Source organism: Grampus griseus, assembly GCF_964374135.1.
Source record: "Grampus griseus genome assembly, chromosome: 20".
Lineage (NCBI taxonomy): Eukaryota > Metazoa > Chordata > Mammalia > Artiodactyla > Delphinidae > Grampus > Grampus griseus.
Window position 1 is genome coordinate 22,076,013 of NC_139014.1, and position 69,777 is coordinate 22,145,789.

A 69,777-nucleotide genomic window follows, 5' to 3' on the forward strand; every position below is an offset into this window, starting at 1 on the left:
AGCTGCCCCCGGGGTCCCTCCCCCGCCGTCAGAGGAGCAGCTGCCGCCGCCGCCAGTAGCAAATTAGGAGGGAGGAAAGACGGAAAGGAGGAAGGAAGGGGAGCTGGAGCGACTACCAAGAGGGAGCCGGTGAATGGGCTTGTGGTGACCCCCGCCCCCCACCCCACCCTCCCTACCCACCCGACCCCCAACCCCCATCCCCAGTTAGAGCCGCCGCCCGAGAGGCCGGGCCGTCGTCCTAAGAGGAGTCGCCGCCACCGCCTCCGCCATGGAGCTTATCACCATCCTCGAGAAGACCGTGTCTCCCGGTAGGACGCGGGGGCCGGGGGTCGAACTGAGGTGATTGGGTGGGGGGAGGGGAAGCCCTGGCCCCTCTGACCCTGTCCCCTTTCCCACTTTCCTTCCCCCCCAGATCGGCTGGAACTGGAAGCGGCGCAGAAGTTCCTGGAGCGTGCGGCCGTGGAGAACCTGGTGCGTGCCACCCCGCCGTCCCCCATCCCGCCGTCTCCCCATCCCCTGCATGCGGGCCTTCCCGCCCTCCTGGAGGCCCAGGCCTCGGGAACCCACCCCGCCCCATCCCGTCCCCCTCCCCCCCCCGTCCAACCTAACCCCGCCATCGGGAAGCCGGTGGGTGTGTCCCGCCCCGGGCCCGGCATCTGGCCAATGGCGCGGCGCGCCGGGGTGACTGCCACCCAATCGGCGTGCAGCCTGAGGGCGGCGGTGCAGCAGGAGGGAGAAAGAGGGAGGGAGGGGAGGTTAGGTTGCGCGGCGCTGCGTGTTCAGCAAGGGTGGGGGTGGGGGAGCCGGGCCTAGGGGCCATGTGGAAGCTACGAACCCTGCCGCCCGCCTTATTCGTACCGGGGCCGGCTTCTCCTTCCTGTCCCGTGGCCCCTGTGATTGTTCGCCTACTTCCCAGAGCTCTACCGTTTCCAGTCTCCCTTGGTCTGTGCTCATGGCCAGGCCTGCACCCGAATGCCTCTTAACCCATTTCCGGCAGTGTTTCTCCCTTTTTTGACTGGGTATTTCTCACCCGGGTTTTTGTATTTCCCCCCCGCGTACCCCCGAATCAGTAGAGACTAAATCTGCACCCAGATAACAGGCTGAGGCTCATCCTTGAGATCGGGCCTGTTTCCAGAGGAAAGTTCCTCGTTTTTCATATTTTCAAATTTAAAGGATACAGAACAAATGAATGTTAAGTCCCCTAGAGACTGGATCTCTGTATAAAATTGTGAGATGTATTGGTTGAAACAACCTATGTGCCAGTAATGTTCCTCTTTGGATTCCCTCCTGTTGGGGGGATGGGGAGCAGAGAGAAGGGTGAATGATACTAGACATCTTTTAAAGGTAATAGTTCACTGTAACCAGATGTGTTCTTTTGTGTTACTTAGGCAAAATAACGCAAGAAAAAAAAGTGACAAGGTGTATTTTTATTTTATACAAACTGCCTTTGAATGGTTTTTGGGTTTTTTGTGTTTTGTGGAGTTTTCGTGTTTTTTGTGGGTTTTTTTGCCTTTCCATGTGTTAGTTTTTACTACTAATCTTTTTATCCTTAATTTTCCATAGAAAAGATTTTTATCCACTAGTATAGACTGATAATATTTCCATTCGGTATATATTCCTCTTTTCTTCTTTTGCTAAATTTGCAAGGAGCCTTTTCTCTTATTCCTAACATTTTATCTTATTCCCAACATTCCTAACATTCTTTAGTGGTATATAATTAATAAAACCTTTAAGAATTATTTCCCACTGTGATTGGAGGACTTGTTAGTGGTAAACTATCTGCTTTTAGTTTTTCCTGTTAGCTTTTCCATTGGAGAGAGCTTCTTGCAGGGAAGACTAGTGTGTGTTAAAATTTTTAAACCAAATTTTTAAACCAAATTGGGGACCTGAGCAGTACAAAAGATTGAGTATACTTTTCAAGAATCTACAGTAATGTTTAAACAACTCAAGAATAGGAACAACTCAAGGAATTGTTAATAACACACTTTTAGTGTGTTAACTCTTGCCTATTAAACATGAAGTCATTTTCCTTGACATTTTTATCTTTTCAGTTGCCCCCTATTTCTAAATATTTGTTATCACTTTTCCCTTATATATCTTTTTTCACTGTTATTTTGCTGAAACACTGAAAACTAAACTAGAGAACACTAGCCTCCTAAGTCTATGTTTTACATTTAGAAGTACTTCCCTCTCTTATAACCTGCTTCCATGAGATCAAAAGCCACCCTGGGTGTCATTCTTTTTGGACCAAGATTTTTTTTAATCTAAATTTTAAAAGTAACAATTTTACTTTCTACCCTGTCATAACATATTCATTTAACAAATACAAATTACTGAGTACCGGGTTTTGTTCTAGGTATGAAGAAGAATCCTCTACCAGATTGTCAAGCTTACTTTAATTCTGGGGGATCTGATGTGAAGATTTGGGCACTCTTAGTTGATGTTGATAGGAAAACCTGTAACTCCTTGTTAAATGCTGAGTCTGTGTGAGAAGATGGATGACTTCCTCATGTACCAAATAACATTTTTATAGGAATCTTGAAGTAGATATTTTGGCATTTTCCGAAATATTATATGTCCTAAAAATTTTAGGTTTTCCCCTGTTTTTTGGTGCTATTCTCAATTGGTAAAATTCCTAAGAGGTATTATTCATTCACATCTTAACAGCCCACTTTCCTTGTGGAACTGTCCAGAGTGCTGGCAAATCCAGGAAACAGTCAGGTTGCCAGAGTTGCAGCTGGTCTACAAATCAAGAATTCTTTGACATCTAAAGATCCAGATATCAAGACACAGTACCAGCAGAGGTGGCTTGCTATTGATGCTAATGCTCGACGGGAAGTCAAAAATTATGTAAGTAGCTTTCATCTCCTTTTGGTCACACTAGCCTGGGGAGTGTCAGTTCTTTGGTCATCTACATGGGAAGGAGCTGACAGTGCAATAGATGTCTGGGATCTAAACTTAACTTGAAGGTAAAAAATGTATTTGATACAAGTCTTCTTTCTCAAACTGTCTTTATCCAAGTGATTTAGAGCTTAATTAACTAACACTTAGCTCTTACTGAACTTCTGCTGTAGATAGTTCCATTGTTTGGTGATTTAGGCATGGCACTGTGTGGAGTCAGAAGGGGAATTAAATGATCTCCTGGGCTTTCAAGCCCAAAGAGTTTGTGAAATAAGATTATGACATTAATCATGATTTTATCTACTTAGCAAATAATGAGAAACTTCTAGAGACATCTGGCTTTTTGTCAAGGTGTTTAAAAAGTGAGCTGATGGATTTTTAGTTTTTATTTATTTTTTTGAGGAAAATTGAATGTCACTTGTTACGCTGCGTTATGGAGTTCTTGTGATTTGCTTGGTGAATTAGAAATCGATAATTCTTGCTACAGCAAAGAACTCAGAATATGTGGACGTATATGCTTTTTTTTTTTTTTTAATTGGGTTCTTTAGTGGCCTGTGTTACATGGATAAGGCACAGAGAGTAGTAAGTCAAACATCTCTGCAGTCATCAGTTGGTCCTTGGTATTTGAGGAGAAACCAGTGGGGGGATTTCTGCGTCTGTACTTGTGCTAGTCGTGGTTCTGCACATCAATCTTCTGTTTCCTGGTTCTGGGTGTCAGCATTAGGTAAATTAGTGCTCTTTACGGCAGTAACTTCTCTTTCTAATTATGTACCTCTTTCCCTCTTCACTCTTGCATGGAGGAACTCATGACAGGAAACTAGGTTACAAAAGCCAACTTATTTTGAATCTTCTTTGGAATATGTAGAGCTGTGTCTGTCCACATTGGGTTTCCTTATATAATAACATTTTAATCCTTCTTTCAGTAATTTGATATTAATGAAGTTTATTCCATTAATCACTGGAAATCTTTTGTTGTTGTTTGTTTGTTTTTGTATTTTGGCCTCGCTGTGTGGCATGCGGCATCTTAGTTCCCCACCCAGGGATTGAACCCATGCCCCTGCAGTGGAAGGGTGGAGTCTTAACCACTGGACCACCAGGGAAGTCCCATAATCACTGGAAATCTTGGTACTTAACTGTATTCATTCAATTTCTCGTTTTCCTCAAATTACACAATAGTAAATGAGAGAAGACATGATTGGAACTGTAGTTGACTTTGGAGGGGGGCACATCAATCTTAACACCAAATTTAAAATTTTTGAGTAAGAATTTGTATAGACATTATTGAGCTTTCATGCATGAAAAAAATAGTTATCTTGGGTTTTTTTCCCTTTCATAGCACACCTGGTAATACTTTTTCAGTGCTGGTGGTTATTTTTTAAAATGTGGGTCTGGACACAGTTGAGAGCTAATTTCTTACTCCTCTTATTTCTGATAATTGACTATTATCATTAGGGTCACCCCTAGTTTTAAAAAAATAACTTTCAGTAGTCAGGATTTAGACATTTGTAGTCTCTAAATCACCTCAAGTAATATTAATTAATGGTCTTCTAGAAGCAATTTAAAGGAGAAAAACTAAAGATAGAATGGGATTCACGTATGTACTAGGAGATGGTGCAATACAGTATAAAGGCACCCTGGATTTCTTAGTCAGACTTGGATTAATACCTGTTCAACCCCTGCCCTTTTGGACAATTCATCTCATCCCTGCTCCCTGCCCCCTTCCCCATAACAGTCTTTCTTAAAGTCCAGTCTAGCTCTGGTAGCCCTAGGGAGCAAAACCTTCATTTAGAATCAATCAGAACTGTTATTGGGTAGAGCTGTTGGGAGTGGGCAGGGCTGATGATATACCGTATAAGGGGGAAGGATGGGGATTTCATTATTATTAGCTACAAAGCAGGATACTAAGTGACCTGACCTAGTCAGCAGAGCTGGCCTGGATATCTGGCAGCTACTCTTTGTCCTGCGTTCATGCCAGGAACAGTTAACTGTTTGCCTTTTGAGTGGACTGGTGATTCTTAGTGAGTTCATTGACAGAATTAGCTGATCGTGGTAATGATTAACCCAGGGTCAGTTGTGGCTTCATTCTTTATCTGTACCTATGCCTTTGCTACTTTCTCACCTTGTGTTGAACACTGAGGTGAGGTATCTGGCTTTGGAGATTCCATTTGGAAGTAGGAGATAATTGGTTTCATTTCTAGCCTCTGGGGCAGTGTTGATTGTGCTGCTGTTGGTATTGAGGCTGGCTGTTTTCCCAACAGGTGGCCTATACTGTATATGCCTTTTCCTACTTTTCTGTATTATAGAAAATTCAGAGACTGATGTAAGAGGTATGCTGGTAGGCAAAATATATTTAAGTAGTATTAAAATTGATATCTTTTGTCTTTTTGTGTGTGTACCTGCGTACAGGTTTTGCAGACTTTGGGCACAGAAACTTACCGGCCTAGTTCTGCCTCGCAGTGTGTGGCTGGTATTGCTTGTGCAGAGATCCCAGTGAACCAATGGCCAGAACTCATTCCTCAGCTGGTGGCCAATGTCACAAACCCCAACAGCACAGAGCACATGAAAGAGTCGACATTGGAAGCTATTGGTTACATTTGCCAAGATATAGTAAGTGCTGTATCTAACTTATATACCTCTGATTCCATCTGGTTGTAACATGCATGGTATTAGAATTATTCTTTATCATCATGAAGAAAACCAAGCTATTGCAGAGTGTTTTGAAAGTAGGGCTGCTTTATTTGTTATTTTAGACTTCTGTATTTAGATAGTTAATTTATCCTCATATTGCTAAGCATGCCCTAAAGGAAAGAGACTTAAGGTTTACAAACTCAAGATGGAAATCCCTGTATGGAGGGGCATAGATATTCTCTCCTCTCCTTGATCTGATCGCTTTCTGAAGATCCTCAATGTACCAAGGATGCTGTGTTACTTTTTCAGTTACTATTTTACAGAAACAGTTTGCCAGCTTTTGCTGTAGTGGTTTAACCACTGGAGCCACAACACAGTATGTTAAATGCAGCCCTCCTAGGACTGTTGTTGCTGCTGAGGTTACTACTCTTGGTGTCTGTTTTGATATACAGATTTGATGAAGCAAAGAAGTCCACAGCACTTGACCTGGACTTAGACTCCATAGATGTGCCCAGGTGTTGATCCTTGGTCCTCAGATGTTCTGAAGCTTTACTTCAGTTGGTACAGATGGCCTGGAAAAAAACACCAGACTGCCATCTCCATTTGCACAGAAGGGGAAAAAAAAAGCCAGCATTACTTCATGCCCAGAGTCATTATGCTAAGAAGCAGAGATGAAGTTGATGAGTTTAACTTGTTTCAGTTCAATTTTGGACTACCAGACCCTGGGATATTTTGCAGGTGGTTTGTCCCTAAATGGAAATGTGTGGGAAAAGATCAGGAAAGTCTCATGATACTCTCTCAAATAGATTTTACAGTTGAAAGGACTGCTGATTAGTCATGAGCTCAATTATTATATTCACTGCACTTCTCTGCTGTTTCAGGACCCAGAGCAGCTACAGGATAAATCCAATGAGATTCTGACTGCCATAATCCAGGGGATGAGGAAAGAAGAGCCTAGTAATAATGTGAAGCTAGCGGCTACTAATGCACTCCTGAACTCACTGGAGTTCACCAAAGCAAACTTTGACAAAGAGGTAAGTGTCTCTTGATTAAAAGGTGTAGGTTCAGAGGGTGAGGCGTGAGAGTTAAATGAAAGTTTTGTTTTGTTTTGTTTTAAGTTTATGACTTAGAAGGTACCATCTTCTTTAGAAGCATTTATTTCCCATCTAGTTAAGATTTGTGTTGTGTGAAACGACCATGGAGTAGGTGTTTGCCATTTCTCATCAGGCTTTTGGGAATAATGTGATCTAAAATGTTTCTAGGTTTAGGTTTTCCCTTTTGCAGTCCAAAGTGTGAGTATGCTTTGGGATTTTTTTAAAAATATGCAAATTGGGCTGTTTCATACTTCCTTAGGAAAGTGCTTTTGAAAATTAATAAATAAAGTTTATTTTGCCTGAAAGTATTTCCCCCTATTATTTATTTGTAGTTGTGTTAAAATGTACAATAAAATGAAGTTTGCCATCTTAACCATTTTTAAGTGTAAAGCTCAGTAGTGTTAAGTATATGCACATTGTTTTGCAGCCAATCTCCAGAACTTTTTCATCTTGCAAAACTGAAATTATATTAACTCGCCATTTTCCCCTTTACAATCCCTGGCAACCACCTTTATACTTTCTGATTCTATGAGTTTGTTTATTCTAGACAGTTTATGTTAGTAGAATCATGCAGTATTTGAATTGTCTTTTTGTGACTGGCTTATTTCACTTAGCATAATGTCTTGGGTTCATGCATGTTATAGCATGTGTCAGAATTCTCTTTTTAAGGCTGAATAATAATTCCATTATATTCGTTGGTTGATGGGCATTTGTTTTGCTTCCTTCCACCTTGTGACTGTTGTTAATAGTGTTGCTGTATACATGGGTGTACAAATATATCTTTGAGAAGTCGTTTTCAGTTCTTTTGGATATATACCCAGAAGTCGATTGCTGGGTGAAAGCAATCGACTGAAAGTCTGAAAGCATTTTTGCACGTTTGTTGTTGCTTTAGTTGGGCTTTTTGCCTTTTCTTGGCCTTAGAGTGGACAGAGTAGGGAGGTCTAAGAAACGAAAGCAAACTGCAATTCTAATTGCTTGGAAAATGTAGTTCATTAGTCTTCTCCTGTATCTTACCACATTTGATCTGGGTTTGTTTGAATTCTCTTAAATTTTATTTTTTTTATTTTTAATTTTTAAAAAATATTTATTTATTTGGTTGCATCGGGTCTTAGTTGCGGCATGTGGGATATTACTTGCGGCATGTGGGATATTACTTGCGGCATGCGTGATCTAGTTCCCTGACCAGGGATTGAAGCTGGGCCCCCTGCATTGGGAGCACGGAGTCTTAGCCACTGGACCACCAGGGAAGTCCCTCTCTTAAATTTTAAATACAAGGAAGGGGGTTTTCCTAATTGTAGGGGGGTTTTTTGTTTTGTTTTAGCCATCTTTATTTCAATCCTGTGACCTACATTTTCCTGTCTGCTTCCTTCCTCAAGTCTTGTTAGTGAAGGTCATTTGGGGGATTAAAAGATTCAGGACCTCCTTAGAGGGCAGGTCATATAGTAGACACTGGGGGCAAACTCTGTAGAGCCTTCATAGTCCCATTACTGTGTCGGGAAAACCTGCTTGATTGGTCCAGGGTTGTGTGGGTCCCTGAGGGAGTGAGAGTTTTCTTTGAAGGGATAGTCTAGTAATCTTCATATATGTGGTTTATACTCTTCTCATTTTCTTTATTTTTATTCTTTTGCAGTCCGAAAGGCACTTTATTATGCAGGTGGTCTGTGAAGCCACACAGTGTCCAGATACAAGGGTAAGTGAGAGGTCATGTGAAAAATTTGTCTTCTGTCTTTCCTAGGAAATGCTAACTCTAGCATAGTAGTTTGAAATGTTGGAATCTGGTGACTTCAGAAATAGGTTTGACTAATACTGTTATTAAATAAGAATTTTTCTTCACTGAATTGGAGAAGAGGGAAGAATAGTCCTTGGAAAGCTAACATGATGGAAGTTGTCACCTTCTTAAAAAAGATTTAAGGGAGAAATGGTTTTTGATCAGCCTTGCTGTTTTTTTTTTTTTTTTCCGCCACGCGGGCCTCTCACTGTTGTGGCCTCTCCCACTGCGGAGCACAGGCTCCGGACGCGCAGGCTCAGCAGCCATGGCTCACGGGCCCAGCCGCTCCGCGGCATGTGGGATCTTCCCAGACTGGGGCACGAACCCACGTCCCCTGCGTCGGCAGGCGGACTCTCAACCACTGCGCCACCAGGGAAGCCCAGCCTTGCTATTTAATTGCTGTAGGTTGTTCAAGTGATTGTTTTCCATTGTAGCCGTTAAAACAGCTTTCCTATTGCAGTAACCTAAACCTTGACCCTTGAAGCCGGTGGGAGTAACATCCAGTCTGAGGGCGTTAGTGAGTTTAGTCCTGCCAGGGGTTCCACAGATATCTTTAAAGTAAAAAAGAAGGAAAAGAAATACACTTCAATTGACACTATAGATTATTAACCCATTTGAGTGAAGTGGTTATTTCCCTTTGTCAGATTGCATTGTTATTAAACTAAATAGTAAACTGTTTAATCTGATGTTTGCAAAAGGTACGAGTGGCTGCCTTACAGAATCTGGTGAAGATAATGTCCTTATATTATCAGTACATGGAGACATATATGGGTCCTGCTCTTTTTGCAGTAAGTATTTTTATTTTATGTAGTTGAGCATAGAGCTGATTGCAAAAGTCCATTATTCTTAGTTGATGTTTCGTCAGTTCTGTAATTATTTAATGTTGTGAAATCAAGGAAATTCCCTGAGTCTGCGTATTAGATTTAAGTTCATCAGCAGTGTGCCAAGAAAACTTGTGCTACCTTTGTACTAATAAGAAGAGTATATTTTAAAAATCTCTTTTTCCTACTTTTCATTTCAGACCTAGCTTTCATAAATATACATTTTTGAAACTTGAGTATCTGTGATTATAGGAGGGGTCGAACTTGAACCAGCACTTATTTGGGACCTGGGGTGTTGTGTTTTCTCTCTTAAGATCACAATTGAAGCAATGAAAAGTGATATTGATGAGGTGGCCCTACAAGGGATAGAATTCTGGTCCAATGTCTGTGATGAGGAAATGGACTTGGCCATTGAAGCTTCAGAGGTGAGCCTGGGAGAGTCCATGTGGTGGGAGAGCTGTCATTCTGACTGGGCTTTGGGACTTAACCTCTTTTGTGGATATTATTTTTCCTCTGGGAGAGCTTTATTATGACCGGGCTTAGAGGGTATCTCCATTTGTAGAGATTTGGGGTTTTCTGCTAGCCAAAGGCCCTCATGAGGGAGACAGATCAGGAATGAAGCATCTCCTGTTTTTACCAGTCAGGATTTGTTGAAAATACTAGTACTGTGAACACAAGGGGGCAGCAGGAAGTCGCATTTTAACCAGGTGACATCTGATGCTGAATTATTTTCTTTTGGAAGGCCTAATGCAAGCATGGGATGTATAATTGATAGCTTACTAACTCTGGTGAAGGAATTAGATACGGAGAAAGGGGTTAATTCTGCACTCGCAAATTCGAATTCAAGCTTTGTTTCCAACCTTGATTGTCTTTATGTCCTACAAAAAGCACAGTCTTTGGCATCTTTATGTAAGCTTCATGCATCTCTTCATCCAGAGGTCACTTAGTGAATAAAGAATATAATTCTTAAGGTTGCCTTGGTCCTTTAAGGTAGATTATATGTATGGCCTAAAAGAATCTCATTGAAGTAGCCCAAAAATGAGCGCCTCCAAAGAGCACACACACTGCATGTTACCATGTGCTCCATGTATTTCTGTACAGACCTGTGGGCAGCTCTCACTGTATGCCTTTAGTATCATAACTTGTTTGCTGCTGTCCAGAATTTGCTTTATGTTTCTCCTCAGGCAGCAGAACAAGGACGGCCCCCTGAGCACACCAGCAAGTTTTATGCCAAGGGAGCACTACAATACCTGGTTCCAATCCTCACACAGACACTAACTAAACAGGTGAGTTACCTTCCAAATCTAGCCAGGTGAGCTGTGAAGCCTTGTTAACGGTTGGTTTGCTGTGGAACAGTTGCCACGAAGGAACTCAGCAACTCTTGAACTAGTTGATGTTCTGTTATAGATGCCTCGGGAAGAGCTGAGCTGGATCAGTAAGATCCTCTAGGCTCTGAGTAGTTTTTGATCAGCCTGGCAAAATAACTGTAGCAAGACTTCATGAGGGATGTGGGTTTAATGAGTAAGTAGAGAAATTATCTTATAAGAAGTGTATCTTGGTTGCCATTGTTCCCTTTCAGCTTCATGCATCACAGTTTTTCTTGGTATGGTGTTTGGAAAGATTCTTTCTGTCACCTCATCTCTTCTGGTGCATGTGAAATATTATCAAAGAGCTGGAAGTGCTTTGAGGAAACAACGCTGTAACTTTGAGCACTGCAAAATTTCTTCGTACACAAGAATGTAATTTGTTTTTAGGGAAGTACATGACTCTTAATAGAGCGATCTTGAAAGATAAATAGAGATACACTTAGTTTGAAATGGACTCGGTGTTCCCTTAAATTTTCATCTCATCTTTTAGTTTTACAGTTGTTGTTTTTCTATCTTTGACCTTAGTATTTTCACTTTTGTATATTTTTGTTGTGCTTTTCTCATTTTGGGAACAAATCATTCTTTAGGTATATAATTTTCTGAAGTTGCATAAGCAGCCTACCTTAAATTACTCTGGTGTGAACAGCCACAATAAGAAGGATATACCTTGAATTCTAGTTTCAAGGGAGATCTGAATGGAATCTTTTTTAACTTTTTACTGAAATAATAATTACTAGCACACCAGAACCACACTCCCCAGCCCCATCCCCCCAGTGTCTTCTTCCTGGTCATTAACTCCTCCCTCACCTTTCACTGCATAGATTTTGACTGATTTTGAACTTTATATAACTAGAATCAAGTAGCATATATTCTTTTGCCCTGCTTTTTACTTTATGTGTTCAAGATTCATCCTTATTGCATATAGTTGGAGTTTGTTCATCTCATTGTATAGTGCTAAGAAGTATCTTCCCTCTATCTACATCTTGTTTAACAAAGGCTGTGCTGTGATGAATCTTTGTGGAAGGGATAAAGATATGAAGATTTTATATTTTATTTACTTCCCCAAAACTTAAGTTGTAATGATATTTGAGAGTAGTCAGAGGACCTTTTGAGTTAAAGTGATTCTTTGAACAAAAACTTAATTAATGCCACATTCTTTCACTAGGATGAAAATGATGATGACGACGACTGGAACCCCTGCAAAGCAGCTGGGGTGTGCCTCATGCTCCTGGCCACCTGCTGTGAAGATGACATTGTCCCGCATGTCCTCCCCTTCATCAAGGAACACATCAAGAACCCTGATTGGCGGTACCGGGATGCAGCAGTGATGGCTTTCGGCTGTATCTTGGAAGGACCAGAGCCCAATCAGCTCAAACCACTAGTTATACAGGTGAAGCTGAGGGAGTTTGTGGGTGGAAAGTGGGATATTTATTGTTTATTTAAACTTTTTGCTTGAAGATTTGCCTTTGTTTTTTTTATTTTTTTGCGGTACGCTGGCCTCTCACTGTTGTGGCCTCTCCCATTGCGGAGCACAGGCTCCGGACGCGCAGGCTCAGTGGCCATGGCTCACGGGCCCAGCTGCTCCGCGGCACATGGGATCTTCTCGGACCGGGGCATGAACCCGTGTCCCCTGCATCGGCAGGCGGACTCCCAACCACTGCGCCACCAGGGAAGCCCTTGCCTTTATTTTAAAAACAAAGCTGTAAATAGTTATCCACAAAGATTACTTGTGGATAACTATTCGCTGTCAATGAGGCATAAAATATATTTCTTTTTTTATTACAAAAATCATATGACTTGAAAAATGCAGAAAAGGCCAAAAAGAAAAAGCTACCTTTAATCCCATTGCCCAGTGATAACAGTGTGCATGTATGTGCAACAGGATGGAGATTTTACTATACAAATAGTTTTAAAACTTGTTTTTTCACTAAATGCTATATCATAAACAATTCTCCATATTTTTTTAAAATTTATTTTTGGCTGCATTGGGTCTTCGTTGCTACACGTGGGCTTTCTCTAGTTGTGGTGAGCAGGGGCTACTCTTCGTTGTGGTGCGCGGGCTTCTCATTGCCGTGGCTTCTCCTGTTGTGGTGCATGGGATCTAGGCACGCAGGCTTCAGTAGTTGTGGCGCACGGGCTTAGTTGCTCCGCGATATGTGGGATCTTCCCAGACCAGGGACTGAACCCGTGTCCCCTACATTGGAAGGCGGATTCTCAACCACTGCACCATCAGGGAAGCCCAAGAGTACATTTTAATTGAGCTTAGCGTATATAGACCTCAACCGTTCAGGAATAGCTAAATGCCATCACAGCTTCATCCTGGGATCTCTGCCTGAGTAATTCAATAAAGATTGCTGCAAGTATTCATACCAAACTCTTAATAAAACTGTGTATTGGGATTTGGTGAAGAGAGGAGGACTTTTTCACTTTTCCAGTTACTTTTATTATATTGTTGGATATTTGATAAGCATGTCTTATAAAATGACAAAACCATCTTGATAGTTTGAGTTAAATTCCAAACATCAGTATTTCCTCTTCTGAGGTATCAGTCAGCATGAACTTTAATCTTTGTTTTGCTTTGCCAATAACTGTTGTATTTTCAGGCTATGCCCACCTTAATTGAATTAATGAAAGACCCCAGTGTAGTTGTTCGAGACACAACTGCATGGACTGTGGGCAGAATCTGTGAACTGCTTCCCGAAGCTGCCATCAATGATGTCTACTTGACTCCCCTGCTGCAGTGTCTGATTGAGGGCCTCAGTGCTGAACCCAGAGTGGCTTCAAATGTGTGCTGGGTGAGGGATTTTCTTCCTGGTGAGATAAGGAGGTTGGCCAAGCCATTGGCAAGGAAGTAGGAGGTGTGGGAGAGAAATGGGTCTACCTCACTAGAAGACTTTTTCTGAATAGCATCTCCTTTCTAATTTCTTCAATTAAAATGTGGGGGAGATGTGAGCTGCGTGACCCAGTGGGAACTGTTGTCTCATGGTGACTGGTTCCCGAGCCATTTAGAAGAGTCATGTTAAGCCAGCGGGAAAACTATCTGGACTTGGGTTTTTTTCTTCAGTTGCTTGGGGACAAGAAATTTTGATTAAGGTAGAGAGTTGCTGGCCATGAAAAGTAACCATTGCTGAGAAGGGGGTATGAGGGAAGGAAGGTAGGCAGCTCAGTGTTGAGTCAGTATAGGCTGAATGTAGTTGGTTAGGGACCTTTGGGGTTTGGGGGAGGAAGGTAAAATAAGGAAGGAGTGGGACAAAGAGGCTTTCTGTGAATGGAAAGAGAAGAAATGAAGTGGCAGGCATTCGTGGTAGGTGAAAATACTCTGCTGCTTAGAGAGTTGTGTGTAGATTATTAGGCAGCAGAAACAAAATATAAAGAAACATACGTACATACATACGTTTATTTAATTTTAAGGGTAGCTGAACATGTTAAGTTGTCTTGAGATGACCTGGATAGGAAGAATTGAGGATTCACTGCCATTGGTTTATTCTTAGATCAGTTGGAAAGGAACTCTGCCCAAGGTATCTTAAGGGAAAATGAGGTAATCCTGGAGTGGGATTCTTTTGAAGTTTAATTAATATTTACTCTGTCTGGGTTTAAGGCTTTCTCCAGTCTGGCTGAAGCTGCTTATGAAGCTGCAGATGTAGCTGATGATCAGGAAGAACCAGCTACCTATTGCTTATCTTCTTCTTTTGAACTCATAGTTCAGAAGCTCTTGGAGACCACAGACAGGTAACTGATACTACACAGAAATGAGTGAAATGAGTGGTGTCTTTGCATCCAACTCCTTTTGCCTCTTGTGTAGGGACTGTTTAACCTAATCATAGAAACATTGCAATAGGAGAAATTAAAAGAATCCTGTTCTAGATTGTTTAAATAAGAGTGAGGAAAGAAATGTAGACTTTCGACTACCTTAGAATTGTACGGTTTATAACTAAGGTCAGAAAATAATCTCATTTCTCTACAGGTAGAGAGTAGTTGACCTAGAGAGGTGCCTTCATTTTGCAGTGTCTACAGTTAATAGGAGTATTTGATTATGGTATAAGAGAAATAGTAGCTCTCATTATGAATTTAGTTGCCATACCAGATTACTAAACACCATTTATGATATTGGGTGAGGAACTTGGCATTAAATACAGTTGTTTTATAAATGACCTTTGGAAATGTAGTTTGAAGGGGTTATAAGTTGGGGACAACCTTTAATTATTGTGATTTTGTGTAAGCTATACCTAAAGCCATGCTCAAAAGAAACCATTAGGAAGAGGGCTGGATATCAGTTCTTCCTGCTTAACTAGTTCATTTCTTCATCTCGCAGATGAATGAAGACAATTGATATATCTTTTTTTTTTTTTTTTTCTGACCACACCACGTGGCTTGTGGGATCTTAGTTCCCCGACCAGGGGTTGAACCCCAGGTCCTTGGCAGTGAGAGTACGGAGTCCTAACCACTGGACCGCCAGGGAATTCCCAAGTTGTCTTTTTCATAGCTACTTGTGCAGCCTCTTCAATTATCCACATGGGTTCTTCAGCATTTTTAACTATTTTTCCTACAATTTTAGCCCATTTCCAAAAGGGCCATTCTAAAGTTTAAACAGGTCTGGAAACCATATTGAACGTAGTCATTGGCTCAGAGATTGAAAATTTGGTTCCAGGCTGTATTGTGTTTGCCAAACTCAGATCAAGTCTGCAACCATATCGGTTTCTGGGTTATTTTCAGTGAGAGAGTTTCTATATTATAATGACTTCTCTGTCCTTTCTCCGTTAAGGCTTTACGATTTTTGCTGTCTGTTCCTTACAGACCTGATGGACACCAGAACAACCTGAGGAGTTCTGCGTATGAATCTCTGATGGAAATTGTGAAAAACAGTGCCAAGGACTGTTACCCTGCAGTTCAGAAAACGACTCTAGTCATCATGGAACGACTACAGCAGGTGCTCCAGATGGAGGTGAGACTGAGGGCGTTCCTGGTTCCTGGTGGGAAGGGTGTGGTACTTAACACAGAGCTCTAGTTTCAAGGCTGTTCTCTTTTTTTCAGTGCTTAAGCATATATGTTCTCAGAAAGATATAAGGCTTATACAAAAATTGTTGCAACTTAAAATTGTATTGCTTGCTACAGTTTATTCATACATGTGTAACACCATGTACGTATATAAGCTTATTTACTTTCCTGCATTAGCACCAGTAAAGATTATTTAGTGGTCCTGGCAAACCCAGCAAAAATGGAAGCATTGAGGGAGTTTAAAGCCCTTTCAGAAGGTGTTTATTCAGAACATGATCTTCTTTTTCTTGTAGTCGCATATCCAGAGCACATCGGATAGGATCCAGTTCAATGACCTTCAGTCTTTACTCTGCGCAACTCTTCAGGTATGATGGTGCCTTATCACTTAATAGCTCCAGGGAAGAGAATCATATCTCAGGATGACAAGTTCATGTACACACAGAACTCTGAAGATGATGTTATAGATGATGGTGGTCAGAAGCTCTTCTCAAAAGGCCTTAGTCTGATTGATTAGGAGAGTAATTTCCCATTTTCCTTTCTTGTCTGTCCGTAAAAATGTGGTTTGTCTTTTGTACAGTGTAGGGAAGGACACTACTCCATTTGTGATGGTCCTCCCAGCTGTGCAGCTATTTTGTATTAGCAACTTTTAGTCTGGTTTTCATTGGGTTGTCCAAGTGTAGCCCAGTCAGATTTGGTTCCCAGCTATGGTTCACTGAGCTAAAAATACAGCCTTGTGTTTTTACCATCATCTTTTGAAACAATTGCTGTTGGAAACTTTATTATAATTTATAGTATTTGGTGTTCACAGTAGACTTTTTCTGAGGAGAGACTGGGAAAATTAAACTGTTAACTCCTTGCTCGTGACTGGAGTCATGGCGTGGCTGAGGAGCTATTCCCTTTTTTATCCAAGAACAGGAAAACCTTGGAACTTGTCTAGTGCTTAGGTGGGTACTAGGTTTTAGAATTGAGTGATGCTGACTAGGTCATCTTACCTATCCCTCCGTTCTCTTTTTTACTCCAAACTTTATTTTTTAAAACATGACTGTTAAGAGGTCTTTCCTGATCCAGTAACATTAGTTGAAACAAATTAAAGGGTAGGGAGGGAGGTTTGACGAATATTGAATTGGGAAAAGTCAGATGGGTTTCAGTTTATCAAGATAGTTTCTTGACCATCATCTGTAAATGAGTTAGGCTATAGAAAGTGTTGCTCTTTTGTTTTATGAGTAAGAACTCTAATATGACGTGTCCTTATTCAAAGCTGAAATAATTTAACTGCCATTCCAGTACAACTAGATTATGGAGGCTGCTGACAAGGATTTGTCAGACTTAAATAAAACACAGAGGAGATGACTTTTTGCACTATGGAAGATCATCTTGTATTTGTTCTGAATTGGGAAATAGATGAGATATTTAAATGTATGTTTCATTGTAGATGATTTGCACTGTCAAAACTTCTGAGCATAAAAAGCCTCCCCCCCCCGCCAAAAAAAAAAAAAAAGAATTCTAGGGACTTAATTGATTTAAAAAAAAAAAGTATGGTGTTCTGATTGAAGGGTTTGGAATCAACAGATTCTGAACTCTTATTCATTTCACAGAATGTTCTCCGGAAAGTGCAACATCAAGATGCTTTGCAGATCTCTGATGTGGTCATGGCTTCCCTGTTAAGGATGTTCCAAAGCACAGCTGGGTCTGGGGGAGTGCAAGAGGATGCCCTAATGGCAGTTAGCACACTGGTGGAAGGTCAGTGAGCCAAAATTGGGCAGGGAATGTCTTTAGAATGCAAGAGTATCAATGGCCATGAAGAATTTTTGACTGCAAAAAAGCATAGTCCCGTCTTCTCACTTATTGGGGTATTGAGTCAGTTCAGAGCTGGATTGAACATAAGTGTAAATTTGTGTATAACTGCCTTGCCACTCTCCTTGAAGTGAATGGGGAGCCAATTTGCAACTCAGATTGGCAACCTTTCTGGGGGTGGAGGGAACTGTTACCTACCTCAAATTCATCAGGTTCTTCTTTCCCCTAAAGTCTACTTGCTTTATTGAGGTTTGGCTCCTGTAAAGCATGGAGGAAGTAAAGGTTTCTATTTTCTTTCCTGGCACTTGGTGCCTTCTGGTTTGGGTTGTAATGCTTTGGATTCAGGTTGACGCAATATGGTGCCTGGTATGGAATGAAATGAAACATCGAGTTCTAGGAATTAATTGATTTTCTGGGTGTTACATGTCTAACTATGCAGAATTGCTTTGGGGAAGCCATATCTGACTTAAGGCTCCTTGAAAGGCCATTAAAAGCACATTAAAGAGCACTTCAGAAACCTGGAATGCTTCTTCAGTGGTGGTTTGTAAGGTGTATTTTTTTTTTTTTAAGAATTATTTATTTATTTATTTATTTTATTGGCTGCGTTAGGTCTTCGTTGATGCACGTGGGCCCCTCCCCAGCTGCGGCAAGCGGGGGCCAGTCCTCGCTGCGGCGTGGGCTTCCCACTGCAATGGCCTCTCCTGCTTCAGAGCACGGGCTCTGCAGTGAGGCGCGTAGGCCCAGCAGCTGTGGCTCACGGGCCCAGCCACTTCACGGCATGTGGGATCCTCCCGGACCAGGGCCCAAACCCATGTCCCCCGCACTGGCAGGCAGATTCCCAGCCACTGCGCCACCAGGGAAGCCCTGTAAGGTGTATTATTAAGGCAGACCCATTTCTAGCATAAGGAGCCTATGTGCAACTGGTCTGGCAACATGTGATTACCCTGGCAGGGCACAGAAGTTGATTTTGGTTCCTGGAGTGGCTGATTTGGATATGAAACCCAGACAGCTTTTCTTGACTGGCTTATTAAGTAAGTCCTTGATGGAATTGGCTAGAGACCAAGCTGGCTTCCAGGAGTTCCCTGGTGGTCTCAGGTTCAATCCCTGGTTGGAACTGAGATCCCACAAGCTGCCCGGCGAGGCCAAAAAAATAGCTGGCTTCCAAAGAGGACATGTTATAATCAGATGAAGAGATGGACAAGAGGCAATATCACTAGCTCAGGCAATTCATAATTAACCTTGGCATTCCTTGAGGGCCATACCACTTGGTAGTTTCAGCCAGAGTGAAATCCCACTCTTTGGAGATTTGGCATTATCTCCAGGGTATAAGAGTTAGGCCCTTTTAGCAGTTATGAATTTGGCTTGTCCAAGGCAGCCCTAAGTCTTTGTGATAGAATCTGTAATTAACTCACATTCTACCTAACTTTTGACTGGAGTGCATACATTTTGGGAGAGCTAGGATGGTTATTTTTGTTCTCTTCTGTGATATCCTGTGGTGCTAATAGTTTGTTTCTTTACAGTGTTGGGTGGTGAATTCTTAAAGTACATGGAGGCCTTTAAACCCTTCCTGGGCATTGGATTGAAAAATTATGCTGAGTACCAGGTAAGCTGTGCTTTTCACAATAATACATTTATATTCTCATTTATACTTGGTAGTCATTGTAGTACAAAAGTCTGGATCCTGTAGCCCAGGTAGTATTTCCCTGTGTATCACCCCAAGGGTTGAGCTACTTTGTTGCCCTGAGTGTCTGAACTAGAAATAGTCAGTGAAGGACAGGATATTAGACACATCAGAGTAGCACCCTAAGAAGGAGTTTTGTTTTGTTTTGTTTTCAGTAAACCATCCGCCTCTGCCACCACCATCCCTGGTGAATATTGTCTTTTCTGTCCTTTCTTAATGATAGATTAGATAGTCCTAGTTCTCTTCCTGCCATATTGGTTGTTAAAAAATGAACTAATGTGAGAGAGGAAGGGTCTTTTCTTCTTTGACTCTAGGTTCAAGTGATAAAGGACCAGTAGCTAGGTAAAAAATCATGCCTTACCCCTGCAGGCAGGCTTTTCTGTTCTAGAGGTCATTTTCTTGATTCTTGGCAGGTTTGTTTGGCGGCTGTGGGCTTAGTGGGAGACTTATGCCGTGCCCTGCAATCCAACATCTTACCTTTCTGTGATGAGGTGATGCAGCTCTTACTGGAGAACTTGGGGGTGAGTGTCTATACACACAATCTAATTTACCATTGGTTAGAAAGATAGTTAAACATCAAGATCCGTGACAGGGAATGTATATGTCCCAGAATGTTGGCTGTGGGCTTATGAAGGGAATTGTTCATTTTCGCAAGATGATTCTAACCTAAGAATGTGAAGTTAATTAAAGGAACGCATGGTCAATGCATGGAACTTGAGTGGGGCAGGTGGGGACCAGTAAAGTACAAAGGAAAAGTAAATATATAATCTCTCTATCTAGAGGTAAGCATTGCTAATTTTTGTGTATGTTCCTTAAGGTCTATACCAAACATATCAGTAGTTGGTTATTTTAAAAAGCTTTTTGAATCTTTGGACAGAACTAAATTTTTTTTTTTCTCCTTGTCAGAATGAAAATGTCCACAGGTCTGTGAAGCCACAGATTCTGTCAGTGTTTGGTGATATTGCCCTTGCTATTGGTGGAGAGTTTAAAAAATATCTAGAGGTTGTATTGAATACTCTTCAGCAGGCCTCCCAAGCCCAGGTGGACAAGGTAAGTTTAAAGCTATCTTTAAGTCCAGCCCTGACTGGAGGAGCAGGACTTTTGACAAATATTACAACTAAAGGCCATCGATATGATGGAGATTCTGTTCTTTTTCTCTTACAGTCAGACTATGACATGGTGGATTATCTGAATGAGCTAAGGGAAGGCTGCTTGGAAGCCTATACTGGAATTGTCCAGGGATTGAAGGGAGACCAGGAGAACGTACACCGTTGAGTATACAACCCAGTTGACTTAGTCCAGTGTGCACTTAGCCAAATGGGCTGTGTGTTCATTGTGTAGTTTACTTGTAAACTAACACCTGTTGCTTCAAAGAAGAGGAGAAGGAGGAACAGTGCTCTAATGAAGGGAGTAGCTTTGAGGGAGGATACAGACTCTTCTGATCCCTGCTTCTTCAGCTACCTTGCTTCACATTGCTTGAGCATTGCAAGGGATGGGATCCAGCAAGGCTGTTGCTGCTGTTTGCACATGTGCCAACACTGAGTGGGACTCCCCTAACCCCCACCATGCATCTGAATTGAAGGATTGGGGGCATTAGATTTCCTCTATCAACTGATGTTTTTGTTATTGATTGGGGAAATATTTGTACTTCACTCCTTTGATATTACAGGCTTAGAGGAAAGGTTCCATTTGTGTTTCTACAGATATATATATCTGCTTATAAGAATAGGAGTATCTGCCTCTTCTGTTGACTTGAAGAATGACATCTTAATCTGAGGAAGAACAATTTGGTATAACTGTATGCAACTAGTTCTCCAGCCCAAAACCTGCGTGATGGGAGTAGAGTATTTGGGAATTTTGAAACAGGGTGTAAACAGGGTATATAGTCCTGCCAAATGTGGGACAGCCTCATCAGACCTCTTTCTTTTATAGCGGATGTGATGCTGGTACAACCCAGAGTAGAATTTATTCTGTCTTTCATTGACCACATTGCTGGAGATGAGGATCATACAGATGGAGTAGTGGCTTGTGCTGCTGGACTGATCGGGTAGGTTATACCCTGCTTCTGATAGCTGAATAGAATGTGTCCGGAAAATGAGAAGATGTGTAGTGAAGAATATTGAGAGTAGCCTGGATGGCAATTACCCACCTTTTTGGTACAGAGGGGATTTCTTTCTTTAATAGAACCCATCATGTCCTGTTTTGAGTTCTCAGATAATAATTCATTCCAGAATTTAGCTCTAATCTCATTTCAGACCCTCCAGATTTCTAATTTCTCCCCACCAAACTCTTATGAAGTGAGCTCTCAGAGATTATAGAAGCAGCATCAGATCTATGTCCATCCCCTATTCTGATGTTGGTCAACAAATTGCCTGTTTAGCCTCCTCTACTGAGGGTTTCTGAGGTATCATTAGAAGAAGAACATTGGTTTTGAGCAGCTCAAAGACCTGGAGTCTAGTTCTCATTTTACCATGAATTAGCTGTGGAACCTTGGGTAAGTTATTCTACTTTTTTAGACCTCATTTTTTTAATCTGTTGAGGGCAGGTGTTAGACTTACTTATCTTTAAATTTTCTTCCAGCTTTAAAAAGTAGGTAAATACCAAGAAACCCATAGCTAGCTTAGCACTGGTTCGGAAGGTTCTAAACAAGATCTTGTTGTAGGGCCAGGAGCCCATTTTCAGGTGTGTTTACTTTGCACAGGGACTTGTGTACAGCATTTGGGAAGGATGTACTGAAATTAGTAGAAGCTAGGCCAATGATCCATGAACTGTTAACTGAAGGACGGAGATCGAAGACTAACAAAGCAAAAACCCTTGCTACATGGGCAACAAAAGAACTGAGGAAACTGAAGAACCAAGCTTGGTAAGAGCTTGTCTCCTCTGCCCTCTTTCTTCTTCTTTCTTGGGGAGGAGGTACGTTTTCTTTAGACTGTTCTGACAAGGGCTTTCTTTAGGTGTTTTGTACTCTTTCCCATATAGTGCTTCTGAGCCAGGCCTTTGTTCCTCAGCCTTGTACTAGTGGAAGGGTCAGGCAGCCAATCTTTCCTTGAGCCACGTTTTTGGTTCCTCATGGTGATAAAGAACAGAAATTACATAACTAGAATTCACTGAAGTCCCCAAATCATTTTGGACCTTAATAAAGTCATCGATAATGGCATTTTCCCAAAATTCTCTTTCTACTCTGTATTTCTTTCCTCATGTTCTTTTATTTCTTTACTGCAGTGCTTTGAGACATTGCTTTCTTTTACAGAAGATATCCAAAGTCGGAGTTGTCTGACCTCTGCTTTGAAATGTAGTTTTAATTTATTTTCCTCTCACTTAGTGAGTTATCTTACACCACAGATCTCAGTAAAATTGGCTATTTTGAGTTTTATCTTTTCAGTTTCCTACCCTTCATAAGTGCTAATGATTGAAAAGTTGACAAATTCCATTCAGGTCTATAAGCACTTAATTGTAGGAATCAGAGAGGTGTTTGGCTCTACTGGCTATATGGGATTTCAAAAATTGACCTTTTTTCCAATCTGTTTTTAGATCTGTTACCATTGGGATGATAACCTGAGACCCCCACTGGAAATCTCCAATCTTTTGAAAAACCCGGAAGTGAGGAGTGTGCACGGATGCTGAATGTTTGGGAATGAGAGGATGAGTGAGTGAGGCTTGAAAACACACCACACTGAAAATCCTGCCACAGCAGCAGCTGCAGCCATCAACAGCAGCGCTGCTGGTGAGCTAAGTAATCACTGACTTCGTAGAAAACCATAATGTCGGCCATCTTGGAAAAGAGAAAAATGGTGGATTTACTTTAAAAAAAAAAGAAAGCTCTCTCTTCCCAGGAGAGGCTAGAACTAGCTTTTCTGTCTTTTGGCCGGTGCCGAGTGGAATGACTAGTTTGGGGGAGAGGAGGAGGGACTGGGTTCAGCTGTGGTGCTTTGTTGTAAAAGGCATCCTGGCCTTTGCTACTGATGAGAAAGATGGAGCCTGGGTCTCAAGCCCACCTTTGGTGTACCTTTGCCACGTGGTACTGGTACTGTATGCGTGCTGGCTGAAAGGAGGGTGAGGGATTCTTTACAGTCTGAGAATGAGTGTGTGTGAGTGAGGCGGTATCCACATTCTCAACTTCAAGTCATTGCAGTTTCTTTTTCCCAGAAAAAAAGAGGTTAGGATGTTGCATTTCATGAAACTAACTGAAGTTCTGTCTACTGATGCAGCACAAGAGATATAAGACGAAAAAAAAGGAAAGACGCTCTTAGGTTTTGTTTTTTGGGTTTTTTTCTTTTTTTTTTTTTTTTTTTAATTCTAGGGAAAACACTGACGAATGGTCAGAGCTCCCACCCTGATCTTTTCATCAAGGCGCCTTTCCTAATAATATGGTTCAACTGTGAATGTAGGAGTGGGGTGGGGGGGAACTCTGGAGTTAGAGGATATAGAAAAAATAAAAATACAGTTGTTACAAATAAAGAATGCAGACTTCGAAAACAAAAGAAAGCCACAACCCAACAAACCAAAATTTAAATGCTCATAATTGGCAGCACAAAAGAAAAGTTCTCTCCTGACATGTATCTTGGCAGTCTGAACGCCCCCAGAAAATTGTGCCAAAGAGTTTAGAAAATAAACATACCATAAAAGTAAACACAAACAGCAAATTTCAGGTAACTATTTTGGATTGCAAACAAGGATAAATTTAATGTTTAAACAATCTGATAAAATAACCATTTGGAAACTGCTTGGCCTTCTGTTCTCTTTTATTTGATTGATTATAATGCGGTATTGGTCTCTTGCTGCACTTCAAAACCAAGTAAAACAAAGGAATATATATGTGTGTATATATATATACACATATATATATATGCTAGAACTCTTGTGATGAAAATGGCACTTGAAAAACGTTATATTTTTCCACTGAAGTTGAAGATTAATAAAATGGTGTCAAAACATTCCCCTGGTCACACGCTGTAATATTTTTTTTAAAGTGTGATGTGCTATGATGATAAATCAGACTTAATTATTTTCCCTTTTACAAGGAAACAGGGCACCCTGAATTTTGGTTTTAGACTTTTTCAGCAATAAGGAGGGATGTTGGTAAGCTTTGATCCCCTTTTGGGTCTGCAGTTATTAGGAGTTTTTGCTGGCATTTTGAATATGCTGCTTTCAAAAGCACCAAGAAAGATTTTTAAATTGCTTCCAGGTATTTGGAGGATTAAAAAGACCTTAATTTCCCACTTTCATTTCCATTCTAGCAAAAAATATGGGCTTACATGTTTCTCTTTGCCAACTCCCTGTTCAAGCCTTCCATTCATAAGCGGGATTGGCTCAGTTTTGCCCATCCATACGGCAGCATCTCTAATAGCTCTTGTACAGGGTATCAGATATTGTGCCTTTTGGTGCCAGGTTCAAAGTCAAGTGCCGATCTATGAACCAGTGTACAAAAAAAAAAATCCAGGTGTTTGAAGGAAAGACACTCCATTGTGAATAAAGAGCTCACACCAGCTCCTGAGCCCTCTGAAGAGACCTGGCCCTATAATGCCTTGTTTAAATTTTAGTTGTTCTTGAGGGAAAGGGTGATATACTAACCATTCCTGATAAGGGTTGGTCAGGGCTTAGGGAGGGGGCAGGAATATTGGGGAGAAAAAAAAATCTGATCATTCCTCAGTGCTACCCATTTCTGTCCTGTGTGGGCTGCTTAGCTAGACAGCAGGAGAATAAAGTACACCGAGAACCATAATGAAAACAAAACCCGTGTGTTTTGTCATGTTTTGTTCCAGGGAAGCAGTTGACAAGTGCTGTTATTAATGCTTTCTCCCAGATCCACTCAGTGATGGAGAGGAGGAAAATGGGCTGGTTGGACTGTGGTCTTGGTGCCTCGCAGTTACTCTGCACTGGTTATGCATTTATTACCCTCTTTTCTAGTTACCTTTGGCTAGTGGGTCTTCCCACTAGGTATTTGTCCTTAATTGTACCACCTAAGGCAAATGGATGCAAAATGCATTCTGCCCACTCACTGTCTGGGCCTTCCCCACTCTAGTCTTGGCACATTCCTTCAAGAATGTAGTTACCGTCTGGTAAGATGGCAGTGCAAATGTGAAGAAAATAGGCATCGGACTAGGCTTTGGTTTGCCACAAGTGGCAGCTGCCTATATCAATTACAATTACATTTATTAATTTTGCTTTTCATTTTCCCAGTTCCTCTTAGCTCCCCTGTTGAAATGTTGAGATTTTGGCTGTCAGAGGCAACTGCAACATTGCCTTACGGACTTGTGGAGGAGGGGAACTGCTCAGTGTAGTGTTTTCATTTTCAGAACCAAGTAATCTAGTCACTCATATGTAAGAAATGTGTCAGTCCAACTTTAAGAAAAACATCCAAATCCAAGCTCCATCATCAGATTTTGACAGCATCTTGGATTTTGAAACAACTTCAGTCTGTAATTGGCATTCAGAATGCCCTTGGCATGCCAGTCTGTGATGGCAGTAAAGACCTGTTAAAACACTTGAGCCCAACTTTATTAACCAAAACTGATAACACCACCTTTATCTTCTAAATAAAGTCCGCTTTATTTTTATTTTCAACATTTTGCCGCTTCATTTTTGGTTCCAGACGGTGTCACCTCCTTGGAGGTGAAATGAGTTGTTTGAAAGAAGCTGGTGCGTGTGGTGATAGATGTGTGAGTTGGGGAGAGGAAGGACACATCTGTCTTAAAAATTAGCTCTGCGTAGTACAATGGGATATGAATGAAAGTTTTCTACAAATGAGGTAGTGAAAAATGACTACGTGGAGGAGGTTTCCTGTCCAGAGAGATCTGAAGCTGCTGGAGATTGTCCTCTGTCTTGTGCATATTTTGCAGGCTAATGATCTCGTCTATTTAATGGCTTATCCAAAGGTTGGATTTTTACTTAGTTTGCAGCGTGTATTTAATTTCTGCTTCCACTTTTCCCCCCCTAGAGACTTGTAGAGGATAGAACACTGACTTGAGATTAAGAAACTGGGTCCTTTCCTTCACCTGCTGCTTGTTAGTGCAGCGAGACGCCTGCAGGCTACTTTATGAAAAAATGCACTTTCTTAGTTTATGTTGGGCAAGTAAAATGAGGGCAGACCTTCATTTTCCTACCTTAGCCTCCATGTGGCCTTTCACCATTTCTAATTGCACACCCCTGCAGTAAGGAATTTTTGATCATGCGTACCCCCATGTGTTGATAAATTATATACCTGTACTACTGTACCCATATATTGTGTAACAAGGCACAAAAATAGATAATTAAAAAGCAATTATATGAAAAATAAATATAAATAGGAGTTCTAATATTTTCTTTCTGTACCCAGATTTGGAGATTACTGGGTTATAGAGGGTAACTTGTAATTCTTGACTAGACTGCGTTAAATATTTCTCCATTGAAGGTATACTTAGAGGAAAGAATGGTATTGGTTCATTATCAAATGGTAAGGAAGAACTGCTTCTCCTAGGAATTTTTTTTCCAGCAGCCCTCCAGGTCATTCCCCGTTCCCATATACCCGCCTCCTCAACAAACACTGAAAAAGTACATACAGTACAAGGCTACAGTTCCACCTGGCCTCATCAAGGATTCCAGCTTGACCTGTCTGATGTGAAAAAACAGTAAACACTGAAAAGATTTTCTGTTTATTATATCTTAATTCCCACAGCAACCTTAACAGAGTTCTGTATAGGGGAATATATAGGAATGAGGAGCAGAAAGATTAATTTATCAGACCAAGGTCACATGGAGCTCGAATTCAAACCCAGTTCTGTCATACCAAAACCCAAGCTTTCCTCAGCATCTGTCCTGGGCAGATGCTGTCGGCATCTTAGTAAATACGAAACAAGGACCCACGCCGTACGTATTTATGCTGTGCCATGCATTTCCTCCACAGCACTGTCCAAAGGTATATTTGTTGCTTATTTATTGCCAGTTTTCCCAACTATAATGAAAGCTCCCAAATTTGGTGACCTTGACTGTCTTTCCCCAGCTTTAGAGCAGTGCCTGACATACAGTAGACCCTCAGTAAGTATTTGTTGAACTAATGACATGTCAGTACAGTTCAGGGAGTTTCTGAAATGGCATCACTTAGCCTTTGAGGGGCAGAACATCCAGAAACCTGGGAATGGCAGAGCCTCAAGACACTTGGGCACCTAACTCTTACCCTCGTTTGCTGGATGACTTCAGGCTAGCCTCTTAACCTTGGGTTAACTGGAGGAATGGGAATAGGATTAATCAATAATTAGACGTACAGTGTTGATTTTATGCATTACCAGATGCCAGGCTTGTAATAAGCATCTTATATAGGATAATGAAAGTAACCCTCATCAACCCTTTAACAAGAGCACCATTTTAGTCCCAGTTGACAGATGAGGGAGGAGAAGCACAGAAGGGGCAAGAATCTTGCCAAAATCACGTGGGCTAGCCAAGCAGTCCCGACTCCATAGGCTGTGCTTGTCCTGCTGGGCTGCTGCATACTGTGTGCTATGCAGGGTTAGAGGATGAGCAGATGAGCCTCTGCTCCCAGCAAGCTTCCAGGTAACAAGCAGGGAGAGCCCTGGATGAAGGGGCTTTGGAATTAAATGGCAAAGTCATTTTGCGGTAATTCTATAGTGACGTCCATTGTTAACCTTTGTCAACTATCAGACTCAATTCAAGGATTGGTGGGAGGTGGCATACTTCCCTAAAGCCAACTTTCCTCCCAACTGGGATTTGAATCATCTCCCTGCACTTCTGCTTCATCTTCCCTCTGAGCTAGAAGCTTTTGGGAACCAGGGCTGGGGGGCAGGGTGGATGTTGGTGCCTAGTGGCCCAAAAGGCCACAGGCTGCTGAGTAAGCTCCATGTCTGAATTACCCCTGCGCTGTCAGCCGACCCTGAGCAGTGCAGTGCGGGTAGGAGGCCTGAACTGTTTCATCTCACAGGTGCTCCTAAGCCATAAGTTCCTGAGCTTAGCTGTGTGTGTGAAACATACCTTCTTGTTTGAAAGCAAAGTACGTCTCGGCTTTGGTGCCCAGCCTGAGCTCTGGATGCAGAGGGGCAGCCTATCACCATCCTGAGGAAAAGAATTAAGACATGGCTTTGGGGCTTCCCTGGTGGCGCAGTGGTTAAGAATCCACCTGCCAATGCAGGGGACACTGGTTCAAGCCCTGACCCGGGAAGATCCCACATGCCTCGGAGCAACTAAGCCCATGCGCCCCAACTACTGAGCCTGCGCTCTAGAATCCATGTGCCACAACTAGTGAGCTCGCGAGCCACAACTACTGAAGCCCACACGACTAGAGCCGGTGCTCCACAGCAAGAGAAGCCACCGCAATAAGAAGCCCGCGCACTGCAATGAAGAGTAGGCTCCTGCTCACGCAACTAGAGAAAGCCCGCACACAGCAATGAATGAAGACCCAACGAAGCCAAAAATACATTTATTTAAAAAAAAATTCAATACAGGCATACCTACCTCAGAGATACTGCAGGTTCCGTTGCAGACCACCACAATAAAGTGAATATCTCGATAAAGTGAGTCATGCCAATATTTTGGTTTCCCCTGTGCATAGAAAAAGTTATATTTAGGGACTTCCCTGGCAGTCCACTGGTTAAGACTCCGCGCTTCCAACGCAGGGGCCGCAAGTTCAATCCCTGGTCAGGAAACTAAGATCCTACATGCCTCGTGGCGTGGCCAAATTAAAAAAAAAAAAAAAAAGATATTTACTATAGTCTATTAAGTGTGCAAAAGCAGTATGTGTGAAAAAACAATGTACATACCTTAATTTAAAAATAATGCTGTTGGGGGACTTCCCTCGTGGTCCAGTGGCTAAGACTCTGCACTCCCAATGCAGGGGGCCCAGATTCGATCCCTGGTCAGGGAACTAGATCCCACATGCTGCAACTAAGAGTTTGCATGCCACAGCTAAAGATTCCGTGTGCCACAACTAAGACTCAGAGCAACCAAATAAATATTTAAAAAAATAATAATAATGCTGTTGGAAAAATGGTCCCAATAGACTTGCACAATGTAGGGTTGCCACAAAATTGCCATTTGTAAAAAACCTAGGGGTGAGACAGGAATAAAGACACAGACCTACTAGAGCATAGACTTGAGGATATGGGGAGGGGGAGGGGTAAGCTGTGACAAAGTGAGAGAGTGGCATGGACATACATACACTACCAAACGTAAGGTAGACAGCTAGTGGGAAGCAGCCGCATAGCACAGGGAGATCAGCTCGGTGCTTTGTGACCACCTAGAGGGGTGGGATAGGGAGGGTGGGAGGGAGGGAGACGCAAGAGGGAAGAGATGGGAACATATGTATATGTATAACTGATTCACTTTGTTATACAGCAGAAACTAACACACCATTGTAAAGCAATTATACTCCAATAAAGATGTTAAAAAACAAAACAAAACCCATGCAGTATCTGAGAAGTGCAATAAAGTGAAGCACAATAAACAAGATGCCTGTAGACTGATTTTTAGTTGTTTGGGAGAGAGCAGAAATGAACACAGTCGCGGAGAATATGAAGCACAAATAGTTATAAACTTTCCACCCAAACCTTGCAAATTTGATTGGAGGATGTGCGTTACCTCCACAGAAATTGGAGGATCTGGGGAAGGAATGAGACTTTCCACCACTGCCCAAACCTCTGATTTGATGGAAGACTAGCAGCTACAGTTGGAATCCCAGGATGGTTCCGCAGCAAACCCTAATTTTCTAGGATCTAGAACTGAAGGGCTAAGGTGGCAACCGGATCCTGCATTGTCACATGTGTCTAATCAATTTTTCTGCCAGCCTGATTCTATCTGAGTCATCTGCGTTTTATTTTGATTCAATTTTTGCCAGCTGCTAACGCCACCTCTTCCTACTCTTTTCAGGCAAGAATGGGACAGGAAGGTTAAAGTGTTTCTCCAAAGCAAGGGTCCTGGGAGTGGGAAACAGTCTCCCCCTGATGGTTTCCAAGGAGGAAACATGCAGGGGTGACTTGGCTCCTGCTTCTGCACTGTCTCTCCTACCAGTAACTACTGGAGACAGGTCCTCTCACAGCACCTGTGAATGCCATTTACAAATGTCGCACAACTCGAGCCTGACCAGTTGTCCACCACATTCCCTCTTCTCCTCTCACTTCCCTCTACCACCCTTCCCCTTTCACCAGGACCCTGGGTTTTACCTTTTTCTGTCTCTATCATGATGAGCCCTGATAATATCATGGGTTCTTAGAAGGAATTCAGACCAATCTCCAGTTTTCTCAGATGAAGAAACAGGCCTACAGAGGTGAGAGTAACTCATCCAAAGTTACACAACTTCATTCACTTATTCATTCAACCAGGAACACTCCTTCCTACCCCTAAGATTTAGCTTAAACATTACCTCATCAGGGAGAACTTCTCTACTTTATCTAAAGCAGATACCCCCCTCCAATTCTTCCCTATTGTTGCCCCTTGTGTCTTTTTACTTTTTATCACAATTTATAATGTTTCATTTATTAATCTTTCTTTTTTTGTCTGACTCCTCTACGAGAACATAAGCTCCAAGAGGGTAGGAGATACATGTTTGTCCTTCAGAGACATGCTCATCACTGTACTCTCAGCATCCAGCACATAATAGGTGTTCAAGAAATCTTTGTTGAATAAGTAAGAGTATAGTGAGCAGATACTATCTGGGCACCTAGGGCTATGAAGACAGATGGGATACAGTTTCTGTTCTCAGAACTGTCTGTCCAATATGAGCAACAGAACCAGAAAACAGGGAGAATGCAATGAGATCAGGTCTAGATTCCAGGGAGGTATTTTGGGGGCACCTGAACCAGGCATAATCTCTGTTGGGCTTTTGCTACCAACTGCTTAGAATCCCAGATAAACCACTGGGCTGTGCCCGGCTGGGTGACTCAGGCCTGTACCCTGAGCAGCCCAGCAGCATCAGGACCTGACAACTCATCCTGTAGAGTGTGTGCTTAGACGGTACCTGGACCCATTACCCTTTTCAGTGAGGGAAGGCTTGCCAGTCAGTTTCAGGCCAGTTGATGGCCAAATCCACACTCATTGAGGCCTCAGAGACAGCCCCACTACCTTTAAGCCCAGCCTCCAATCTTTTGCCTAGTCTTCTAAGTTTTAGAAGAGAACCTGTGCAGCCTTAAGGGAGATGACACCTGTGGGTAGCCTTTATATCTAAAGGGCAGGTGGGTTGTCCCACATGGCTCAGAGAAAGCTAGTGTTCTGGACCGTAAAAGGCTAGCAGGAGCAACTGGAAGGGAACCCAGCAGGAGGAGGAGGAGGAAGGGAGCCAGTGAGAATCCCTTTCTTTGAAAATAAAGAGTACACAGCCCCCGCTGGCTCTCCTAGGAGGAGGAGCTCACCCTCCAGCCCAATCTTCTCCCTACAGTGGGACAAAATGGGAACTGCTGCTGCTGCTTCTCAAAGCTCACAGCAAGCAAGAAACCTTTTCTCCTGCCCCTTCCAGATTCACCACCCACCTCCTCCAGGAGCCAAAAAGATAGGCTCAGGTTCCCAGCAGCCTGAACCCTCTCTCCAGATGGGAGGCTTCAAGCTGAATTCTGAGCCTACCAAAAGCCCCCTCCTTAGCCTATACTCTCTTTCCAGGGTTGGCTTGTTAGGGGTTAGCCAGAGTCCTCCAGAGTTTCCCTTGATCATTCCCTACCTGCAACAAGGTTGACCATGCCTCTGCCCATGGTTTTTTAATCCATCAGGGAATAACCAAAATGACTTATTAACACCCCCCTAAGGATTCACAGAGCACCTTTAGTTCTGGTCCCCATTCCTCTCCTACAGTTGCCCAGGTCAGGAATTAACTCCAATTTAATTCAGAGAGGTTAAGTAACTTGCCCAAGGTCACACAGTGGGAAAGTGGCAAAAACTTGTGACTCCTGCCCAGCAGTTTGGCCGGTTCTCAAATAATCTTTGTGGAAGGGTGAAATCTGTTGTTTGTTCACTTCGCTGGCCTGTGGGTGCGTCTGTGTGTTGGGGGGAGGGGGCTGTGTGTGGGAGAGGAAAGCTGTCCCCCTTCCTAATGAACTTTGATCTTCTTAGCTCACTCTCAATTCCAAAGAAGTTACTGATTTAACTCTAATCTCTCCGACTGGACCCTAAGGTCATTGTATTCATTATCATTGCAATGCCCCCTCTCCCAAGAGCTATGAAGAGTAGGTCTAATATTTTCCTTCTCAAAAGATCAAAGACCAAAACAATCCAAATAAAGAACCTCACTTTCCCCAAAACATACAGCCCCAAAGCAAATTCCAAAGCACCTCCTGAGCCCCGGCGCCGTCCGCAAACTCCCCCACACACGCCGCCAAGCCACAGTGCGATGGGAGGCGTCTGGGAGGGGGCGCGGAGCATGGGCCGCGCAGCAGGGAGCTGGTGGGCGCCGGGCGCGCTGCCAGGCGGGGCCGCACGCCGGGGGCCGGCCGCCCCTTGCCACGTGGTGGTGGCCGCGGCGGGGTCCGGGGCGCCTTCCCAGCCGGAGAAACCCGGAGCAGCCGGGGGGAGGAGGAGGAAGAGGAGGAGGCGGCGGCGGCGGCGGCAGCGGCGGCGGCGGAGGAGGAGGAGCGGGGCGGGAGCGAGGGAGGGGGTTGGGGGGAGGGGGTGGGGGGTGGGGAGAGACCCGGCGGCGACAGGGCGAGAGCAGAGCGCGGTGCCAGGGGGGTGGGGGCACCGGTCTGGGGAGGGAGCAGGCGGAGGGGGTAAGCTGCGATTACCAGCAGGAACCCGCAGCAGCTGTGAGTCCCGGCTGGGCTGGGCAGGGGGAGGGGAACGGCGTCCAGGGCCGGCCCCAGTGGGTCGCGGGGTGGACCGGAGGAGGGGGCGGGAGGTTGGCCCGCAGCTGGCCCAGGGTGGCGGGGAGGGAAGGGTCCGGCGTCGGCAGTCCGCATTCCCCCTTTCCCCCTCCTCCGCCGCTCCTCAGGCCGCACCGCATCCGGAGCCCCTTCCCCGGCCCGGCAACGGCGAACTGGGGCCCCGGGGCTCGGCCGGCTGTGGGGGAGGGGGCTGCCTGGTCTCGGCCCCTGAGAGGGGAGGGGCGACAGTTTCTGTCCGCCGAGCTAAAGGGGTTTAAAGGGCGGCTCTTAAAGGGACCGCAGAAGGGGCCCGGGGCCGAGGAGGCACCCCCTCCCCATCCGCCTGCTGTCGCTCTCGCGCGGGGTCGCTGGGCCGAGGGGGGGGATGCAGAGGAATCGAACACTGGTCGCGGCCGCTAAGGGTCCAGAGCCCTGGATAGTGCAGTTGGGCCCGAGGTGGCCGGCCAGCCGGGGGTCTGGGCGGGTGTGGTGAGCGCGGACAGCGGAGTTTGGGGAGAGGGGATGGGCCTGGGGAGGAGAGGGTTAAAGGTGGGGCCAGCCGTACAAATACGCGCGCACACACTCCTTACTCAGACCTGGTCACACGCGTTTCCCTGGCACTTAAGGCGGGGCAGTGTTGGGGCCTGGGCCTGGGCCCTCTTCACCCCAGGCTCCTGCTGCCCGATTTTGGGATGTCGCGGACCCCACTGCCTCAACTCACACCTCGGGAGCCCCCTCTCCTACGGGCACACACGCTCTGGCGCGCGCGCACACACCTCGGACATTCCCATAGTGCCTCACGTGACACACGGCCCCGAACGTGCCCACCCTTCACACACGCTCACGCACGCGTGCACACACAAACACACACGGCCTTCTGGCCACTTCCCCACTCCCTCCGACCCCCCCCCCCGCCCGCCCGCAGCCCCGCTAAGGCACTCATTGACTGTGATACACCTACACTCATTCACAGACACACACATTCCCCCCACACATGCCAACCACAGACACACATTCATAAACAGGGCCAGGAAAAGTACACACGCACCCCCTCGCCTACTCTTTCGGGAGCCCTGAGTCATTCCTGCCCCCTCTCAGGGCTCCCCATTTCCCTCTGTGCAGGCACACAGGCCAGGCTTCAGAATTCTCTGTCAGCCCTCTCCACGTGCGCCGGGCTCTCTCCCAGAGCCCCCTTCCCCACTGTGTACCCTCAGACACTCAGCCGATGACCTCCTGTGGGTCCCAGGTCAGGGGTGTGGAGGGCCTGGAGGGTTGCCACAGCCGCCCGGCCTGGTGTGAGTGGGGGAAGCACTTCCTTTTCCTGAACTCTGGGATCCTAGAGGAGGAAGCCGGGGAGTTGGGCGGGCGCCCAGCAGAGGATGTTCTGACAGTGGTGGGGCTGACCCTCCCAGAAGCACTGGGCCTTCCTTAGGGAGGAGCCAGGGGTGCCAGAGGCCTGGCATGAGGAGCTTGGAAGAAAGGTATTTGGGGAAGTGAAGCCTGGGGTGGAGAAGGGGCTGAGGAGTGAGTCAAGGCAGTCCCCATCTGGGCCCTGTGTGCTGGGAAGGCAGCCCTCTCCTGTCCACAGTTCTCCCTGGGTTCCGGAAGGAGCCCTTCCCTGCTGCTGGCCTCGCTTACTTGTCCCTATTTGTCACTGCTCCACCCCCCCCCCACCCCCACCCCCGCCACCTCCGTCTGGTCCTAGCTCCTTCCCCCAAAGGCAGCAGAGAAGAGAAGATGGGTCTGGGAGGGGGCTGTGAGACACGGGGGCAGGACCAGGCTGCATCCCAGCTGGCCGCAGGGCTCCTCAGGCCAGGACAAGGGGTATTAGGGACAAGCTCTGGGCCACCCTCTCCACCGTTGCTCGTTGCTCCTGCTCTCCCAGGAGGCCCAGGGCGGGCTGTGGCCCAGGCCCTTGCCATGGAGTCCATGTTTGAGGATGACATCAGCATCCTGACCCAGGAGGCCCTGGGGCCCAGTGAGGTGTGGCTGGATGCCCCTGGAGACCCCTCGCTGGGGGGGGACATGTGCTCCGCCTCCCACTTTGCCCTGATCACGGCCTACGGAGACATCAAAGAGCGGCTGGGGGGCCTGGAGAGGGAGAATGCCACCCTCCGCCGCCGCCTCAAAGTCTACGAGATTAAGGTCAGAACCTGGAGATGACGGGGGTCTGGCTGTGTGTGTGACAGGGGAGGGGGCTGCTGGGTGGCAGGAACTGGGGATCCGGCAGAGATTCCAGGGATCCAAAAGAGGGGTCAGGGTACAGACTCTTGGGAACTTGAGGATCCCTCACGAGGGATGTGGCTGCTCTGGACGGATGGGAACTCTGGAGACCCCAGCACCAATCAGGAAAGGATCAGGAGGGATCCGCTTTGGAATGCTGGACCTTGGATCTAAAAAAGATCTGGTTGGTGGGAGACGCCTACAGGGCCATGGGAATCAGGATGTACAGATCCCACTGGAGTGGGGAGGGAGAGGCGAGGATTCTGACGCAGGTTGTGGGATGGGGACACAGCAAGGCTGAAGCTCTTCTGAGGGCCTGCCCCACCCGCAGTACCCACTGATCAATGACTTTGGAGAGGAGCACGGCTTCTCTTTGTATGAAATCAAGGATGGCTCCCTGCTGGAGGTGGAGAAAGTCAGCCTGCAGCAACGGCTCAACCAGTTCCAGCACGAGGTGAGCCCTCCCTGAGCTCTTTGCTCCAGTCCATTTCTGATAACCTCCCCAGCCTCTGACCTTCCATCTCCTTGATCAGAGATGGCCATGGTCCTCCCTAGAACCAGCTGCAGCTCCTCCTACCCCTCCACTGGGTGCTGGGAGTGGGGGTGGGAGGCACAGGGTGCTGCTCTGCCCCCAAGTCAAGATGGGCCTGACTCTGGCTGCACTCCACCCCCTCCGGGCCCCGTCCAGTTGCAGAAGAATAAGGAGCAGGAAGAACAGCTCGGAGAGATGATCCAGGCTTACGAGAAGCTCTGCGTGGAGAAGAGTGACCTGGAGACGGAGCTGGGGGAGATGGTGAGGTCCAGGGAGCCCGGGTGCTTGAGGGTGTGACCTTGGCTGTGTGCTTGTGGAATGCACCCCACCGTGTTCGTGTCTGTCCGTGAGTGAGTGCCCGTTTGGCCTGGTGAGTGGGGTTGTGTGTATCATACAGGTTGTGAGTGACTCTGTGTACATCCTGGCCATGCAGTGACAGGAGGTGACTGTGAGTAGCCCTGTAGAACACTGTGAATCTGTGTGTATGTTGGTGCTCACGCTGCGTTGACCCTGCACCTATAGCACTGAGCTGGAAGGCTGTGTGGGTGAGGGCAGAGGTGACTGAAAGTGTTCGTGGCTGCTGGGATGGGCCTTGGCCTGTGTGTGATTCTGAGTCAGGGTATAGCCATGCATGTGAGCAGGTGGGCAGGTGTTGGAATCAGGAGGCATGGTCTCTTGCTGACTCCTAGCTGTGAGCTGGGTCAAGTCACTTAGCCTCTGTCCTGCCTGTGAAAAGTGGGGCAAATAACAACGTTGCTGAGCTGTTGGGCATTTGTGTAAAAAATGCTTTGACTTAACAATCACAAACACTTAATGGCACTTAACTGTGCCAGGCATCGTTCTTATCTCTTTAGATATATTTACTCATTCTAATCCTCGTAACAAACTTACTTAAGAGGTAGGTGTGGTTAGCTCCGTGTTATAGGTGAGGTAGGTGAAGCCCAGAGTGGTTAAGTGACATATGAAAATGGAAATTATTATGCTCCTGAGGGTGTGGTGGTGTCTGGACAGGAGGCTGAGTGTTCTTATAAGTGTGTCTGCATGTTAGTGACAAGGAAGAGGCATTAACTCTGACCTTGCAAGGGGCAGTAGCCAGAAACATCTGCATTGCAGTTGCTGGGAGAGGAGACTCATGGCCACTTGGAGAGTGGAGTTGGGATATGTGACCTGGGGTCTCTGCTCAGTTTAGGGGGGTGATGGATACCCAGACATGGAGAAGTTCTGGGTTTGGGTGGCCCACAGGTGTGCCCTGACCTGATGCAGATCCTCACCCCTTTGTTTCCCCCCCATAGCGGGCCCTGGTGGAGACCCACCTGCGGCAGATCTGTGGTTTGGAGCAGCAGCTGCGGCAGCAACAAGGCCTCCGGGATGCAGCCTTCCCCAGCCTGAGCCCCCCACCTGCCCCTGCCCCGCCCTGTGCTGATCTGGACATGCACTACTTGGCACTAAGAGGCGGATCTGGCTTGAGTCACGGTGAGATCTCAGCCACCCCTGATTTCCATACTCTGAAGTTCCCAAGCCAGACCCCCATTTCAACACTATTGGACACCTCCAGTGTTTCAGACTGGTAGTCAGCACCCCGTTACAATGTCTTAAACTTCTCCCATAATCACCTCATCCCTCCTTACCAACTGTCCCCTCACTTCATCAACTATTACCCCAGTTTCTCCCACTGGCATCCCCCCACCCTTAACTCCTTCATTCCCAGGCTCTCCCATGCAATTCCTGTATGTGCCGGCAGAGGGCGGCCCCACCCAGAGTCCCCTCCGCCTGTCTTCCGTTGTGATTAGGAGAGGCCCCTGAGGATGCTTTCAGACTTGAGTCTGGCTGGGGAAACCGTTCCAGAGCCCGTCTTATTTCTCCCCTGGCCACCAGAAAGATTAGAAAAAGCGGCTCAGCCCACTGTTCCCCTCTGCCCTCCGTAGAGGTCTCTCTCTCATCCTGGGATATCTGCCCTCTGGATGTCTCTCTTGGATCCTTCACGCTGCAGTTCTCACCTGTTTCACTTTGTATTGATCTGGGAGTGGGTGGAGGGTGTCCGGCAGCTGGTTCCAGCCTGACATTGTCCTTTCTTCTACCGGCAGGCTGGCCAGGCCCCACGCCGAGTATGAGTGAGCTGGAGCGGCGGCAGCTAGAAGAGGCTCTGGAGGCTGCCCAGGGAGAGGCCCGGGGGGCTCAGCTTCGGGAGGAGCAGCTCCAGGCTGAGTGTGAGCGGCTGCAGGGGGAGCTGAAGCAGCTGCAGGAGACCCGGGCCCAGGTAAAAAGGGGGGGGCGCTGACCTGGGGTCCCTGCTCTGGCACCTGCAGAGCTCCTTGAAGGTCTGGGGGCTGCTGGAAACGACTTTAGAGATCTGGGACTTCCTCACTGAGTACAGACCAGCCCTGGGAATGGTAAAGAAGGGAAGTTCAGGCAAGGTGAGGTTGGGGTCTGACTGCTCGATCTTTCCCTTAGGATCTGGCCTCCAACCAGTCAGAGCGCGACATGGCGTGGGTGAAAAGAGTTGGGGATGATCAGTAAGTCACTCTGTAATCCTCCTCCTCTTAACCTCTGCACCCCCGGGGATGGCATTTTCCAGGTTCCCCCTTTGATTCTCTCCTCCCCCTGCACACTGTTTGGGGGACCTCTCTTCCACGCCGTCGGGTTGCTTGTGTGGCTCTGCACCCTTCACAGGAAGAAGGCGAGCTTCTGGAGGTGCTCAGGTTCTGGGAGGTACCCTTTGCTTTCCTCTGGCACCCAGGCCTGTGTCTTCTTGAGGTGTCAGGTGTTGAGAGAGACTTTCTCAGAAGCTTTGCTGCTATGTTCAGTGTCCCCTGGTGAGTTTGGGGGCCTCTCTGGAGCCCATTTTCTATCCCAGTAACAAGGCCCAGCCGCTTGGGTTAACCCTGTCCTCCCTGACAAGGAGGAAGGAGATGGTCTCTTTTAGGATTTGTGGTGCCTCGTCTCCTATCTCAGGAGAGAGAAAACTGAGGCTTAGGAGAGGATGGACTTCCTTGAGTTCATACAGCAGCATGCAGGGAATTAGAACATATTATGCTAGGGTGTCTCTTGGGGATCCTGCCATTAAAGAGAGGCAGCAGTAGGTGGGGAGGGAGCTATGTCAGGGTGAAGCCTAGTAGCGGGGCCTCCGGGGCAGCATTGGGCAGCCAGGGAGAGGGTGAGCGCAGCCTGGCAGCAGTGAGCCTGGTGCCTTTCACATCCGCACCCGAACTCGTCCTCTCCCACTTTCTGAGAAATAGAGCACAAACCTCCTTCCGCCTAAGCCTTCTCCCCTAAGATGAGACGTGTGGCACAGACTCCCTACTTTCATCAGAGGGGAAGACTGAGGCCCAGCAAGGGCAGGAGCTAACCCTCCACCACACCACACACCCAGCCCCAGGACCACCGGTCCTCCTCCCAGCAGGCTCCCTCCTCACCTTCCTCCTGGCTTCTGGCCGGTTGGGGGTACCTCTCACCTCCCTCTGCACCCTGGGGTGAGGGCCTGGGTGGGGCTGTGATAGCTGGGGAGTGAGAACCCAGTGTGTGGGACTGATGGGCGGGACCCCTCAGCTGTTAGGGGCCTCTGCAGAGAGGGTCCACCCTAGCTTGTGGCTGGGGCTCAGGGTCCATCCTAGCCTGTGTACCCAGACCCGGAAAGCGCGCACACACACACACACACACACACACACACACACACACACGTTCTAGAATCATAGCTTGCCCCTAAAGTCACACCGTGGGGCCCTTTATGGCTCACTGAATCCTACTCCCTCTTAGAAGACCAGCAGTGAAGCCTCCCTCAATTGGTTGAACCCAGAGAGAGGATTTTTTTTGGCTGGAGTCCGAACAGCCAGGTTTCGAATCTCAGGGACCCCTCTTGGGATGCCGAGTGGCTTAGCTTTGTCCACTTCACCTAATCTGGCCCCAGGTTTCCCTCATGGCCTCAGAGGTCCGTCGTTGCTGGGAGAAGTGGCAGAAGGTGATGTGGGGGAGGCAGAAAAGGGGGGGTGGGTCCCAAGGGGCCACGTGAGCGAGTGAGTAGAAGAGAACCCCTCCCGCAGATGCTTTTGGAGGTCATATCGTCTATGCCACTAATTCTGGCCCGGACAGCCGCTTTTCCTTCGCACCCCAAGGCACCCCCACCCGCCCCGACCCTGTCCCTTTGGCCAGAGGGAGCTGGGCTCTGCTCCGGGGCTGCTCCTACCTGAGGTGACCTCCAGCTCCTCCCCTCGGTCTCCATGGCTTGGGCTCTGCATCAGGGCCTCCTGGATGTCTACCCGTAGAGCCGGCTGGGCCCTGCCTGCCCAGCTTCACACTTCCTTTCAGGCCAAGCATCTCTGGATAGCCTCAGCTTGGCAAGAGTTAATTCTCAGAGGAAGTCCTCCCTCCCCCGGTAGTTTTATTTTCTTATAAACTCAGCTCCTTTTGGTAATAAGCCGCTTCCCGAGTGCTCCCTCCCCGTCCTCCCACCTGAGGAGGCCTCAGTCATCTACTCCAGCTCCTTTCCCCCCACCAGCCCCTCCTTTTCTTTCTACTTCTGCCTAAGCCTCCAGGCTAGTGGGAATTTTATATGTGGACCTTCCTAGGAGAGGATTGCAGGGGTGGGTTATCCAGATGGAGGTGTGAAGGCTAAAGAGGGAGCCACAGAGCTTCCTGAGTCCAGCCGAGTCCTCTGTGGGAACCCTGTGTACCCCCGAGAGGTGCTCCCCCGTCTCTGTGTGGATGCCTCCAGGTGGCCAGTTTCACCGTGGGAGTCCTGGCTGTTCACACGCCCTCACTTGTACTGCCACCGCCTCTATTAATTCCCCTCAGTGAGTCCCCCAGGTGCTGAGGGGGCAGTCCTGGGACGCAGCCCCAGCCCCAAGGCTTCCAGTCCCTCCCATCCCAGCCCCTGGCTCACAGGTCCAGGTCATCAATGTGCCTCTGAAAATGGGCGCCCAGACCGGACTGCCACCCTCCAGGTCTGACCTCCGGTCAAGATTTCCCTGCTGTTCGGTCAGCCCAGCATCTGGTGGTCGGTGCCCAGGGGGACGAATTGCCCCAGAGGAAGAGCCGCTGAGGGTGACTCGCGGGCCAAAGGCAATAATGAAGGAGGAGGTAGGAGTGGAGACCACCTGCTCCTGAGAATGTGCAGGGAGCTGAGGACCCCAGGAGGGTCCCAGCCAAGTGAGAGGTGCAGAACCCATGGCCTCCTTCCCTCTGGGCCCCACTCGGGGTCACAGGTCCTGAGTGCGGCCTTCCTGAGGGTGTGGCCAGCGCTGAGGGTGGAAGGGAGATTGTGGAGAGGGGGCTCCTTGAGGGGGCTCCGTCAGGGGAATGAGGGCCAGTGAGGGAGGGGGTTCATCCATGAGGGGAGCACCCTGTGAGAAGATGGGGATTCAGTATGAGTGATGGGGGGGGACTAGAGGCCTTTCTCCCCAACGTGGGGGGCTCAGTGTTGTAGCCTGGGTGCTTTTCCGCCCACCCCCCACCCCTCTCTCTCTCCACCCACAAGCCTCTGCGTGGGCTGCGGTTAGTGGTGGGGGAGAAGTGTGAACTCGGAGAGAGAGGATGGAAACTCTGCACGGAGGTCAAGGGCAGAGTTGTGGGGGGGAGTCAGGACGGAAGTCGGAGACCCCCGTGTACCCTGAGCTTAGTCTCATGCCCCAGAACCAGCGGGCCCAGGGCCTCCCCCTTCACGCTTCTCACCCTCCCTACTTCCTTTCTTTCAAATTTCCTTCAGCCTGGGTACCCGGCCCACAGGAATTAAGCCCTGAGCACTTGCAGCCTCGGGGCTCCCCAAGGGTGGGGAGGGGTTCTGAAGTAGGGGCCCACCACGCCCACCTAATTGTGGTCTGAGGGGTTGGTGGGCTTTGAACTGTCTCTGACCCTTTCCCTGCCAGGGAGGCAGAGAGCAGCTCTTACCCACGCTCTCTCCCTCGATGGGGAACTCCACGTCCTCCCCTCATTCAAACCAAACTCACTGAGCTGGTATCTCTAGAAAAGGATCAAAACTAGTTTCCCCCTTTCTCCACCCGTCTCCTAGGTGCTTCCCTGAGTCTTCATCCACAGCAGACACTCTACGAGGCAGTTTACCTACAAAATCTCATTTGTCTCTCACCAAAATGTGACAGTATTGTCCCCTTTTACAGCTGAGCAAACCAAGGTTACAAAGAAGTAATCAGAGAAGTTAAGTGCAAATTCCAAACAGGTCCTGAGCAGATGGGGTGACGGTACCTTGTGGTGTTTTTCTGGTTCACATTCTTATCCAAGTAGGAGGTCCTTATATGAGGGGCAGCCAGATGATTTGTTGACTAAACCTGATCATTTTTAAAAGTGAAAGGGGGCTCTATTAATAATTATGCCAGGTGACTCCTGTGAACCAGGACAGCCCTGGGCAAACTGGGATGTGTGGGCCCCCCCAACCGAAATGGGGACCCTGGTTCCTAGCCCTGCTGTGAGCCTCTCGGTTTGGTTGTATCTGAGGAGGCTTTCTAGACACAGAGAACATCTGGCTGAGCTGGAAGCATGGCAGGGGCTGCCATGAAGAGCTGGGCTCTGTGGACCGCAAGTCATAGCTGGCCGAGGAGAGTGAAGGGGCTCAAGGCGCCTGAAAGGAAGTGGTGGAGCGCTGGGTTGTTGCATGCGACTTCCTCCTCCCCCGGCCCACAACCTCAAGTCCCTCCACGGCCCGGTGCCTGTGGTCCCCTCCCTGAGGGTCGGGCCGGGTGGGAAGACTAATGCTGGGTGTGCCTGTGGGTGGTGGAAAGTTGGGTCCCTCAATTCCCCCGCGGGGGTGAGGTGGCTGGGGGCAGCAGGGGGCAGCTATGGGCAAGGATGGAGGGGGTGGGGATGCTGGATTTCTGTTTTCCTGCTGATTCTGTCAGCCAGGGATTCTGACCACATGACCAGCTCTGATCCTTACCCCGGTCGTATCCCTAATACTGATCCCATCCCTCCCTGTAACCCTATCCCTCATCCTGCCCCCAGCTCCATCTACAATCCTGACTGAAAATGAACTAATCTGACCCCGACCCCAGCCTTAATCCTGACCTTGAGCCCATCCATCCCTAGTTCTAATCCCATGACCCAGTGCTGGTCTGAATTTCGACCCTGCCGCATCTGCGTCTGCATCCAAATCCGCATCCTCACAGAGGCTGCAGCGCAGCACAGGGCACCCAAGTGAACCTCCCTGGGGAAGACACTGCACTCCGACGTGTCTCCCAGCTGGTTTGGGGCAGAAAGAGGCCTTTTACAGAGGCAGACGCTTAGGTCTCTAACCTTTCTCATCTCAGTTGCTTTGTCAATAACAGTGAAGATGATTGTTTCCAGATGAATTTTTGAGCCCCCTCAATTATTCGTGGAAAGAATGAATGAAAGGATAAGTCAACAAAGGGTGGAAAGGTTTGCAGTGGTGGGAGCCCTCTTTCCTGCCAACGCTGCCATTTGCACTGTGGCTCTTCCGAAGGTGCCAGCGCAGCAGGCTGAGGTGCCAAGAGCCTGTTTGCATCCCTGCTCTGTGCCACCACTGCTCTGTGACCTTGACCCGGCCTCTTAATATAAACTCTGTCCTTCCACTTCCACACGTGTCTAGCGCCTTCCTCTCCCCTCCCAGGGCAGGGCTGGTGATGCTCAGGGCTCCCAGGCCACTTTGCAGGTCCCCAGCCTCTTCCTCCTCCTCCTCATCTTTCCCTCTGCTGCCTTCCCACCTCTCCTTTCCCCCGTTCCCTGATCCTTTTGGAAGGCAGTAGATAGCTTAGTGGTCAGTAGCCTCAACTTTGGAGTCCAGGAGACGGGAGCTCCCATTCCAGCAACTCCAGTATTACTGGGCTTTATGGCTTTGGTCAAGTGACTTAACCTCTGTAAGCTTCAGTTTTCTCATCTGTTCAGATGGAGACAATAAGAGTGGTCACACTGTAGGGTTGTTGTGAAGATTAAATTCTTAGCACAATGCCTGGCCCATAAGGGCTCATACAGATTATTTATGACTCTTTTCTCCCTGAGTCCTTCCCAAGTTCTGAGAGACTCAGACAGGATTTTCCCCCATAATTTAAGCAATGAAGAAGCACCCAAATGCAGCCGTCTGCTGCCGTTCACCTGACCCATCCTTCCCAGACAGCTGTGATGGTGGAAAATAGCACTCAGGTGTGGGCCAGGAAGCCAGGAAGTGGAATGTGTATTCAGGTGCACGTGTGCGACTCTTGGTTGTGTTGTGAAGTGAGATTTTTTTCCACTGAATTGGCAGTGTTTTCTAATGGGAGTCATTCGGGTTGTTAGAGCATTTAGCAGCCTGGGCCTGAGCATCTTGAGGTGGGAAGAGAGAGAGACGCCCAATGAAGGGGGAGGTCCCACAGGGCCATGGGGCATCAGGAGGTCAGGTCCCCCCACCTTGCCCGGGGTCTCAGAGGTCATTGCAAGGGCTGCCTGGAGCTCCAGGAGGACACAGGGTCAGAGCTGGAAGAGGGGCTGGGCATTTTGGGCCAGGGCCTTCTCCGTTCCATTTCCTCTTGCCCTGTTTTGCTGCGAGGAGGGTGCCAGGAGCTGGGCGGTGGAAACTGGGGTAGCTCCTGATATGGGGAAGAAGGCAAGCGGGGAGAGATGGAGCTTGGCAACTGAGTGTGGCAGGTGAGATCGCTAAGGCAGGGTGTGAAGGCGACAGCCTGTATCTGTCACCTGAGATACAGCAGTGAAGGCGGACAGGGAGAGAAACTGTGGTTGCTCGGTCAGAGAGGATGTTCCATCAGTGCCCTGCCCAGGGCTCCCTCCTGCCCCCACCACTGAGGGGCTAGCACAGTCCTCCAAAAGCCCCCAGTCTGAGCGGGGGAGACGCAGCTCCTGCCCTCAGATTCCCTCGGTTTGAAGAGGGGAGCCTCCTGCTGGGAAGTCCCCAATTTAATGTGGGACACAGACTGGCCTCCCAGTCTGATGAAGGCAATGCCATTTCTCCCCATGCTGAAGAAGAGCGTGGGGGAACATAGGACACACGACGGCTGAGATGTGGTGGGATAGAGGCTGCAGCACCTTGGCCAGGGCTCCCAAAAGGACTCCCTCCTCTCTGCTCCTGTCCATCCCTGTCCACCATCAGACTGGTAGAGGGCACTCTCCCGCCTTTAGAAGTGGGCTTGTCCCCCAGAATCCCAGCCTGTTTGCAAGAATTTGGCTTTGGTCCAAATGGGTTAAAAATAGCTTTGTTGTGGGAGGGGCTCCCCCTTCCACCCAGCTCTGCCCCAGGATTGGCGCGAGAGAGCCCGCCAGTGAGTAGAGAGTGAGGGAGTTCAGTCATCATCTACCCTCTGCACCTCGGCTTTTCCTGCCCTCTGAAGCCCTAACCTCATGACTTCCCCTCCTTTTCTCCGGGGTCACACACACACACTCTCTCTCTCTCACCCTGTTCCTCACACCCATCACAGTGGTCTCACACCTCCCTTCATTCCCTCCCATTCACGTACATCCTCTCTCACACGTCCATTACCATGGGATGAGGACAGGGCCCTCAGGGTCTGGAGAACTGCCTCCACCCTCCTCTCCTTGCTGCCCAGGGCCCTTCAGCTACTGGGGCAATAGGGCCTCCCCTGTGAGGAAATCCCTCTGGACTGGCCAAGCCTCTGCCTGCCACTTCCCTCCAGCTCCAACTTCCACAAAGTTCCAGAGTCCCTTCTGGATTGAGGAGGCAAGATCTGAGGAAACAAAATCCCCTGCTTCCCAGGATTGGTCCAACCCCAGATCAGAGATGAAAGCAGTGACCCAAGGCCATGGCAGAGCCTCATGTGACATCAAGACAGGCTCCCTGGAGGTGTGCAGGCTGGGGTGGGAGAGAGGGGAGGGGCAGTGTTGAGAATGATAACCTTCAGTGATTCTGGGTCACAGGGACCCAAAGAAAAAGGAAGAGAAAAGGAAGTGGTTGAAGTCTTTGCTAAGTCTGTTCCAGCTCCATGAGGGTGGGTGCCCAGGAGGCCTGAGCATGAAGTGCGAGGAAAAAAAGGGAAGAGAGAAAAATGGATAGAGAGGCTCAATTCAATATTCACTTACTGAACAGCTCCTGGGTACCAGACCCTGGACAAGATGCTGGGAATACGAATACAGTGATATAGACCGCAACTTTGAGGAACTCCCAGTGAAGTTCCAGAACAAGGCAACTTTTGTTAGGTGCTTAATGTGAGTGGCGCCCCCTGGAGGTGTTCAGTGCACAACAGCTCCATGTAAAGGGTTCCCTGATGATCCTGGGAGTTGCAAGGCTGAATCGAGCTCAGAGGCAGCTTTGAGGTGGAAGCAAGAGCAGTGGACCTGGAAATAGGCAGACTTGGGTTCAAGTTTATCAGTTGGCACCTCTGCCAAGCTAGAAGGCCATGTCTTCACTTATGGAATGGAGCTCTTCATAGGCTGTGCAGCAGTGATCCCTGATCTTTCAAAGGTGAGGACTCCTCAGGCAGCCCCTGCCCCCAATACACAGATTGCACTTAAACTATTACCATGAGCTCTTTGAGAAAATTCACAGGGACAAAACCTACTATAAATTCAGTGCAGCTTTTTGATGAATCTGTGTTTTATTTGTCACCACAGCTTCTGCACAGATTAGAAAAACATTCACACATACCTGTATGAGGTGTGTTCAGGCCACAGACAAGGCTCAGTGAATACACAATCTCAGGGATCCCTTGAAATCACTGAGCTCTCTATCCCCAGCCCATAGTCTGGGAACCACTGCCCTAAACCAAGGTAAGGCTGGGGTCGGGGGAGGGGTCCCTGGAAGAAGTTCCGTTTGAGGTGGCCCTCAAAGCCCAAGAGAATTTCTGCAGCGGGGCTAGGAGGGCCTGGGAGGGGAGGGGAGGGCCAGATGTGGGGCAGAGGCAGTTCTCCACAGCTGTGGCAGTGAACCCATTTCCCTTCTCCTCTCCCCCACTCCCTGCCCTCTGACCTCAGGGTCAGGGCAGGCTGGGGTCAAGCCTTGACCTGGGTGACTGGGTGTCCTTCAGGGTGAATTTGGCGCTGGCTTACACGGAGCTGACAGAGGAGCTGGGCCGGCTTCGGGAGTTGAGTTCCCTGCAGGGGAGGATCCTGAGGACTCTGCTGCAGGAGCAGGCTCGGAGTGGCGGTGAGATGGGGCAGGGGAGGCCTGGAGCTGGACCCGGAAGGAGGGGATAGCTATGGCCACCGTCCTGCGTCCGGGGACCACCCTTCACTTCCTTCCCCCGTGCCCAGGCCTTTTCCACTCCCGTTCGGAGAGTGGGTGGGCACTGGTCGCCGGCAAGGCCCTGTTTCCCCAGTTCTGACGTCTTCTCTCCCCACCACTGTCCCCCTTCTCTTCTAGGCCAGAGGCACTCGCCGCTGTCGCAGCGCCACTCCCCGGCCCCCCAGTGTCCCTCGCACTCCCCGCCGGCCCGAGCGGCGCCCCCTTGCCCCCCGTGCCAGTCCCCCGTCCCCCAGCGCCGCTCTCCCGGGCCCCCCTGCCCTTCGCCCCAGCAGCGCCGCTCGCCGGCCTCGCCCTCCTGCCCGTCGCCCGTCCCGCAGCGCCGCTCGCCGGTGCCGCCGCCATGCCAGTCCCCCAGCCCGCAGTGCCGCTCCCCAGGGCCTCCCGCCTGCCCGGCCCCGCAGCCCCGGCCCCCACCACCCCCGCCGCCCGGGGAGAGGACACTGGCCGAGCGAGCCTACGCCAAGCCGCCCAGCCACCACGTGAAGGCCGGCTTCCAGGGCCGGCGCAGCTACTCGGAGATGGCGGAGGGCGCGGGCTACGCGGGCGCCTCCCCGCCCTGGCTGCAGGCCGAGGCGGCCACGCTGCCCAAGCCGCGGGCCTACGGCAGCGAGCTCTACGGCCCCGGCCGGCCCCTCAGCCCACGGCGCGCCTTCGAGGGCATCCGCCTGCGCTTCGAGAAGCAGCCGTCGGAGGAGGAGGAGTGGGCCGTGCCCGCCAGCCCGCCCAGCCCGCCCAGCCCGGAGGCTGGCGCCATCCGCTGCGCCTCGTTCTGCGCTGGCTTCCCCATCCCGGAGTCGCCCGCCGCCACCGCCTACACCCACGCCGAGCACGCGCAGTCCTGGCCGTCCATCAACGTGAGTGGGCACGTGCGCGGGCACGTGCCTCAGACCCGGCGGGGGGGGGTGGGGGGCCGCGGGGTGGGGGCCCGCCGCCCTCTTCACGCCTGATTGATGGGCGGGGCTCCCTTCCTTTGTTACCGCCCCCTTCCCGGGGCGCAGCAACCCCTCTCTCTCCAGTGGCCTTTTGTTGGCATGAATTGGGGCCCGCACCATTAAAACTTGTTCAGTTTCACGGTTAAAGGCCCGGGTCTTTAGAGTGACAGTCCTGGCTTTGATTCTGGATTCCACCACTTAGTAGCTTTGGGACCTCCGGCAAGTTACTTATCTTCTTGGCCTTCAGTTTTCTCATCTGCAAAAATGAGGTCAATGATTTATTATCTAATTCCATTAGAGAGTTCTTAAGAGGGAGGCAGTGAGCCCAAAGCACTCTTGCACAGTGCCTGGCTCAGTAGTAAACATCTGCTGTTACTTGGTGACGGAGGCTATGCTGATGCCATGGGTCTTGGTTCCGGACAGGGACAGGCCTGCTCATCCAGTTCTGTCCATCAGGCCTCAGAGCCCCTGCCCCTTTCTGTCTGTCCTAGAAGACAGCCCTATCTCACGGCTGTATCGTTTCACTGAAATAATGAGTTTCCTGGATGTCAGAGCCAACTCTTGCCACCTGAAAGGACCAAAATATATTCCAAAGCCAGACAGAAAATTATTTTGGGGTTGTACATTGTTTAGGATTATCCACTGCTTTGAGTTATCTGAGAGCTGTGTCTTAGTCAGTCTGAGGGCATATCTGGGTCTTGGCTTCCCTCATTACCGCAGATGCCTTGGGGGGCTGAGCATACCCACCTCCCCATTCACACCTCCTGGGGACACTATGCCCGGGGGTCGGGGCAGTGGGTGATGAACTGGTAGAAGGTGGCCAGGGAGGGGGAGGAAGGGGGTGGTACAGGAGAAGGGGTGCCCAGATGTCTTCTGCATGCTGCAGCCATCCCTGCCTCAGGTCCCAGGGAAGGGCAGGTTGGGATGTGGGGACCATGAGGGAGGATTGTGGACCATAAATGACTCCCTTCTCTCCCCACAGCTGCTGATGGAGACAGTGGGCTCTGATATCCGCAGCTGCCCCCTCTGCCAACTGGGTTTCCCTGTCGGGTACCCCGATGATGCCCTCATCAAACACATTGACTCTCACCTGGAGAACAGCAAGATCTAGGGTGCCTCCCCCACCCACTGGCTGTTTCTTCACCTTCTCCCATCACCCCCAAACTCTCACTCACTTTGAATGCTGCATGAATCTCGTAGGGGGCCCCTGCCCCTTGCGACCCCCAGATACCTCCACTAGCTATCGAGTCAACGTGTGCACCATCTTCCCTGGTCCAGGCACCACTCAGCCCTGGCTTTTCCCAGGTCAGCTGAGGCTCTCCCCAGCTCCCTGGCTTCTGCTGGGGAGGTGGGGATCAGGGCTGGGGTGGGAAGGGGCATATCCCACCCAGCCTCTCCCTCTGCCTTTCTGTTTTCAAACGGTTGGATCCAAGAAGGTGTCTAGTGCTTGGGCCTGGGGGAGGGGAGGGTATCAAAAGACTCCAGGAGCTCCCCTAGCACCTCCCCAGATGTCCGTCTTTCTCAGGCTGTGCTCTGTCCAGGGAATGCCTCCCTGTGGGGTCTCAGAGCCTCCCCTGCACACTGACGCCAGTTCCTCCATCCCATGGCCAGGTCGGGACTCGCCGTTCCCTGCAGGCCAACCCTGTTCTCCCCCTCTGCCCACCCTGGAGAGGAGAGGGAGGACCCTGGAGGACTGGGAGCATCCAGCCTAAAGAGGCTGCCCTGAGGCGCCATGACCGTCAGGCTAGGGAACTATCTGTGCCAGCCTCCCGGGCCTATGCCCTCCTCCTGGAGCCCCCAGCACCAAGGCACAGATTGTTAAGGCAGATGCTTCCCTCCGCCCTGACCCCACTCAAGCCCCGACACCACAGGTGCCCTGGAGCCCGGGTGTGACTCAGCCTCTGTTAGCTGGGTGGGTGTCATCAGCCCCGCCTCCCAATCCAGAACCTGAGGATGGGCCCAGGGTGCTGTGGAGATCAACTTCAAAAGAGCTAACCCCCTTCCCACACCCCAGAGCCCCACATTCCCTCTGTGAAATCTACCTCAGAGTCGAACCCTCAGAAGGACGGGTAAGCAGGAGGCCAGGGGGTCCCCAGGGCTGAGGTGTGGAGCTTGCTATGGCAAGAGCCTGCCGCCCCACGATGAGTCCGCCCCCCTCCACTGCAAGCCCCTCCCGGGTCCCAGCCCGGTGCGGGCAGTGGACGCCACTGTCAGTGCATGTACCTTTCTGATCCAACTCTTCCAGGTCCCCCACCTCCTCACATCCCTCCCCCCCTCCTCAGTGCAGGGGAGTGAGGGGGTGTGTGGGGCAGGGAAGGGGCTGAGGACTCCAGAGACACATGACCTTGTACCTTGAGTGTCCCCCTAGGGAGGGGGAATGGGGAAGGGGGACTGGAGAGGGGAGTGGGGCCCCGGGCTCTCTGAACAAGTTGGAAGTCCAAATAAAACTTACCTGTTCCATCTGCGCTTGATCTGTTCCCTCTGTGGCTGTGATGGGGAGGAAACCCTTGTAGCGGAAGGTCTTGGAAACTGTCTCAGGTAACCACAACCATGGGAGGATGGGCATTGGGCAAGTGGGGGATGCACGGGGCACCCATGTTCCAAGGTGATTCTGGAGATGCAGGCATGTGAGTGGCTACAGGTGACCTGTGACGTGGACTTTATTTGGAACAGGTAGGGAGCAGCAGAGGGTGTCTTTGTGACCAGCCCTGAGCAGATGTCAGGGACTCATGAATTTTCCCTTCCAGCAGGTCTGGCAGGTAGAAGTTCTGTAGCCTGGGGATTCATTTATCAGTAGCAGGATTTTTTCATCAAATGATTTCTTGTGCCGTGAACCAGACTGGCGCCTCAAAGAGGAGGGAACATTTGGATCTATGTCCTTATGGGTCAGAGAGCAGGGAGGGGCTGGGCTCCAGGCTCAGCAGCTGCCTTGAGAAGTCCCATAGCCTGGGAGGTCAGAGGCAGGTTGTGAACCCATGACTTCTGCCCCAGCTGGGCTGTGCCCTCTTGCCTGCAGAAAGGGCCTGAGTTACTTATTCATCAACACTGGTTGCCTTTCATTTCCACGTGACCCTTTTGGCCAAGGATTCACTTAAAAACAAAAGGCAGGGGCAGTTGTTCATTGAAGGCCCAAGGCTCAGCTCCACACCCACGGCTAACATCCCTTTCCATTTAGTGCCAAGGTGCAGACCCCCATGGGGAGATGTCCCAGTCTCCCCTGGTCTTCTGTTGCAGTTGGCAACTATAGCTGGCCTCTAAAAGTTTATCCAACCTGGATTCCATCTGCAGCTGAGCCCTGAGTGCCAGGGAAGGTGAGAACAGACATCCCTATGGGACATGGTTTCTCACAAGCTCTGGGAAAGAAGCTTCCGGGACCTCTGGCACATGGGTTCCCCTGGTTTTTTCCCACCTCCGTGAATTCCCATGGAGGAAGGTAGCACCCAGGTTTCTGGGTCTGGGTTTGTTTGGCTCTCTGGAAGCATTTGCTAGAAGGGCATTAGTAAATTAGGGATGGTAAAGAGACACAAAGCCAAGAGAAATCCTAGCCATAGATAAAAAGTGCAAAGGATGACCTGGGAGTGAGCTACAGGAGGGGGCGTGACCTGAGTAACCACATCTGGTCCTTGAGCGCGTTTGAGGGGGGAGGGCACCCAGGTATCCTGCAACCTGGACATTTCCCCTGTCACCAGGGTGAGGGGAGCATGGCAACATAGGGTGCAGATTCTGGCAGCTTGTCTCCTTGATTTCTGGGGACCCGGGAAAGGGCTCAGGCGTAAGGTGGGAAGCTGGGTGGAGCTGGGAGGGAAGGGGAGGAAGGGAGAAAAAGCTAGTGTTTCCGCAGCCCAGGTCCTCCAGAACCACAGCCTTTAACTTAATGCCTGCCCAGAAGAGAAGACATCAGGGGTGGGGGGGGGCTGGAGGAGGGGCTGGGGAGCCCAGCCAACACTCATCCTCCTCTTCCCAACCAGGGCTGTGATCAGATGGAAGGACTCTGTGGGAGTGATTGAGGAACACCAGGGCCTGAGAGAGCGTGGGGCAGAGGGGTCTGGATCTCTAAGCTCCTGGAAGGGTGAGGAGGGCGGGAGAACTTGCGCAGGAGCAAAGTGGGGGGAAGATCCTGCTAAGGCTGGAGGAGACACCCAAGAACCCATTCACTGTCATCAGCACAGACCCAGAGCTGGACGGCTGGCGGTGTGGGGGGATTCACAGACGCCAAGCTGTCCATGAGCTCATCCCCGAGTGCCCGGTGAAAGGCCAACACCCAACATCCCAGCTCCGGCCCCACTGCCCTCTGTCTCTCCTTCAACCACCAGCTACCCCTCAGGCCTCCCTGCCTCATCTCTGATTTCACAGCCAGAGCTACCAGGCCGTGGCGACCCCTGCCCCTCTCCTGGGTCCCCGTAGAGGCTGTGCCAGGCAATCAGCTGAGGAGAGCAAGAGCTCCTTTCAGAAACTGTAGTGGTGATGGTGATGGTGGTGGTGGTGTGTGTGTGCGTGTGTGTGTGTGCGTGCGCGCACGCGCTGGGGGGGAGTGGAGGGGTGGGAAGCTGACAGCTAGCAAACGGGAGGGTGTGTGGGTGAGTCAGCCGTGTTAATGAGAAACACCACACCCCGCTGATTAGGACTAATGAAGATCAGGGAGGGTGGGGTTTCAGTCGGTGATATCCTTATAGGGCCGGGGGAGCAGGACTGCGCCCCCAGTCACATTTCTTCCTTAGCAAGGGCACGAACAGAGCCACTTTGGCTACTTGCAGGAAGAATGGAGGTTAGACACAAGGATGAACCGTCCAGGTCAAGGGAGTCCTACCTGGGAAGGGGTGGAACCAGGAGTCTGGGCAGAGACCACACATGGGGGGAAGTGGTGTGAGATCCTGCAGCACCTGCTCCCATTCCTGCCCTTCCTCTGATTTCTCTATGTTGACACACTCCAGAGACATTCCTGCCACTCGGAGCTGTACCCCGCAGTGGCCTAAGTGCCTTTTGAAATCTAACTGACATCTGAAGAGGACCTGATGGAGGGGGTGCTGTGGAGAAGGCTCCAGGCTGTGTCCCTCCCATCGGCAGCCTGGAGGGGAGGCTCTGGTTTGAGGCATTGACGGTCTATGCAGATGTTCACGACCCAGGGGGGCCTGGCAGGGCTGAGGGCAGAAGGGAGATGGGGTGGGGGAAGGCCTGGGCATCGCCGAAGGCCCTCTTTGTGGCTGCCCTGTCCTCATGGCAGAGACAGAGGCCCCCCGAGAACCCGCAGTGTCGCCCACCCTCCATGCCATCTCAGCCAAGGGCAAAGGCACCGGGCGCGCCTCGCAGATGTTCCAGTCTGCTGTGTGTGCCGGCCTGCAGGGAGGGAGGGCAGAGGCTGGGAGGGGGGACAGGATGGGTGTAGGCAGCACCTCCAACACCTAATTTGCATTACCGCTGACACCCTTCTGGACCAAGAAAATGGAGCCCGAAATAACAAAGGGGGAGGTGATTCCCTGAGGGGGCCTCTGAGGTTCTCTTTCCTTGCCTCCAAGCTCCCGGTGCTGAGGGCAAGAGGGCAGCCCCACAGCCGGCCCCTGGTTAGGGAAATGCACCTACTGCTGCTCCAGACACCCCATCCCAGCCTCCCACTTCCCTTGGCCTCAGACCCCCCAGCCCTGCCCCTTTCCTTCCTGGGAGCCTATTCCACCCACCCTTCCTTCCTCTGGGAACCCTCTCCTTGGAGCCCCCCTCACACCTTCGCTGACCCCAGCTCTGCCCAGCTGGGGAGTTGTTCTCTCCAGACCCTCCTGCCTCCCCCTTCAGACTAGGCATTTCCCAGGGCAGGGCCCAAACAGCCCCTGCCAACCTGGGAGCTGCTCAAGAGAACATTCTGCATGAGAAATAATCCAAACAATAGCAGGGGAGCTTATGAGTAGATTCTAGAAATGGTGCGAGGTGGACCAGGGTCCAGTGTGAGACCCCGGCCCTAGGGCTGCGGGGTGGGAGGGAGAGGGGACTCCCAGCTCCACTGGAAGAGGACTCTGTCCATCGGAGGTATTGCTAGATGTCAGGTCTCTGCCCTGTAAGATCCTTGGAGAAAAGGACCAGGACTGTTCCATTCTGACGTATGTTTCCTCTGCCCCAGGGACTACCGCACCGACCCCCAGCACCACATTTGGTGCTCGATTTATAAGCACTGAATTTACTTCTATCCCAAAGAGGGCAGGGAATGATGTGGCAGCCAAGGCTTGGAGGCGGGAGGCAGCGAGTGTGATGGGCTGAGGAGAGGGAGATGGGACCCTCTGCCGGAGGGTCCTGGGACCCGGACGAGCCAACGGTGAGGGTGGAGGCAGAGCAGAAGGACCTGGCAGGGAAACCAGGTCGCGAGAGACAGCCGAGAGAGCTGTGAACACGCTGTGGGGAGGAGCGAAGGATGAGCTGAGAACTTCCCCCACTCCCCTCCAGAGATGCTATTTTGGAGGGAGAGAATATATGCAGTGCAGGGGGCAGGGTGGGGGGAGTATGGCAGCTTCCACAGGGTCAGCGGGACCCCCCCTCTGCCTCCACTCTCCCCGGTCAGCCATCTTCACTGGCCCTGAGACCCCGCCCCCGCCCCCGCCCAGCACTTCCCTCCTCATTGGGAAAATCTTGCTCTCTTGAGAGCAGGAGGAGAAAGAGCTTGGAGATTTGCAACTGGCTTCTTGGCACCCGCCTGAGGGTCCCCTGGGTCCCCCCCCTCCCCCCTAGGGAGAAGCTTCTATTTCCATGACTGCCTTGGAATGAAAATGTGGAGGGTACCATGGGGCACAGGGTGAGACAGGCACAGAGTACGGCTCGGGGGGCCTGAGCACTTCTTGTCCCCAGCTCCATACTTAGGCACTCAGCATGGATCCCCCTCTGGCACCAAACAGGGAGGGAATTTGGTGTTAAAAGAGACCAGGGCAGAGGCTGCTTCCGGGGCCAGCTGGGTTAACCCACAGGAGGTCCAGCCCCTCCAGGTGGAAGCCCATCTTGCCCCTTTGGGCCAAGGAGGCTGGACAGAGGTCAGTGTGAAGTAGAGCCTTGCTTGGCATGAAGGGAAATTCCTGTGCCCCAGCTCAACCCTTCTGAGGGGCCCTGACTCATTTTGGGATGAAGGCTCCAATGCCCTGCGGGTTTCTGTGGTAGCTGGGGCAGGGGGCGGGCAGAGTGTGTAGAGAGCACTGGGGACGAGGGGAGACTTTTGTTTTCGTTTTTGGAGCTTGGCTGTTCACTGCCTGAGAGCTCAGCTTCATCTGAAGGAGCAAAGGTTGGCTGAGATGGGAAGAAGGTGCTGGGCACGGCTGCAGTAGTAGGAATGTTAGGTTAGACTTTAGGCAGAACTTCCTGTGAAGACGCTGGGACACATTTCCCAGATGAACTGAGGGATCTGGTTCCCTGCATATTTTCCACAGTGAATCCCTCCCTCTCTCTAAGGCTGGGCGTTTGGGCTGCCATTGAGGCAGTGCAGGCCAGAGGCAGACAGATGAGCAGAATGACCCAGTGCAGGCAGCGGGGGTCAGAAGGGTCCAGGGAGGAAGGATGAGAGTGGGTGCCGGTGTCAGAAGACATATGTCCCCACCCCAGACATGGGTGAGGGATCTGAGTTAGAAGACCACAGGTGAGAAAGCCTGTCTCACCTCATTCCCTCTCCCACTGTCCTAGCGTCACGCTTTTCTTCTTCTGGCCCTTATAGACCAGGGAGGGAAGGAGAGGAGGGGAAAGCAGCCACAGTGAACGGGCTCCTTCCCCTGTGCCTGGAGCAAGAGGCCTGCAGGACTTCTTGGCGGGGGAAATGGGGGCACTGGAGCCAAATTCCCTGTGGTAGAGGAGCTGTGGGGGTGATCAGCAGAGGGGCAGGGGGAATGCAGGAGCCCGTGTTATTCCGTCCAGGGCCCCCTGCTCCAGAAGGATGCCCAGTCCAGGCTTTCAGCCCACGGTGAGTAAGGGGATGGGGCCAATTGAATGATGATCACATCCCTCCCCCTTCCTGGGGCCCGTGGCCTTGTGGGTGTTGCAGGAGCTGAACTCTCCCATTCCCCAGCCCCCAACAGCAAAAGCAATCTGTGGATGGGAGGTGGGGGAGGATCAGGGGATGGTGTGAAGGAGATAGGTCACCCAGAGAGGCATGGGTGAGGGGCAGGGAAGAGGACAGTGCCCCCTGGTGCTGGCCTTTATGGTGGGCCCAGCACACACAGGAACTTACCTGAGGGATCAGAGGGCCCCTTGCGTGCCCTGGCATCCCACTCCCTCCTGGACTGACAGGTGGTTAAGCCTGAGGACAGAGGAGGGACTGAACAGGACTTGGCACGGGGGTCTCTGAGCTCAGGGATTTGTGTGTGTCGGGTCTCAGGCGTGGCCCTAGTCCCCCACAGTGAGCACATGTGGGTCTTTTCCCCACGGTGGTCCTCCACACTCATCCTGTCACACATAGCCCCAGATGCACAAAGCACACACACATCCTTCCAAAGTCCCGGTTGTGTGTATACACACACACACACACACACACACACACACACACACACACACACACCCTTCCTCACTTATCAGGCTCCCAGTGACACCCACCTGCAGAGACACACTCCTCCCAACACGCATGGCCCACACGCACAGTCTCAAACAACCAGGAGCAGAGTGCCACACAGTATGTCCCAGGTGCCTCAGGGACATGGGCATGCACTGCCATTCATTCACACGTGACCCCACGTGGACCCCAGGAACAGTGCACACCAACACATGCGTGAAGTCCCACGTGCATATGCTCCTGGCTTTGAAGTTGACCCCGTTATCCAGTGGTGTGCTGGTAAATGTTCAACAACAGGCTCTCCAGTTTGAGCTGCCACTAGGATAGCACTGAGCATTGGGAAGAGACACACATAATCAGCTCTTGCGAGCTGGTGTAAGCCAGCTCTAGCCCACCACTCCACTATCCTTTGTAGAAATCACATGATAAACCTTAACTGCAGACGGGCAGCCCCCAGGAGGGCTGCCCCTGGGCAGCAGTGACTCATTAAGGCAGCTTTTTCCCCATGGGGGTGCCTCCCCTTCCCTAACTTCTCCACCCCACACACCCCTCTCCTGTCCAGACCCCACTTCCTGTCCCAGGTATGGAGGGTGACAGACCCAAAGCTACTTCAGGCAGGCTTCCAGGAGGAGGAGGACAAGGAGATGCCGCATGTTCTCAGAAAAATGCAAAACCTCTCTGTGCCCAGCTGCTGATGCTCTATATCTGCCCCCTTGTGCCTGGCCCACCCCTCGTTTCCTGATTCTTCTCCCTGATCATTAGGACCTGAAGTCTGGTCAACATTAAAAGCTGAGAAGGGGAGAAATTTGCACCTTGTAGGGCAGTGACGGGAGGTGCTCAGAGCCTGTTCTGAGAGTGAGGACCTCTCGTCCTACCCAAGCTCTGAGAATGTTGCATCACTTCTCAGAGATTCTGCTCCTCAATTAGAAAAAAAGGGGAAGGGACTGGACTGGGTTGTTTTAATTTCCCTCTCGGTGCTGACCTTTTGGCATTCTATATTTCTGAGATTCTTCTAAAATCGACTCCCTTATCGCTAATCCGGATCCCTTCTCAGCTCACGAGGGAAGTGAACAGATGTGGTTTGGGGACTGGGGGCAGTGAGTGCCGTAGCCGAAGGAGCTGGAGGCTAGGCCTGGGCATCTGGATCTGGGGCCTGACAGCCCGTTTTCATCTGGAGGACCTTCCAGCAGCCTCTGTTCTCTTCGCTGTGGCTCCTGAATTATTCCTGCCACACACACATATTAGAGGAAAAGGGGAGGGGAGGGAGAGAGAGGAGAGAGGGAGGGAAGAAGGAAGAGAAAAAGGAAGGAAGGGAGGAAAAAAGAAAGAAAGAAAGAAAAAGAAAGGAGAGAGAGTGAAAGGAAGGAAGAGGAAAGGGAATGAAAGAAAGGAAAGAAAAAATGAAACCAAAAGGAAGGAAAAGAAAAGTGTTCACCCTGGATCCAGGAAGCAGCCAACCTAACCAGTCAAGTTGCTGGGGGGACATGGAGAGGATGGGGGAGAGCGGTGTTCCTGGTTGTTACAAACTCTTCCCTGTGAATCTGTGAGGTGGGGGCAGTTCCGGGCCTTCCTGAGCTTGGGCTGAGTCGTGCCAGGGCAGAGTTGAGTGCCCTCACTCTGCCCCATCAGTGCCCCGGGCAGGGGCTGGGGTCCAGGAGGCAGCCCACTCCTCTGCCCACAGCCTCCTGCTGCTGCATTGCTGCTCCTTCTGAAAACAACTGAAACCACAAAATTGGCTTGTGGTTGGGTGAATATCAGTCACTGCTCTTCAGCTTGGCTTCCTAGGATGACTAAGGGGGTTGGAAGCCCCTCCTATTAGCCCCCCAAATTTTCAGAGGAATCAGAGGCAGACATGGAAAAGTGGTTTCTTTTGGAGGCTTTTGCTGGAATCTGAACTCCCAGATGGCAAGGCTGCAGGCACTGTATTGCAGCATGTCTGTGGGCCCAAGGGTTTGGGAGGTCACCAAGGTGGAGGGTAACATTATTCCTGGGCTACCTCACCCAACAGCTTGGAGAGGGAGGGGGAAAGGATGAGGACACTTAGGTCTCCAACGAGTCTCCTTTCAATCTGCCTCTTCCAATTCCAGTCCTCAAGGGAGCCAGGAGCCGAGCTGCTGCAGAGGGCGTGACTGGGCATGGTGGGTCCCGCGGGCAGGGCCTGGGTATCAGCTTGGCAGCCCAGCTGGTGCCTGGGCCTGGGGTCAGTGTCCTCAGCGGGCACCTCCCTCCCAGATTGCTGCGTGACCTGGAGACAGTCCCCTCCCCTCTCTGGGCCAAATTGTGCTGGTGGTCTTTCAGGCAGGGTGCTGCAAATGGGAGAAGCCAGGCTGCACTGTGAACGCCCAGCCCCCGGTCAGTGTCACCTAGAGTTTGATAGTCTGGGGTTTGACAGGGCCTAACTCTCCATCCTTCCCAGAGTCAGGAAGAGACAATCGAGGTGATCCTGAGTTTGGGATGGAGGTGGCATGGGTGAAAGAGACACTTGCTTTCTTCCTTCTGGATATTGAAACACTCTTGGCCCCTTTTCCTATCTCCTCCTTCCTGTGCATCAGTGTAGCCAGCGCCAAGGGAGAAGGCTGCATCCCCTCCTCTCAATGTCATGTTATGTAAAGTGGAGTAAGAGCATCCTTTAGAAAGTTTTGCTATTTTTATTGATCTGTAACATCTCAAAGGAGGAAGTGCGCTTGCCATACAAATACACGTCAAGACCAATCTCCTTCCCCCTTGCCACCCCCAAGCCCCACCATAGAAAATGTGGGAAGTGTCAGCTGAGCCTGATCCTCCGGCTGCCTGATCCTCCGAACCCGTCTGGGCTTTGAAAACGAGCTCGGTCTGGGAGGCAGGAGGGTGGGTTCTCCCCGGCTCGGTTTTCCCTTTTAAGTGACTCTATCACTAAGCCTCGATTTCCCCTTCTTGACCTGAGAGACTTGCATTCTCTCAGCGCTGACCGCTTGTGCATCTGTGATGCTGGTGAAGAAAGGGGAAAGGCAACCCTTCCCTTGACCCCTGCTGCCCGCGCCCCCCGCCCCCCCACCCTCGCCGCCCGCCGCAGTTCTGCTCCCAGTGGCCCCCTCCCTTCCCAGTTCTGCCCTTCAATCTCTTTCTGACTCTGATCTCTTTCTGTCCATCGTCTCAGTTTCTCTCTCCAGCTTTCGTTCTCTGTCTCTCCATCTCTCTTCCTGTTTCACTCCCTCGTTCTCCCCGCCCCGCCCCCAGGCTGCGGGTGGGCGCACGTGAGTTCTAGATTGCCGACTCAGGCTTTTCTAACTGCCCCCTCCCCGGGATTCAATTTCCCCACACTCGCCTGCTCTCATCCAGGGTCCGGGAGTGGGGTTCATGGGGTTCACATCTCTTTGAGCCTTTGACCAGGTGGGAAGGTTGAGGGTCTACCTGACCTGTGACCTGCCCCGACCAGCTGAGGGTTGGGAGTCCCCTGGTTGGAGGAAGAAGGGTCATTTTTCTGTGAAGGGATGGGCCTACCTCCTCACTGATCCCTGAATTCCCCAAACTTTGGGGAGGAGAAGGCCCAAGGCGGGGCTTCTCACTTAAGGAGAGGGAGGGACTCTGTTGAATACCGCAGGCTGCAAGCAGTAGGGCACACACGGAGCATTCCAGGAGGGATGGAGAATACATATGCACAAGGAACATATGAATAACGTATGTGGGGAGAAAACCTGTGACACTCATAGACACACCAAAGGCATGACATCTCCCCTCCTCCACCCCACTTTCACCTTTGGGGGTTAGGGGGCTCACCCCTAATACCAACCGTACGTGTGTGTTAAGCACACACACACACACACACACACACAATGCTCCTGCACTCGCGCACACATGAGCTAGAAGGGCAGGACTGGGGAGCTGGGCTGAATGAGGGGAGGGGAGGGGCAGGAAGGCGGGGTAGCCCCACCCCCATCCCATGCCCCATGCCCACTATCCGCCTCCCGGTAATTGGCCAGGTCTCTGCCCCCTTGACTTTTCCCAGCTTCGAGGAAATACCTCCCTTTAGGGGAAAGCGAGATCGTGAGGGGAAGCAGGGGAAGCACTGACTCGGGCAGAGGCATGAGCCTGATTTTCCAGTCTGAGGCGGGGCGGAGCAAGGTGGCACTGGGGACGCCCGGGCGACGGGGCCTGACTCAGAGCCAGAACCACAGAGCTCGTCCGCTGTATTGTCGTCGGGGAACAAGAAGCCACCAGGTTTATAAGAAACTGCGATTCATCTCTGCCCCCTTCCACCCCTCTGCAGGGGATCACAGTTAGGCTCGAGGAAGAACTTACAGTCCAGGCAAGGAAAGGACTGTGTCTCAGATGATCTTTTTGGAAGTCTTCCCTGGGTTTGTTAAGGAAGGATGGTATGTTTCAGGGAGTTTAAGTCTTGAGAAGAGTCTCGGGCCAGAGGATGGGGCCCTTGATTTCCCCACATAAGCTGTCAGAGAAAGCCCCTTCCTACCTCCCAGACAAGAACAGGAGCTCTTAAGCCCCACTTGCTGTCCCAGAGCTACTGAGGCTGCAGCAGGGGCATACAGGGGTCCCCAGAATCACAGGCAGTTGGGTTGACATGGAGAGGGGTGGGGCAGCTGGCCCCGGCTCTGCTGGTTCCCTCTTGGCCACTGGCTCACAGGTCCCAAGGTGAGAAGCAAGATGGGGAGCGAGTGCAGGTTCTGTTAGCAGAAGGGCAGAGCCGAAGGTGTGATGAACCTTGGAGTGCGCAGAGAGAGGGAGGCAACACTGCCTGGCAGGGAGCATGCCCAGTGGCGTCCTCCTCCTATTTCTGAGAGCTGCCGAGCCCCTCCCCACTCACACAGAAACACCAAACCGCTCGGATGTGTGGCAGTGGGCCCAGTTTTCAGGGGTGGGGAGTTCAAAAAAGTGAGGAATGCCTCTGCCCCCACCCGTACACCTGGAAACAGGACTCCTGCACTCCTGGGTTCTTCTGTCTGGACCTGTTTTCCTCCACTGCCGCCATGCCCAGTGCAGCCTGGGCTGTGCGTCTGAGCCAGTCCCTGCCCCTTTTAGTTCCTCAGTCCTGCTTCCCCCGCCACCGCTCCCCCCCCCCACCCCGGCGTTTTGCCCCATAAGTGGGATGGGTTTTGCTGAGTAATGGAGCTCAATTCTGCAGGGTCGTCAGACAGAAAAGGACACTAGGAATGACTTCCCAAAGTACAGGGGACACACACCAGGGGTGACCTGGGGAGGCCTTAAGGTCTTGCCTTTCTCCAGGGGGAGGGGAAGGGCTCTGAGCCGGAACTGGGGTGGGTAGGATACTTAGTGAGCAGACAGGGATAGGGGATAAAAATAACTGAGAGCCTGGGGAAATAAAGCCACCCTCTGAGCTTTATTTATTCAGTTTCCTCATCTGTAAAATGAAGAACGGATAGTATCCTCTTTACAGGTAGGGTCATGGCAAGGGCACAGTGCAAGCATAAGGGTTCAGTACAGGGTCACCAGCTTGACAAGGTACTTAACTTCTCTATACCTCAGTTTCCTTCTCTGCAAAACGGGTACAGTGGTCCCCGCCCCACTGACCTGCGGCCTTGTGGAGCCTAATGAAATCAAGGGTATGAATTGCCTGGGAGTGTTCTGTTTTCTCATCCTCTGTGCCCTTAAGCAGCAGCAGGAGCACCAGGAAGAACTCAGGTTTTTCCAGTTTCCAAACTCACTGGGAGTCAAGGGATGAGACAAAGTACAAACTGGACTCAGCAATACGTCCAGGGTAGTGGGAGCCTGAGAACCCTGGTACACAGCCCACTCCTGGGGCCCTGAGCCTTGGGTGGTGAGTCCAGGTCAGTGTGCATATGTGTGTATCTGTGAAATGCAAAGACCCTGGGCCCAGTATCCAATCCCCAGCCACTGGTCCAGTTGCTAAGAACTTGCCTAACCATAGCCATCCCTCCCCAACCCACAGAACATGTCAGGTTCTGGTGCCAGTGACTGGAAAGAAACAGAGGCAGGCACGAGGTGGGGAGGCTATGGGCAGCCACACCGGCTTCACGACCCCTGTGGCTGGAGATGAGGGTCCAGGGGCTGCCAGCTGCCCGTGGCTCTGGTGGAAAGAGGTTGGCAGGTCGTCTTGTGACACTTCCTGGGTAACTGAGGGGGGTGGGCAGCAGACAACAGGCTCCCAGGGAAATCTCAGACTTGTGTGTCAGAGCGGATCTGTGTCTGGTATGGTAAGTGGGGTTAAACTCAAGGTCAGACCGAACCAATCTATTTCCACGCCTACCTGGCCTTGGGTGCCCTCCGTTGCAGTGGCTGGGACCCAGGTGTCCACTCAGCAGGAGATGGCACTGCTAATGCCTGCTCTGTCCCTCTGCCCAGACGCTGCTTGTCTGCCTGATTTCTGCCTGTGCCTGGGATTCATGAGGAATGGAGCACAGCGTATAGGGCCTGGGCCTCCATTCCACTCCCAAGTTGGGGGTGTTAATCTCTCCATAGGTTTGGGGGATCTCAGAAAAGGAAATGAGATTGAGCTGTAGTATGAAGGGCTGAGGGAAGACAACTTCTTAGCCTTAAGTGGATGAGGTGGGAGGTGGCTCTAAACTGCTTAAACGGAGGGAACACTACCAGGTGTCTCAGAGTTCTGTACAATCCGGATGCGATCACTTAGCCTCCACCTATGAAGTGCCAGGAGACCAACCTGCCCCAGGCTCCTGGGTCTCCTACGTCACTCCGCCTTGCTCTCTGCCTTATGCCATTCCCAGGCCACTGTTACCTTTCATGGAGTTGAGAGGGAGGAAAAGGAGGGAAGGAGGGAAAAGGAAGCCCTGAGTACGATCTGGAGGGCCAAAGTGGACCCCAAGCAGGATGCAGAGCTGGCAAGATGACAAAGAGGACACAGTGGTAGGTGAATTTGTTCAGACGGGCAAGAAATGTAGGATAAGTCGGCAAGCTGCCTTCGCAGTAGGGGGACCTGAGGTGGAAGGTAAGAAGGGTTTCCATGGCGGGCAGTAGTCCCGGTGTTTCTGGAACAGGATTTGTATGTATATTGTGGGTGGGGTAGGACTGGACAGAGGAAGAGCTGCATCTTCCTGCCCTTGAGGAGGAGATGGCACAGCAGGAAGGCCAGAAGGGGGACTGCAGGTAGAATTCCAAAGTGCCCCATGAGATAGGGATGAGGGAGACAGAGGGCCAGCTTCTGGGCCTGCAGCCTCGCTGTCCCCACTCCTAGCACAGCTCCCCCACCCCATCTTGGCCCACAGCCCTGGGGAAGCTACATGGCGTTCTCACCACGGACCCCATGCTGGCTGCGGCTTCTTCCCTCTGACCTACTTTTTAATCATCTGATGGGATCCCCACCCCCCCACCAAACCTAAGCCCTGGCCCCCTGGGCCCGTCAGCTTCACCGCGTGTCAAAACTGCCCCTGTCACTTTGCGTTGGTTTCTCAGTCCAGCCGGCCCCTCCCCCAGGGCCTGAGAGCGATGGCTAATTCCCCAGCTGCTGAGCCTACACCCCCAGCCCCAATGGAGGTGCCCCAGGACCGCTGGGAGGAGAATCTGGGGCCTCCTCACCCTCCTGCTGTGTGGCAGGAAGTCCTTCCTGCTATCTAACCCCCATTCTTCCCTCTAAGCCGGCTGGGAGCTGAATCACAGACACAGAGGATGTTGGTACTGGAAGGGACCTTGGGATACCTCTCAAGGGACAGAAGAGGGCAACCAGTCTCCTGCCCTGGGTTTAGGGAAGTCTGCTGCCCCCTTGGCTCTCTCACAGAATTCAAGAGGATGGTCTCTACTTACTGTTTCATTTTACAGAGCGGAAAACTGAGGCACAGTGAGGGAAAGCCCCTAGCCCAAGGTCATGGGGGGCTAGTGGTGGAGCCAGGGTCAGAACCCAGAGCTCCCTTTCTGTATTTCCATTTGCTTCTGGGTCCTCCCCATTTGATGTCTGTTTCAGTTTCTGTGCAACTCTACCCTTGACCCTGACCAGAAGTGTTCCCTGCCATGTCCCTCTCTCCCTTGCCCACTGGCCTGGAAGAGCTTCATCCTGGTTTTCTGGGGCTATCCAGCTTGCTTCAGGCAACGTTTAGGAATGGGATTTGTCCCTTCATCTCCTCCCCCCCACTACCGCCTGTGTCCCCTTTGTCCCTTCCTCTTTGGTCCATCCCTGGTCCACTCCATAAGTTTGCCCCATCTAGTCCCCACCCCACAGTGTTAACCAGATGCACAAGCCAAAGGGCCTCAGGCCAGAGACAGGCCCAGAGCAGACTCACAGATGGGGGCCCAGTCCCAGACAGACAGGCAGACAGACAGACATGCAGCAGGCACACTGAGACCTAGAGAGAGCTCAAGGCACCGACAGAGACATGGAGACGTTTGCAGACTCAGCCCCAGAGAAAAGCAGATGGACAGACACAGAGAGGTTGACACGGAACCTACACTCGGGACAAGCACGCTAAGATTTTACAGATCCCAGAGATAGAGGTGGGTGTAAGAATACTCACAGCCAGGCAGGCAGAAGCACCGGGGACCCTGAGAGACACAGAATCAGACAAACACAGCAGAGAAACACAGACTCAGAGCCCTAAGAGACCGGCAGAGTCACGGGGCAAACGGATACATACAGCTCACAGGAAGCCAGGCGAGGGCCTTGGAGAGCGAGGGAACCAGGCAGGGGCTGTTTGGCTGCCCTGTGCCCAGAGGCCCCGGGGAATGGCCTTCCATGGTGGCCTGGCCTGGCGGAGCCTGACTGTGCCAGGGGGTTGTGCAGTCTCCAAGAGCACAGGATGGGGAGAAGAGAGGAGCCTGCCTGTGGAGGGGTCAACCCTTGGCCTGCATCCCACTACTCAGCTCTTCTTTTCCTCCCTGCCCCCTACCCCAGCTCCCTTTACCCAAAGCCCTGGGTATTCCCCCCACCCCCACTCCTGGTAACCGGACCCTGCTTCCTGCCTGAGATTAAGGGCCTGTCTGCTGAGATTCCCCAGGAAGGGGAGGGACACAGTCTCTCCTCGGCCTCCCTGGAGCTCAGGCTTGCCCACCCATAGCCTGGCATACCCCCAAGACTACAGGTTGCTCAAGTACCCAACATCTTAAGGTCCCTTCAGGAGGGGGCAGGGACCCTAGCCCGGGAACACAGTGGGGGTGGGGTGCTCTGCGCACGTGTGTGTGTGTGTGTGTGTGTGTGTGTGTGTGTGTGTTTTGGGGGGTGGGGGCGTGAGGGTCTAGTGTGAAGAGCTGAGGCTGGGGTGACCGTGGTTAGAGAAAGAGAGAAAAGCTGATCTGAGATAGGATGCCCATGGAGGGAGGACTGAAATGCAGGAGCCAGGCATGGCCTGGAGCCAAAGGGTAAGGCTGCCCAGCCTTGAAGGGTGTAGGGGGTGGGGAAGGGGAACCAGCCTGGGGGTGAGAACCCGGAGCCCTTGACCTTGGGATGAGGCCACACTGACCACCTGGTGCTGGGTGCCGGGGACTTGGAACTCCTCCAGCTGTCATGGGGGGAGGGGCTTCTACAGGTGCTTGTCACTCCCCTTCTGCCCTCTCTGGCTGTTAAGCCGATGGTTCCGGCCTCGCTCTCTGAAGGACAGGCAGTCTGGGCCCAGAACCGGAGGGGGTTCAGGGCGGGTGTGGGTGAGCAGAGCAGATGCCCAAGGAGCTCAGGGAGGCTGCATGTGGGACAAGAGAAGGGGTGTGGCTGCAAGAACTGGATCACAGGGATTTGTCTAGCATCGCTCTGTGGGCCGTGTGTGTGTGTGTGTGTGTGTGTGTGTGTGTGTGCGCGAGCACACGCGCGCGCATGTGCGTGGGCTCTTGTGCACACGTGGGTGTCATTCGTTGTAGGTGCACAGGCTGCTGTGTTTCAAGTCTGCATCTGAAGGACAAGTGCCCTGAGGGGAGAACTCTGACCCCGAGGTCACCTTGCTAGGAGTTCTTTGAGCGCAGAGGCTGAGCCTAATTTATCTCTGTGATCCCAGAGTCCCCAGGGTCTGGCCTATCCCAGTCCCCAGGAATGGTGTATGGGCGTCAGGAGGGGAAGGCTGTCCTTTCTGAGATGGGGTCGTACAAACAGAGAGGTTCTCTTTGGGCCCAAGGCCCTTAGTGGAGTCTGGAGTCTGGATTTGAAGGACCCTTTGTGGGGAACATGGATGCCAGAGAGAGGAAGGGGAAGCCACAGGCAGCTTGGAGGAGGGGAAGAGGAGGCACTTCAGCATAGCCTGTGCCTCTGCTCTGTTCCTGCCTTGGGGCAGACCCCCTCAGCCTTTACACTACCTTACACCTCACTTGAGACCTGGCTTGTCCTGGCAGAATGTCTGTTAGCACCATTTACTGTCAAGGAAACCAGAGCTGTGAAGATACTTGAACAGGCCACACAGACAGTTGGAATTGGGGTTCCAAGCCTGTTACCCCATTTCCCTCTGACCCAGCCTCCAGTCCCCACAGGTGTCTCCACCTCTCCCTGGCCCATCTCCCTCTTTTCTTCTTTCTTGCATCCCCCTTTTCCTGGCCTGAGATTTTCTCACTGAGCCACACTCTGGGTTTCTGACTTTGTGGTGCCTGTCCCTCTCCATCTCTGAATCATTCAGAAACTCAGCCCAGGCCCCTCGCACTGTGCTCTCTCTTTCCTGTCCTGCTTCATCCCCAACACGCCACCACCGCTTCACTCATCTACCCTCTCACAGCCTCTCAGGCTGTGCCCAGCAGGGTGAAGGGCAGAAATCCTTGGCCCTGGTGTCTTTATGTGCTGGGTCTCCACAAATAGCCACCCCTCCCCAACTCCTCCACGGGCTGCTCAGTCCTCCCTGCATCTTACAGTATAAGCCCATTCAAGAGCCTTCCAGTACCGTACTGTCTTGATTACTGTAGCTTTGTAGTATAGTCTGAAGTCAGGGAGACTGATTCCTCCAACTCCGTTTTTCTTTCTCAAGATTGAAATAAGTAGCTAATGGGAAGCAGCTGCATAGCACGGGGAGATCAGCTCGTTGCTTTGTGACCACCTAGAGGGGTGGGATAGGGAGGGCGGGAGGGAATGGATATGGGGATATATGTATACATATAGCTGATTCACTTTGTTATACATCAGAAACTAACACAACATTGTAAAGCAATTATACTCCAATAAATATGTTTTTAAAAAAAGAGCCTTCCGGGTCCCAAGAGGGCTCAGCACCCACACATTTTAAGGAGAGGACCCAGGTGACTGTTAGATTCTGGGGTGAGGAATTGACTGATCCTGGAGCTTCAATAAGAAAATCTTCTCAATGCCTGTAGCGGCCGTCCTCAGTCATTACACAGTCTTCCAGGCGCCGAGGAGCACACAGCAAGCAGGGTCAGGGCACAGGCTCCCAGGCTGGGACATAACTTGGAGGTGAAATAGCAAAGTGGGAGGGGGCCTGAGAGTGGGATACATGGACTCTGTGGGGCCCAGAATCACCTGGAGTCCTTCAACATACAGATTCTGGGGGAACCCGCCATAGGCCTGGGAATCAGAATCTCTAGAGGCCCATCCCAGGAATCCACATTGTAACAGCTTCCTGGCACCATCTGCGACCCACAGGTGCGGCAGGTGCTGTGTGGCATCAGGTGAGCCAAGCTCAATTTGAGTCTTGATAAGAAATGGCTTGAAAAGAAGCCTTGGATACAGGCAGAGGACAACAGGGTGAAGAAAATCGCTGTCCAGGCTGGTGGAGGGGGGCAATTTTCTTTTCTGTTTTCCAAACCTTTTCTGATGTGATCATATGACTTTTCATTTATTACGATTGTTCTCCCTCAAAATGGGAAGGCAAACACTGTTGTGGGAAGAGTGCTGGATCAGGAGTCAAGAGACTGGGATTGCAGCTCTGGTTCTGCTACGAATGGGATATGAGAGTTTGGTAAGTCGTTCGTCTTCCCATATTTACCATCCAGCCTGTCTCGTAATATTTGAGGTCTGCTGAAATCGGTGTCTCTCCCATCCTGGACACACAGCTTGCGTATCTTTGCTTCTGCCTCACCAAGGCCAGCTTTCTCGATGCTCAGTGGGTCGATCCATGAGGTAGGGGGGAAGGGCAGCGATGGGAAGTGAGGGGATCCCAGGGGGCCTCGTCACAGCCTTCTCCACCTTCCCCACCTCTCCAGCCCTGGGGCCTGGGAAGCGGGTGAGGTGGCAACAGGAGGAGGAGGTGTCACTGCCAGAGTTCTTCTTCTCACCCAAGTTGGCAGAGGGGCAGGGCTGGCACTGGTGACACCAGGGCCACTCAGCCCCCGCTTTTCACAAGTCCTCTCTTTTTTGGGTGGAAGGAATTGGAGGGAGTGGGTGAGGAATCTGGGGTTGATGAGCCAGGCTGTAAGACCCTCTAACAGCCCATCAAGTTACGAAAGACTGCCCCCAGCCACCCTCTTCCCCCAGGGACAAGTCCCCAGGTCCACCTGATTCCAAGATTCATAATCCCTCCTGCCCCAAAAGCTGGGTAGGAGCTCAGGTCCTTCTCTTCAGAGGTAGGGGGATGGATCCCTTGACATGAGGATTAGCATGGAGAAGAGGAGTGGGGAGATAGAGGGAGGAACAAGGCTCCGCTCGGCCCTCCAGAGCCAAGCACTTAGCGAAAATGTCTCCCAAAAGAGATGTCAGCATTCAACAGTCTCATGTCTCCTGGGGAAATCAGTCATTCAGGGAAGACTTACTAAAATCTTTCACGTTTCCCCAAAAGTAGCCAAGGGTCCCAAGGTTACCCCCTCTTTCAAGCAATGCTGCTCGGTTGCAAGAGCAGGCAGAAACATCCCCCTTCCGTAAGAATGGGGAATGGCAGGTAAAGGGCCAGGAGGAGGCCAGTCCCCGGCTCTGGTGCTGTTGTGTGCTGGCCTCCGTGCTCAGGGGATGCACTGATTCTCTCTTCTCCCTCCCTGGGTCGTGCCTGCCTCCTGGGGTGTCCAGCTTTGCCTTCACCTGCCAACCTGCCTCTCGGTTCAGCTCTAGGTGGGAGCAGAGAGTCCCCATGGGCCCCTAAGGGTGAAGCCCTGTTGGACTGCGGCAAGGATGCAGAGATGGGGCCAGCCCCCAGGGGAGAATTGAGGAGGGCTGGGGTGAAAGGGGGGAGAGAAGAGGTTAACTTTTAACATGGTGAAAATGTTAAAGTATTTCTCAAAACACTCTTACAAATGTAAAGATTTATCTATATATTGACATGCAAAAAATTCCACGACATCTTGTTGAGTGAAAAAAATATATTACAAAGCAGCACGTGTGGTGTTTATACAAAATTATATATATATATATATATATATATATATATATATATACACGCACACATATATATATGGTGTGTGTGTGTGCGCATGTGCAAAAGACAGAGGGGGTGTGTGCAAGGAGTGATGTCTGGAAGCGTGTTCACCGAACTCTTAATCCTGTTTGCCTCTGGGGGGTAGAATTTGGCATGATTTATACAGTCCTATTTTTACTTTTTTCTACTGCTGAAATTTTCTACATGAGTATGTTTTATCTTTATACACAGGAAAACTCCCAATGATGATATTTTCAACCTGGGGGGAAAAGGATTGTTTTCATGATAAAAGGAATATAACTACATTAGTCAGCAGAAAAGGAAAATAGAGAAAGAAAAGCTCCCGTAGTCCTATCACCAAGGCGGCCCTTCAGAACATGTGGTGGTTTTCCTTCCTGTCAGCCGGCTCTGAATCTGTTCAAATCTGAATCTGTTCAAT

At 50.4% G+C, this 69,777-nt stretch overlaps 2 protein-coding genes across 4 annotated transcripts; both read left to right on the top strand.

Moving 5' to 3' along the window:
- Nucleotides 1-200: 200 nt before the first annotated feature.
- KPNB1 (karyopherin subunit beta 1) lies at nucleotides 201-25,609 on the top strand (the record flags this gene model as incomplete). 2 transcript variants are annotated; one of them, XM_082679243.1, is made up of 22 exons in its annotated part: nucleotides 201-308; nucleotides 413-471; nucleotides 2,668-2,850; nucleotides 5,308-5,508; nucleotides 6,411-6,563; nucleotides 8,254-8,313; nucleotides 9,090-9,179; nucleotides 9,527-9,637; nucleotides 10,397-10,498; nucleotides 11,745-11,969; nucleotides 13,183-13,374; nucleotides 14,178-14,308; nucleotides 15,374-15,521; nucleotides 15,868-15,939; nucleotides 17,170-17,314; nucleotides 18,889-18,971; nucleotides 19,463-19,570; nucleotides 19,956-20,099; nucleotides 20,214-20,319; nucleotides 20,982-21,096; nucleotides 21,751-21,912; nucleotides 22,581-25,609. In XM_082679243.1, coding segments are annotated over exons 1-22 (2,631 nt in total). In that variant the 5' UTR covers nucleotides 201-268. The 2 variants fall into 2 exon arrangements, with proteins under 2 accessions (XP_082535369.1, XP_082535368.1); XM_082679242.1 differs by lacking the exon at nucleotides 22,581-25,609 and having other exon boundaries at nucleotides 21,751-21,916.
- A 7,026-nt stretch (nucleotides 25,610-32,635) lies between these two features.
- TBKBP1 (TBK1 binding protein 1) lies at nucleotides 32,636-50,085 on the top strand. 2 transcript variants are annotated; one of them, XM_082679518.1, is made up of 10 exons: nucleotides 32,636-32,758; nucleotides 34,701-34,960; nucleotides 35,370-35,492; nucleotides 35,727-35,831; nucleotides 36,863-37,043; nucleotides 37,655-37,827; nucleotides 38,022-38,083; nucleotides 46,499-46,617; nucleotides 46,834-47,570; nucleotides 48,631-50,085. In XM_082679518.1, the coding sequence occupies exons 2-10, from the start codon at nucleotides 34,736-34,738 to the stop codon at nucleotides 48,757-48,759; spliced, it is 1,854 nt and encodes a 617-aa protein (XP_082535644.1). In that variant the 5' UTR covers nucleotides 32,636-32,758; nucleotides 34,701-34,735; the 3' UTR covers nucleotides 48,760-50,085. The 2 variants fall into 2 exon arrangements, with proteins under 2 accessions (XP_082535644.1, XP_082535645.1); XM_082679519.1 differs by lacking the exon at nucleotides 32,636-32,758 and adding an exon at nucleotides 34,265-34,296.
- Nucleotides 50,086-69,777: the final 19,692 nt, after the last annotated feature.

Excerpts from the sequence above, each read along its gene's own strand:
- TBKBP1 (XM_082679518.1), top strand. The coding sequence starts at position 34,736 with ATGGAGTCCATGTTTGAGGATGACATCAGCATCCTGACCCAGGAGGCC. Across the intron at positions 35,832-36,862 it reads AGACGGAGCTGGGGGAGATG|CGGGCCCTGGTGGAGACCCA; the intron begins GTGAGGTCCAGG and ends TCCCCCCCATAG. Across the intron at positions 38,084-46,498 it reads AAAAGAGTTGGGGATGATCA|GGTGAATTTGGCGCTGGCTT; the intron begins GTAAGTCACTCT and ends GGTGTCCTTCAG.